Source organism: Aegilops tauschii, chromosome 5 (assembly GCF_002575655.3).
Source record: "Aegilops tauschii subsp. strangulata cultivar AL8/78 chromosome 5, Aet v6.0, whole genome shotgun sequence".
Classification (NCBI taxonomy): domain Eukaryota; kingdom Viridiplantae; phylum Streptophyta; class Magnoliopsida; order Poales; family Poaceae; genus Aegilops; species Aegilops tauschii.
In genome coordinates, this window is record NC_053039.3 from 232,826,885 (window position 1) to 232,898,973 (window position 72,089).

At 48.7% G+C, this 72,089-nt stretch overlaps 1 protein-coding gene and 1 pseudogene across 1 annotated transcript; both read right to left on the reverse strand.

Annotated features, from left to right (window-relative positions):
• Window positions 1-35,304: 35,304 nt before the first annotated feature.
• Window positions 35,305-36,478, reverse strand: LOC109780698 (phytosulfokines 2). Its single transcript, XM_020339278.3, has 2 exons — window positions 36,227-36,478; window positions 35,305-36,117 (listed from the first exon to the last, which is right to left on the reverse strand). Exons 1-2 carry the CDS (start codon window positions 36,339-36,341, stop codon window positions 35,846-35,848), a joined length of 387 nt encoding a protein of 128 aa, XP_020194867.1. The 5' UTR covers window positions 36,342-36,478; the 3' UTR covers window positions 35,305-35,845.
• Window positions 36,479-39,733: 3,255 nt separating this feature from the next.
• LOC109780697 (uncharacterized) lies at window positions 39,734-40,832 on the reverse strand (annotated as a pseudogene).
• Between the last annotated feature and the right edge of the window lie 31,257 nt (window positions 40,833-72,089).

A 72,089-nucleotide genomic window follows, 5' to 3' on the forward strand; every position in this document is an offset into this window, starting at 1 on the left:
GCACACTTGCACACTGCATACGCGCCACTTGTCGCAACCTACGAGTATCTCTTTTTTCGTAGATACGTTTATGCAAAACGTTTTATCTCTTAAACCGTGCGTCCAAATCTCACCATTTTCTCTGTTAGATTCCTCGCGTCCAGATCTTCAAAACTTGATCCCGTGTCTATAGGTTTCAATGAACTTTTTTTCACGAAAAAACCAAACAAGGAAAATGGAATTGAGGGCACATTTTCTTCTTCTTCTTTTCCGAAGAGGCATAGTTGTGCCTCTCGCAAAAGCAAATCCGTGCCTTCACGGGTAGTAAATCTGTGCCACTCGCAGTTCTTTTCAGAGGGGCACGATTGTGCCTCTTGCGGAAGCAAATCCGTTCCTCCATGAGAAGTAAATCTGTGCCTCTCGAGAAAGAACAAAAGAAACGTGTTTTTTTCTTTTCCAAGAGACACGTCTGTGCCTCTCACAGAAGCAAATCTGTGTCTCCACAAGAATAAATTTGTGCATCTCATGAAAGGAATTTTTTTTTACTTTTTTGGGAGGCATGACTGTGACTTTCACGGAAGAAAATTTGTGCCTCCGAGGAAAGCCAAATCTGTATCATGTGGTGCTTCTAGCCCACCAAAAAAGACCCTTGCGGGCTCTTCAAAGAGTACCCCCTTCCTTAGTTGCTCTCGATGGGAGGACCACTTTTCTTTGTCACCGCCAGCTGGACCGTAGCGCCTCTGACTCTGCACCTTTAACACTTTAAGGGGTCTATGTGTCCTCATGGGCCTACCCTGTAGAGTTTGCCTGGTATACTTTTACTGGAGCTTCCTTGGTCAATGTGCAATAGAATGGCAAACTGTTTGGCTTCTACTATACGGGAAGACATGCCAAACTGGCACCTCTACATGTGTTAGACAGGCCAAACGGTTTAGCACGACTTCGAACATGGGAATAAGTTTTCTGATGGACCAGTGGCGTGCTTCAGACATATATATCCACACATGGATGTACACCCGCCTACCACTCAAATTCCCTCACAGTCACGACGTGCGCGCCGTACTTGTCTATCCCAACAGCGTGTGCACACGACACGACACGACACGACCCTACCCGGCTACCCCTACAAAAAGTTGACTCGGTTGACCTCTCACCGGTCGATCTATGCACGCAGGAGGAGATGGTCGAATAGCTTATGTCATGCTGCTGCGCTGGTTCGGTTTCACACTGATACAGTGATATGCCGTGCAGGCAAAAAGTGGGCACTCCAATTGCGAGAGCGAGTGGCCGACCTCTCTGTTTCACACTGATCTGCCGGAAAAGACGGGGCTGAGACGTACGTTGCGTTAGAAAATGCAGCGGCGTGCGAGCAGCTGACACGGTGCGCTTTACCCAATTGATCCCACCCACCCTCCCGCGCGCACCAGTGGAGTGCCGCTATTGCTGCCCTACAGTGACACCTCGATTAATCTAGCAACCTGCAGTAGATAGCGGATGCAGGCATGCAGCTAGATCACAGTACTGGCTTATCACATAATTGAGTGAGTGAGTGAGTGGACACTATTGGCCACTCTGCACGAACCAAACACTTCCGGATCCTATAGACAAACGCATAAAGATTGTGGGAAGATATGTTCTATTCCGGGGATCCGTTTTATATTCCACGCATCTGGCATCTGCGGCGGGATGAGTTCACGTGTTATTGGATTTACCACTAGAAACACATGTTACGTAGGTAATGCTCCGTGACACTTGTAGCAGCCTCGACTTTTTGAGAACGGGGCACTCAATGTTAAAAATACATAACTCCTGCTTCTTCTCACGGGTTTGTAGGAGTTTTAACAGCATATCCTATTCTACTCATATACCCAGGGAAGTAAAATGTTTCCTCTTCCTAAGAGGAAATGGGATATTTTAACAATCGCTATACGCAATTATGTAATTGTTGGCTTCACGCGGGTCATAATATTATCCCTATGGGTACTCGAGTACAATCAAAGATGTTTTATTGTGTCTCGGTTCAACTCGTACCCACTAAACTATAAAGATATCCCTTAAAATAGTTTCCATATGGAAACTTATGATGACGACAAAAGAGAAATATCTTCTCTTTACCATATGCAACGGATATGGCAAAGCACATTCTCTATGTATCATCAGGATTACACTGCACATACTACAAAACCTGTAGTGGCGGGGTCCTAAACCCGGGGTTCCTGACGTAAAGGAGTCCGGCCTCGACCTTGACCAGGGCCCACCAGGCCCAAGGAATATCATCGAACCCTAAGAAGGCGAAAGCAATGAGCGTGTTCTCCAAGATAGAGGGTGGCGGCCGATCTAATCTGACCTATCCCCTTATGTAAACCCTAGGCCTCCCCTTTCTATATAAAGGGAGGCCTAAGTCCTCGTTAGGGATGCAATCTGACATTCAACTCTCATTAGACATCTCAAACACCATTGTAATCCTCTGCATGAGGTATCCCATCACCATGAATAACAAGAAGAAGCAGGATGTAGGTATTACTCTTCAAAGGCCTGAACCTGGGTAAATTGTGTGTGCACACACCGTCCCGGTACTTCCGGTCTCGTCATGAACCCTACCGAGGGATCTGACGGGAATTTTCTCCGCTAGTTGGCGCGCCAGGCATGGGCGACCTTTATCGGAGAACGAACCTGGCACGGAGAATCATTAGAGGCAGCGATCTCTCGCCAGGCCATTACCTCACGTTCAGCTCTTTCGAGCTGGTCGCTGATGGATAAGGGCAGTTCCTTGACATCTCACCTTCACGCTTCGTCAAACACGTGTATAAAAGACAAGGGCAGGCCCAAGGGGTCTATGATCGCTCCGATCACCTCGCATGGCGACGCATCGTACTGCCTCCATGGTGCTACGAGGCCTCCTGCGAGACCTCCGTGAACATGATATTCACGGCAGACACGCGCCGAAACCAAAAGCTCGCAAGACAATTGATCTACACAATGGAGGACGCGAGCAGTGAACGGCTGGCGTTGTCCCAAGAAACGGCGACCTTCGATGCTTGGGATCACCCCAAAGACGTCATACAGCTGGGCAAGCACACCCTAGTGCTAGATCCGATCGTAGGGGCGCTTCTCACGCATCTTGATGGACGGAGGCAGCGGCCTCAACAACAGCTTCACCGACACCCTGGAAAAGATGAAGATCTCCCTGTCAAGACTACGTAGGTCGGACGTGGCTTCCACGGGGTGGTAGCGAGCCGCCCGGTCCGTCCCCTGGGGAGGATCAAACTTGAGGTCGTCTTTGGAGATGAATCTAATTACTGAAGTGAAACCATCCAATTCAAGGTCGGCCTCTTTCAGAGCGGTTACCATGCGATCTTGGGCAGACCTACGTACGTGAAGTTCATGGCAGTACCGTCCTATGCCTATCTACAGCCCAAAATGCCAGACCCGATGATACGTCTCAAACTGTTGGGGAACGTTGCATGGAAAACAAAAAATTTCTACGCACACGCAAGATCTATCCATGGAGATGCATAGCTATGAGAGGGGAGAGCATCTACATACCCTTGTAGATCGCTAAACGGAAGCGTTTATCAACGCGGTTGATGTAGTTGTACACCTTCACGATCCGTCCCGATCAAGTACCGAACGACGGCACCTCCGCTTTCAGCACACGTTCAGCTCGATGACGTCCTCGCCTTCTCGATCCAGCAAGAGAGGCGAAGTAGTAGATGATTTTCGGCAACACTATGATGTGGTGACGATGGTGGTGAAGAACAATCTCCGCAGGGCCTCACCAAGCACAATGGAAACTATGACGGGGGATAAACTATAGGGGGCGGGGTTGTCGGCACATGGCTTGGTGAATCTGATGTGTCCTGGGTGCTAGCCCTGCCCCTCTATTTATATGTTGAGCCATGGGGTCGTTTCTTGGAGAAAGAGCCTCCTCAAAGTTGGTTTAGCCCGCAAGGAAAGAGTCCTTCTCGGACTCCAGGACCAAACGCCAGGGTCCTCGGCCTCTAGCCCCAGATGCCAGGTGTCGGGGTTATGATACTGACAATGTGTACTGGGGGTACGAATAAGGGGCAGAGTCTAGCTACGGCGTAGGTGTAACACACAGTGTTTAACGAGTTCAGGCCCCTCACTCGGTGGAGGTAAAAGCCCTACGTCTCATGCCTTGAGGCTTGCTTTGATTTGATAGATAGAATTACAGAGTTGAACCTGCCCGGCTATGGAGAGGGGTGCAGCTTATATAGAGTGCGCTACAGCCCCATGTCTCCCACGCCGCCGGGGCAATTAATGCCATTGAATGAGGCAGTTACTAGTGTAATGAGTCTATACTACAGCAGTTCCAGGTAACGGTAGTTATAACTCTATTTAGTGGACGACTTAGGATCCCTCGACTGTTGCAGCTCCCACGACGCCTTCCTGCCCTGTACGTCCGAGTGGTCGATCGTCCGCCGAGTGGCTTGTGGTCGTCCAAGTGCTATGGAGTCGTCCGAGTGATCCTCCTGATGTATGCAGCCGAATGTCGGCATGGTCCAGGGACCTACCTATGATGGTGATGGGCCCCATGTGGGTCCCAAATGATGGGTCCTTGACCCCACCTGTAATAGGTGGCCACAGCAACAGGGTCCCTTGGCCTCCACAAAACTTCCTTTTGCACCTTCCTAAAGCCCCGTGGGCTTTACCCCTTGGCCCAAATAAAGTGCTCTTGCACCAGAACATTTCGGGAAACATCTAAAACCCCTTCTAGTGAATTCCAGAACTCTTCCGGACCAAACACTATTATCCCATACAATCTTTACCTTCGGACCATTCCGGAGCTCCTCGCCATGTCCGTGATCCCATCTGGGACTCCGAACAACATTCGGTCACCAACATACATGTTGGAAATATGCCCTAGAGGCAATAATAAAATGGTTATTATTATATTTCCTTGTTCATGGTAATTGTCTATTGTTCATGCTATAATTTTGTTATCCGGAAATCGTAATACATGTGTGAACACATAGACCATAACATGTCCCTAGTGAGCCTCTAGTTGACTAGCTCGTTGATCAATAGATGGTTACGGTTTCCTGACCATGGACATTGGATGTCATTGATAACGGGATCACATCATTAGGAGAATGATGTGATGGACAAGACCCAATCCTAAGCATAGCACTAGATCGTGTAGTTCGTTTGCTGAAGCTTTTCTAATGTCAAGTATCATTTCCTTAGACATGAGATCGTGCAACTCCCGGATACCGTAGGAATGCTTTGGGTGTACCAAACGTCACAACGTAACTGGGTGGCTATAAAGGTGCACTACAGGTATCTCCGAAAGTGTCTGTTGGGTTGGCTCGGATCGAGACTGGGTTTGTAACTCCGTATGACGGAGAGGTATCTCTGGGCCCACTCGGTATTGCATTATCATAATGAGCTCAATGTGACTAAGTAGTTAGTCACGGGATCATGCATTACGGAACGAGTAAAGTGACTTGCCGGTAACGAGATTGAACGAGGTATTGGGATACCGACGATCGAATCTCGGGCAAGTAACGTACCGATTGACAAAGGGAATTGTATACGGGATTGCTTGAATCCTCGACATCGTGGTTCATCCGATGAGATCATCGTGGAACATGTGGGAGCCAACATGGGTATCCAGATCCCGCTGTTGGTTATTGGCTAGAGAGGTGTCTCGGTCATGTCTGCATGATTCCCGAACCCGTAGGGTCTACACACTTAAGGTTCGATGACGCTAGGGTTATAAGGAAGGTTTGTATGTGATTACCGAATGTTGTTCGGAGTCCCGGATGAGATCCCGGACGTCACGAGCAGTTTCGGAATGGTCCGGAGGTAAAGATTTATATATGGGAAGTCACCATACGGTCACCGGAAATATTCGGGGGTATACCGGTATTGTACCGGGACCACCGGAGGGGTTCCGGGGTTCCACCGGGAGGGTCCACCTGCCTCGGAGGGCCTTATGGGCTGTAGGTGGAAGGGAACCAGCCCTTAGTGGGCTGGGCGCCAACCCCCCTAGGGCCCATGCGCCTAGGGTTTGGGGGAAACCCTAAAGGGGGGCGCCCCCCTTTGCTTGGGGGGCAAGCCACCTCCCCCTTAGCCGCCGCCCCCCTCTAGATCCCATCTAGAGGGGATGGCCCCCTTCCCCCTTCTCACTATAAATAGAGGGGTGAGGGGAGGGCTGCAACACCACATCCAAGGCGCAGCCCCTCCCCTCCCCAACACTTCTCCTCCTCCGCGTGTGCTTGGCGAAGCCCTGCCGGAGAACTGTCACTCCACCACCACGCCATCGTGCTGCTGTTGGAGCCTTCTTCCTCAACCTCTCCCTCCTCCTTGCTGGATCAAGGCGTGGGAGACGTCACCGCTCCGTACGTGTGTTGAACGCGGAGGTGCCGTCCGTTCGGCGCTTGGATCATCGGTGATTTGGATCACGACGAGCACTACTCCATCAACCCCGTTCTCTTGAACGCTTCCGCTCACGATCTACAAGGGTATGTAGATGCACTCCTCCCCTCTCGTTGCTAGTAAACTCCATAGATTGATCTTGGTGATGCGTAGAAAATTTTAATTTCTGCAACGATCCCCAACAGTGGCATCATGAGCCAGGTTTATGCGTAGTTTCTATGCACGAGTAGAACACAAGTTGTTGTGGGCGTTGATTTTGTCAATTTACTTGCCGTTACTAGTCTTATCTTGATTCGGCGGCATCGTGGGATGAAGCGGCCCGGATCGACCTTACACGTACGCTTACGTGAGACAGGTTCCACCGACTGACATGCACTAGTTGCATAAGGTGGCTAGCGGGTGTCTCTCTCTCCCACTTTAGTCGGATCGGATTCGATGAAAAGGGTCCTTATGAAGGGTAAATAGAAATTGGCATATCACGTTGTGGTTTTGGCATAGGTAAGAATCGTTCTTGCTAGAAACCTATAGCAGCCACATAAAAGTTTGCAACAACAATTAGAGGACGTCTAACTTGTTTTTGCAGCAAATGTTATGTGATGTGATATGGACAGAAGGATGTGATGAATGATATATGTGATGTATGAGATTGATCATGTTCTTGTAATAGGAATCACGACTTGCATGTCGATGAGAATGACAACCAGCAGGAGCCTAGGAGTTGTCTTAATTTATTTATGACCTGCGTGTCAACTGAAACGTCATGTAATTACTTTACTTTATTGCTAACTGTTAGCCATAGTAGTAGAAGTAATAATTGGCGAGACAACTTCATGAAGACACGATGATGGAGATCATGATGATGGAGATCATGGTGTCATGCCGGTGACGATGATGAATATGGCGCCCCGAAGATGGAGATCAAAAGGAGCAAAATGATATTGGCCATATCATGTCACTATTTGATTGCATGTGATGTTTATCATGTTTTACATCTTATTTGCTTAGAACGACGGTAGCATAAATAAGATGATCCCTCGCTAAAATTTCAAGAAGGTGTTCCCCCTAACTGTGCACCGTTGCGAAGGTTCGTTGTTCCGAAGCACCACGTAATGATCGGGTGTGATAGGTTCTAACGTTCGCATACAACGGGTGTAAGCCAGATTTACACACGTAATACACTTAGGTTGACTTGACGAGCCTAGCATGTACAAACATGGCCTCGGAACACAAGAGACCGAAAGGTCGAACATGAGTCGTATAGCAGATACGATCAACATGAAGATGTTCACCGATGATGACTAGTCCGTCTCACGTGATGATCGGACACGGCCTAGTTGACTCGGATCATGTATCACTTAGATGACTAGAGGGATGTTTGTCTGAGTGGGAGTTCGTTAATAATTTGATTAGATGAACTTTATTATCATGAACTTAGTCTTAAAACCCTTTACAATATGTCTTGTAGATCAAATGGCCCACGCTAATGTTGCCCTCAACTTCAATGCGTTCCTAGAGAAAACCAAGCTGAAAGACGATGGTAGCAACTACACGGACTGGGTCCGTAACCTGAGGATTATCCTCATAGCTGTCAAGAAAGCATATGTCCTTGAAGCACCGCTAGGTGATGCACCTGTTTTCCCAGCAACTCAAGACGTTCTGAACGCCTGGCAGTCACGTGGTGATGATTACTCCCTGGTTCAGTGCGGCATGCTTTACAGCTTAGAACCGGGGCTCCAAAAGCGTTTTGAGCAGCACAGAGCATATGAGATGTTCCAAGAGCTGAAAATGGTTTTCCAAGCTCATGCCCGGGTCGAGAGATATGAAGTCTCCGACAAGTTCTACAGTTGTAAGATGGAGGAGAATAGTTCCGTCAGCGAACACATACTCAAAATGTCTGGGTTGCACAACCGCTTGTCTTAGCTGGGAGTTAATCTCCCGGATGACGCGGTCGTTGACAGAATCCTTCAGTCGCTCCCACCTAGCTACAAGAGCTTTGTGATGAACTTCAATATGCAGGTGCTGAAGTCAGCGGAGGTGGAGATAAAAAAGGAACATCAAGTGTTGATGGTGAATAAAACCACTAAGTTCAAGAAAGGCAAGGGCAAGAAGAACTTCAAGAAAGACGGCAAGGGAGTTGCTGCGCCCGGTAAGCAAGCTGCCGGGAAGAAGACAAAGAATGGACCCAAGCCTGAGACTGAGTGCTTTTATTGCAAGGGAAACGATCACTGGAAGCGGAACTGCCCCAAGTACTTAGCGGATAAGAAGGCCGGCAATACCAAAGGTATATGTGATATACATATTATAGATGTGTACCTAACCAGCGCTCGTAGTAGCTCCTGGGTATTTGATACCGGTGCGGTTGCTCATATTTGTAACTCAAAGCAGGAGCTGCGGAATAAGCAGAGACTGGCGAAGGACGAGGTGACGATGCGCGTCGGGAATGGTTCCAAGGTCGATGTGATCGCCGTCGGCACGCTACCTCTACATTTACCTACGGGACTAGTTTTAAACCTCAATAATTGTTATTTAGTGCCAGCTTTGAGCATGAACATTGTATCTGGATCTCGTTTAATGCGAGATGGCTACTCATTTAAATCCGAGAATAATGGTTGTTCTATTTATATGAGAGATATGTTTTATGGTCATGCCCCGCTGGTCAATGGTTTATTCTTAATGAATCTCGAACGTGATGTTACACATATTCATAGTGTGAATGCCAAGAAATGTAAGGTTGATAATGATAGTCCCACATACTTGTGGCACTGCCGCCTTGGTCACATTGGTGTCAAACGCATGAAGAAACTCCATGCAGATGGACTTTTGGAGTCTCTTGATTATGAATCATTTGACACGTGCGAACCATGCCTCATGGGCAAAATGACTAAGACTCCGTTCTCCGGAACAGTGGAGCGAGCAACCAACTTATTGGAAATCATACATACTGATGTGTGCGGTCCAATGAGCGTTGAGGCTCGCGGTGGCTATCGTTATGTTCTCACCCTCACTGATGACTTGAGTAGATATGGGTATGTCTACTTAATGAAACACAAGTCTGAGACCTTTGAAAAGTTCAAGGAATTTCAGAGTGAGGTTGAGAATCAGCGTGACAGGAAAATAAAGTTCTTACGATCAGATCGTGGAGGGGAATATTTGAGTCACGAATTTGGCACACACTTAAGGAAATGTGGAATTGTTTCACAACTCACGCCGCCTGGAACACCTCAGCGTAATGGTCTGTCCGAACGTCGTAATCGCACTCTATTGGATATGGTGCGATCTATGATGTCTCTTACCGATCTACCGCTATCATTCTGGGGTTATGCTTTAGAGACTACCGCATTCACTTTAAATGGGGCTCCGTCGAAATCCGTGGAGACGACACCGTATGAATTATGGTTTGGAAAGAAACCTAAGCTGTCGTTTCTTAAAGTTTGGGGATGCGATGCTTATGTCAAGAAACTTCAACCTGAAAAGCTCGAACCCAAGTCGGAAAAATGCGTCTTCATAGGATACCCTAAGGAAACCATTGGGTATACCTTCTACCTCAGATCCGAAGGCAAGATCTTCGTTGCCAAGAACGGGTCCTTTCTGGAGAAAGAGTTTCTCTCGAAAGAAGTAAGTGGGAGGAAAGTGGAACTTGATGAGATGACCCCTCTCGAACCAGAAAGTAGCGCAGCACAAGAAAATGTTTCTGTGGTGCCTGCACCGACTAGAGAGGAAGTTAATGATGACGATCATGATCAAGTTACCACTGAACTTCGTAGGTCCACAAGGACACGTTCCGCACCAGAGTGGTACGGCAACCCTGTCCTGGAAATCATGTTGTTGGACAACGGTGAACCTTTGAACTATGAAGAAGCAATGGCGGGTCCAGATTCCAACAAATGGCTTGAAGCCATGCAATCCGAGATAGGATCCATGTATGAAAACAAAGTGTGGACTTTGACAGACTTGCCCGATGATCGGCGAGTGATAGAAAATAAATGGATCTTTAAGAAGAAGACGGACGCGGATGGAAATGTTACCATCTATAAAGCTCGACTTGTCGCTAAGGGTTATCGACAAGTTCAAGGAGTTGACTACGATGAGACCTTCTCACCCGTAGCGAAGCTGAAGTCCGTCCGAATCATGTTAGCAATTGCCGCATTCTACGATTATGAAATATGGCAAATGAACGTCAAAACGGCATTCCTTAACGGCTTCCTTAAGGAAGAATTGTATATGATGCAGCCGGATGGTTTTGTCGATCCTAAGAATGCTGACAAAGTATGCAAGCTCCAGCGCTCAATCTATGGGCTGGTGCAGGCATCTCGGAGTTGGAACATTCGCTTTGATGGGATGATCAAATTGTTTGGGTTTACGCAGACTTATGGAGTGGGAGCTCTGTAGCATTTCTCATATTATATGTGGATGACATACTATTGATGGGAAATGATATAGAATTCTTGGAAAGTATAAAGGCCTACCTGAATAAGTGTTTTTCAATGAAGGACCTTGGAGAAGCTGCTTACATATTAGGCATCAAGATCAATAGAGATAGATCGAGACGCCTCATAGGTCTTTCACAAAGCACATACCTTGACAAGATATTGAAGAAGTTCAATATGGATCAGTCCAAGAAGGGGTTCTTGCCTGTATTGCAAGGTGTGAGATTGAGCACGGCTCAATGCCCGACCATGGCAGAAGATAGAGAAAAGATGAGTGTCGTCCCCTATGCCTCGGCCATAGGGTCTATTATGTATGCCATGCTGTGTACCAGACCTGATGTAAACCTTGCCGTAAGTTTGGTAGGAAGGTACCAAAGTAATCCCGGCATGGAACACTGGACAGCAGTCAAGAACATCCTGAAGTACCTGAAAAGGACTAAGGATATGTTTCTCGTTTATGGAGGTGACGAAGAGCTCGTCGTAAAGGGTTACGTCGATGCTAGCTTCGACACAGATCTGGATGACTCTAAGTCACAAACCGGATACTTGTATATTTTGAATGGTGGGGCAGTCAGCTGGTGCAGTTGCAAGCAAAGCGTCGTGGCGGGATCTACATGTGAAGCGGAGTACATGGCAGCCTCGGAGGCAGCACATGAAGCAATCTGGATGAAGGAGTTCATTGCCGACCTAGGAGTTATTCCCAATGCATCGGGGCCGATGACTCTCTTCTGTGACAACACTGGAGCTATTGCCCTTGCCAAGGAGCCCAGGTTTCACAAGAAGACCAGGCACATCAAGCGTCGCTTCAACTCCATTCGTGAAAATGTTCAAAATGGAGACATAGATATTTGTAAAGTACATACGGATTTGAATGTCGCAGATCCGTTGACTAAACCTCTTCCACGGGCAAAACATGATCAACACCAAAACTCTATGGGTGTACGATTCATCACAATGTAACTAGATTATTGACTCTAGTGCAAGTAGGAGACTGTTGGAAATATGCCCTAGAGGCAATAATAAAATGGTTATTATTATATTTCCTTGTTCATGGTAATTGTCTATTCTTCATGCTATAATTTTGTTATCCGGAAATCGTAATACATGTGTGAACACATAGACCATAACATGTCCCTAGTGAGCCTCTAGTTGACTAGCTCGTTGATCAATAGATGGTTACGGTTTCCTGACCATGGACATTGGATGTCATTGATAACGGGATCACATCATTAGGAGAATGATGTGATGGACAAGACCCAATCCTAAGCATAGCACTAGATCGTGTAGTTCGTTTGCTGAAGCTTTTCTAATGTCAAGTATCATTTCCTTAGACATGAGATCGTGCAACTCCCGGATACCGTAGGAATGCTTTGGGTGTACCAAACATCACAACGTAACTGGGTGGCTATAAAGGTGCACTACAGGTATCTCCGAAAGTGTCTGTTGGGTTGGCTCGGATCGAGACTGGGTTTGTCACTCCGTATGACGGAGAGGTATCTCTGGGCCCACTCGGTATTGCATTATCATAATGAGCTCAATGTGACTAAGTAGTTAGTCACGGGATCATGCATTACGGAATGAGTAAAGTGACTTGCCGGTAACGAGATTGAACGAGGTATTGGGATACCGACGATCGAATCTCGGGCAAGTAACGTACCGATTGACAAAGGGAATTGTATACGGGATTGCTTGAATCCTCGACATCGTGGTTCATCCGATGAGGTCATCGTGGAACATGTGGGAGCCAACATGGGTATCCAGATCCCGCTATTGGTTATTGGCTAGAGAGGTGTCTCGGTCATGTCTGCATGATTCCCGAACCCGTAGGGTCTACACACTTAAGGTTCGATGACGCTAGGGTTATAAGGAAGGTTTGTATGTGATTACCGAATGTTGTTCGGAGTCCCGGATGAGATCCCGGACGTCACGAGCAGTTTCGGAATGGTCCGGAGGTAAAGATTTATATATGGGAAGTCACCATACGGTCACCGGAAATATTCGGGGGTATACCGGTATTGTACCGGGACCACCGGAGGGGTTCCGGGGTTCCACCGGGAGGGTCCACCTGCCCCGGAGGGCCTTATGGGCTGTAGGTGGAAGGGAACCAGCCCTTAGTGGGCTGGGCGCCAACCCCCCTAGGGCCCATGCGCCTAGGGTTTGGGGGAAACCCTAAAGGGGGGCGCCCCCCTTTGCTTGGGGGGCAAGCCACCTCCCCCTTAGCCGCCGCCCCCCCTCTAGATCCCATCTAGAGGGGCCGGCCCCCTTCCCCCTTCTCCCTATAAATAGAGGGGTGAGGGGAGGGCTGCAACACCACATCCAAGGCGCAGCCCCTCCCCTCCCCAACACTTCTCCTCCTCCGCGTGTGCTTGGCGAAGCCCTGCCGGAGAACTGTCACTCCACCACCACCACGCCGTCGTGCTGCTGTTGGAGCCTTCTTCCTCAACCTCTCCCTCCTCCTTGCTGGATCAAGGCGTGGGAGACGTCACCGCTCCGTACGTGTGTTGAACGCGGAGGTGCCGTCCGTTCGGCGCTTGGATCATCGGTGATTTGGATCACGACGAGCACGACTCCATCAACCCCGTTCTCTTGAACGCTTCCGCTCGCGATCTACAAGGGTATGTAGATGCACTCCTCCCCTCTCGTTGCTAGTAAACTCCATAGATTGATCTTGGTGATGCGTAGAAAATTTTAATTTCTGCAACGATCCCCAACAATACATAACTCATATAATATGATATCGTCAATGAATGTTAAGCGTGTGGACCCTACGGGTTCGAGAATGATGTAGACATGACCAAGACACTTCTCCGGTCAATAACCAATAGCGGGACCTAGATGCCCATATGGTTCCTACCTATTCTAACAAGATCTTTATCGTTCGGACCTTTATGACAACATACGTAGTTCCCTTTGTCTATCGGTATGTTACTTACCCGAGATTCGATCGTCGCTTTCTCCATACCTAGTTCAATTTCGTTACCGGCGAGTCTCTTCACTCGTTCCGTAATACATCATCTCTTAACTAACTTCTTAGTCACTTTGCTTGCAAGCTTCTTGTGATGTTGTATTACCGAGAGGGCCCAGAGATACCTCTCCATCATACGGAGTGACAAATCCCAATCTCGATTCACGCCAACTCAACAGTCACCTTCGGAGATACCTGTAGAGCATCTTCGTGATCACCCAGTTACGTTGTGACGTTTGACAGCACACAAGGTATTCCTCAGGTATCCGGGAGTTGCATGATCTCATGGTCAAAGGAATATGTATTTGACACTACGAAAGCAGTGGCAATAAACTAAACAATCATATGCTAAGCTAATGGACGGGTCTTGTCCATCACATCATTCTCCTAATGATGTGATACCGTTATCAAATGACAACTCATGTCTATGGTCAGGAAACCTTAACCATCTTTTGATCAACGAGCTAGTCTAGTAGAGGCATACTAGGGAGTTGGTATTTGCTTATGTATTCACACATGTATTTAAGTTTCCAATCAATACAATTCTAGCATGAATAATAAACCTTTATCATGATTAAGGAAATATAATAATAACCACTTTATTATTGCCTCTAGGGCATATTTCCAACACAAACGTGTCTATAATTTTTGATTGTTTCATGCTATTATATTATCAATCTTGAATGCTTTATATGCATTTTTATGCTATTTTATATTATTTTTTGGGACTAACCTATTAACGCAGTGCTAGTTACTGTTTTTTTGCTTGCTTTTGGCTTTTCAGAAAATCAAAACCAAATGAAGTCCAAACAAGATGAAACTCTACGGTGATTTTTTCTCGACTAGAAGGGACCCTAGAAGGTTCAGGAGGAGGCCAGAAGAGCTACGAGAGAGCCACGAGCTCACAGGGCGCGCCCAGGGCGGTAGCGCGCCCCCTGAGCTCGTGGGCCCCATGCAACACCATTTGACCTAATTCCACCTCTATAAATTCACACACACACATATATATATATATTCCCAAACCAACAAAGAGCCACCTGAAACACTTGTTCCACTGCTGCAAGCTACTGTTCTTCCGCAATCCCATCTGAAGGCCTTTTTCGGTACTCTGCCGAAGGGGAAATCAATCACGGAGGGCTTCTACATCATCCTTGCTACCTTCCGATGATGCGTGAGTATCTCACCACAGACCTACGGGTCCATAGGTACTAGCTACATGGCTTGTTCTCTCTCTTTGATCTTCAATACAATGTTCTCCTCGATCTTCTTGGAGTTCTATTTGATGTATCTTCTTTTGCGGTGTGTTTGTTGGGATCTGATGAATTATTGGTTTATGATCAGATTATTCATTGAAAGTAAATGAGTCTTTTCTGAACTTTATTATGCATGATTGCTATATCTTTGTATTTTTCTCTGGTCTATCCGTTTGGTTTGGCCAGCTAGATTGATTTATCTTCAGTGGGAGAGGTGCTTTGTAATGGGTTCAATCCCGCGGTGTCCTCACCCAGTGACAGAAGGGGTAGCGAGGCACGTATAGTGTTTTTGCCATTAAGGGTAAAACGACGGGTTTATTCATATTGATTGGGTTTACTTTGTCTACATCATATTATCTTGCTTAAGGCGTTACTCTGTTTGTCATGAACTTGATACCATAGGTGCATGCTGGATAGCGATCGATTGGTGCAGTAATAGTAGTAGATGCAGGTAGGAGTCGGTCTACTTGTCACGGAAGTGATGCCTATATACATGATCATTGCCATGAATACGTCATAATTATGCGCTTTTCTATCAATTGCCCAACAGTAATTTGTTTACCCACCGTATGCTATGTGTTCAAGAGAGAAGCCTCTAGTGAAAACTATGGCCCCCGGGTCTACTTTTATGATATTGTTGAAACCAAAAATACTTTGCTATAATTTATTTACTTTTATTTTTATCTATCTATCACTATCAGAATTAATCCTCGCAAGTAATGAGTTCAAGGGGATTGACAACCCTCTTGCCCGTGTTGGGTGCAAGTATTTGCTTTTGTGTGTGTAGGTGTCGTCGAAGGAATTTGCTTGGTTTTCCCGTTGGTTCGATGGTTCTCACTAAGGGAAATACTTATCTCTACTATCTTGCTTCACACCTCCTCTTCGGGGAAATCCCAATGCAGTTTAGAAGTATCACCCGAACGCTACGATCACCGTACAGGGAAGCAGATAGAAGGCCTACAAGGCCGAAGTGGCAAATGTGGAGCTTGTCGAGGCCGCCCTGGCCTCCGCTGAGCTTGCCAAGATAAGAAAGCGGATAGGGCCATTAGAGGCTGAGCTTCCCCAGAAACCGAGGCCTGGGCCAGTTTTCTAGCTGGCCAAGCAGACCAAGAAATTCCAGGTGCACTGAGAGGATCCCAACAACATGGTGACCATTGGCGGGGACCTCTCGGAAAGCCAAGAAGCTCTTCACCTTCCTCCGAGCCAACTGGAACATCTTCGCCTGGAAGCCTGTCGACATGCCAGGCGTGCCAATCGACAAGGCCGAGCATTGCCTGAATGTTCGCAAGGACGTGAGACCGGTGAAAGAAGCCCTACACTATTTCGCCATAGAGAAACGAATGGCCATGGGGAAGAAATAGCCCATCTCCTCGCAGCAAAATTCATAAGGGAGGTCGTGCACCCAGAATGTCTAGCGAACCCAGTGATGGTGCTGAAGAAAAATAACACATGGCACATGTGTGTGGAATGCACCGACATCAATAAAGCATGCCCCAAAGACCATTTCCACTACCCAAGATCGATCAGATCATCGACTCCACAGAAGGATGTGAGCGCTAATTCTTTCTAGAAGCATACACCAGATATCACCAGATACAGATGAATGAGTCTGACCAGGAGATGACCCCCTTCATCACACCATACGGGCCTTTCTGCTACATCACGATGCCCTTCGGCCTCAAGAATGCAGGGGCTACATATTATCGGACCTTTCATCTAATGAGTTCAATGGATCATGAATTTCTGCAACATCGTTTTCATCCTCCCGTAAGCAGAGAGGGTAAGGAATCAATGTATGAGTTAAAGATTTACTATCACCATCAGGACACGAGTAACTAATCTGCTCTTCTTTCTTTTGTTCTTCACTCACCTCCTCATCTTTTTCATCTAATGAGCACTTCTCTTCAGCAGTTACGTATGCCACTTACGCAACTATTCATGCACTTAATCTCTACTATGCCTAGGCTCCCTACAACTAAGATAGGATGCAAGGGTAGAACTAATGTACTTAGTATAAATGGTTTTCAAGAAGGTGAATAAATTATTTATAAAATACAAAAAAAATGTTAGTGGCTGCAAATAAATTTTTTGCAAGAGCAAAAGAGAGCATGAGTGCATCGTGGTTGTGATTTGCAAGAGCAAATTTAAATGTTAGTGGCTGTAATAAAAGATTGCAAGGCCAGACCCCCTAGGTGACCCTCGATGCAAATTTTTGCAATATAATTTTTTTCAATTTTTCTACATGTTAAAATAATTATTTCCCCTCAAATGTAAAACACCAAAAACAGGAACTAACACCATGTGCTTGATTAATATATTAGTCCAATAAAATTATAAAAATGTACCCAAACCATGTATAAATGATAATAAAATGGAATGAAACATATAAAAAATTATAGATACATTGGAGACGTATCCTGCATGCATAATAGTTTGTTACACCATTTCTTGTATTCTTGCAAGAAAAAAATGATTTACCGTCTGCTTATCCTAGTCTACATTCCTTGGCAGATTATTGTGAATCCTTGGTACAACAACTACTTGATTATCAGTATAAACATCTGTATACGTAGTTTATTATATTATATAACCATCCACCATTTGTTGTCCTAATTGCGATTCAGACTTTAACTTACCTGTAGAAAAAATACCAGCCATATAATTTGACTCAATATGTTGATGCACCTTGCTAATAGCATCAAGCAAGAAATTCATTGCATACTCACACCAATTATATTCACCTACATAATAACTCCTGCAAAGGATCCCCAATAATTAACGGTTGTGTAGTCAGGTTTAGAAGAAGGTGTTAAAAAATGACCCAGAATAAATATCACACATGTTGCCTTAAAACATGCTTTCTCTGTTCCACTTGATAATTTCCGTTATATCTCTGGCTAAAAAGTTTTCTGCTGGCATCAAACAATGAGAACCATTCCCAATCATACTGATATTAGTCTTCAAGAAATAAGTAGAAGCAGTAGTGCTCTAACCATCAACACCACCAATGCCTCTTGGTCGAGAAGGAATACCAAAACTATGTGCATATCTCCATCATAGAATTTTAATTTCCTATCTTCAGATATTTCTGACAACACATTTTTTCTATTCGCTAAATCCATTCAAAACAATGAACCACGCTTAGTCTAGACTCTGAATTGCATTTTTATCTTCATTTTCTAGGCTTGACTTACACTACTGCAGGATGCTGCTAACACGACACTACAATCAGAGACCCTTCAACGAAGCTGTGTGCGATGCAATAATCGCAAACACTGGTGTAAAAAACCCGCCAAAAAGGTGCAAAACATTTGCGATGGAGGATGCATCAAACACGGTTCAAATTTTAGTTGCGTGTGCGATGCAGGGCATACGGTTCAGTTCAATTAACCATCTTCGATGAGGAGGAACAAAACAAACGGGCAGCCAGATGAAGGTGTGTGAGATGTACAGCATACGGTTCACTTAGATGAACTGTTTGTGATTAGGCAACACAAAAGAAATGGTCAGCCAGATCAAGGTGTGTGCGATGTAGAGCATACAGTTCACTCGGATGAACTGTTTGTGATTAGGCAACACAAAAGAATGGTCAGCTAGATCAAGGTGTGTGTGATATATGACATGCGGTTCACTCGGATGAACTATTTGCGTTGAGACAAGAGAACAGAAACGGTTCAATATAACAAATGCCATAAGTATTGCAAGGTTCAAATTCAAAGATTACAACGCCCAAATTCAAACATTGCAAGCATCATCATTTCTGCAAAGAGATCATCCGCTGACAAGTCATGTTTGGGTTTGACACAGTGACTTCCAATTGCTCCGGCATATGCTCTTCCAATACGAAGTTTAGCATTTTTGGAGGCTCTTCCATTCCGCAGTACCTGCCGGCTCTGATAATCATACCATTCATCTTTCCTAATTAAATGCGTGTTCAACCTCAGTACACTTAGCACCTTTGCTCTGGCAAGAAAGAACCTAGCATGTGTAATCTCCGGTAAGGTCCCTCGGTAGGAGTTCAAAGTAATATTTGAGAGATGCAGATCTAGGCATTTGATGTGATTGTTGTTATAAGCATTATCCACCTCTGGGCCTATTATTATTTGCAAAAGAAGAGAACGTGTTAGTGCCTACATGCAGTTTTGAACACTACTACACGCCCATTTGGTTTGCAGGATTTATAAAATGCACCAACGTGCCATCTTCGATCTGACATGATTAACATGGGCATTTGATTACAATCTAGAAACATGTAGCCTTCTTCACAAGAGGTTGGATTGGATGAAAAATTCCCTAAGAAAACTAGTACAGGTGAATCCAAAGGAGAAATGCTTATGGACGGTTGTAACCATATGAATGAAGCAACCAATATGGGGTGGGGTGTATGTCCTAAAATCCTCCAAAATTCCTTCAGAAATCGTAGTACATTGTCATTGTAAACTTGGGAAAAGGTGCAAAAAATTGAACTCCCTTATGGTTAACATTTAACAGGAAAGGAACATCACCTCGATATACAGCTTCTTCAGGCACGGAAAGCATCTCAGGCAATTGACAACTTGGTCCAGGTTGGGACCGACAGATTCTAGTGCCAAGACCTTCACTGTGCCCAGAGTCTGGGTGAAGCTTCGCTGGATGACAGACAAACATACATCTTCAAAACTAGAAATAACGTTGATATCAAGAAGGAGAGGTATAAGGCGATTGTTGTACCTGAAAGTTGTAGTATTTGACAGACGAGTAGCCCACCACTTTCAATTTCGGTGCAGAAATGACATTGATTCTTGTTGGACCTTGTTGATCAACTACAAGTAATCTCTCAAGTGAAGATGTGTCCTCAATGACCATATTGTGGTCCACCTTTTGTGATCTCTTGTTGCAGCACCAGCAACACACATAAATAGTCCGGAGAGTCCTGGAGGTGATGTGCAAGGTACTCGACCAATTCATCACGTGAAGACGAAGGAACTCGAGTGCAGTACAGCCGCGGAGCAGGCGCTCCATGTCATCCTTTGGGACGCGGACGGCGACGAGCTCAAGGTGCTTCAGTCATGATAGAAAAAGAGCGGGTGCATCATTAAGGGGGATGGCAGTTCGTGAACTTGGCGAGGCGCAGCATGGGCGCGAACCGGAGCGCGGACGTTGGCAGCAAGCGCATATGCCCATCATTAAAACTGAGCTTCTCGAGCTGATCTATGGCGGGGGATTGGAACCACTCGTCAAGCTTGGCTCGGTCCTTACCATTGGAACGGAACTTGCCCGTGATAAGGCCTTTGATTGGGCCATGGTGACTGCCGAGGATCTGGGAGAACGCATCCAAGCTTTGGTGATAGCCATGGCAGAGCTTGTGGGCGTCGAGGAGGTCGACAGGGGTGAGGAGCCATAGGGGGCGCCACCGTCGGGAAAGGGCGGCTGTCCTCGCCCAATATTTGATTGGGAGGATGGATATGATGACTATCAACATATCATCGGGGAGGTTGTTGATGAAGTCTAGGCCTGCTGGAGTCGCTTGCGGTTCTTTCTCGACCCGCCTCCGCTTGTTGGCAGCCTCGTTCTCCACCTCGTCGGCGGCGACGGAAACCTCTATCTCCATATTCATGCCGTGCTTCGGTGCTTCAGCAACCCCGGCGTCGCCCCTCCCTCCGATGGGGCGCTTCGGTGGCATCCTCGTACACTGACGGCTTTGAGGACTCAGAGCAGCGTCGAGGATGCGGGCGGAGAGAGAGGATTGTGTGTGTGTGGCGAGGATGGGGGGTGCGGCCGCTCGGCGGCGCCATTAATATAGACCAGTGGGAGCGAGGCGGGCGGCGGTCCAAGGCTGTCTCGCTTCCCGGTGAGAACGACTCCTTAATCTCTATGAATGAAATCTATGCTTAATTACTGAATTTTAGTTGCAAAAAATAGATAGTGCTATTGATTTTTAGCTGCATATTTTGACAAATCGCAGTGTCTCTTGGCTTAGCGCCGAAGTCTGGCTTTAATTTGCATACCAAAATCTGAACTGTTTGCGTTGAAGAGATGCACATATCCTGCGTTGAATAGCTTGTACGCTTCCCGGTGAGCCCGCGCACCGGACTGCGTTCGCACGCCTCCCGTTCAGTCAAGCAGCTGTCCACACGACACCTCCTATAGCCATTAAACCAAGACACGTGACGTCATGTGAATGGTTAAAAGAATGCACACGGTTTGAATTATACAAACGTTTGAGATATTAAAGTGGCAGCTATTTTTTCAAAATGCCTTTGTGGGCTATCATTATTTGAGTGCGCCTTCTCTCAAAATGGACACGAAAAATATCATAGCATTTCGGGTGCCATTCCATGATAGCATGCCAAGCTTCATGAATTTTAGACGAGTTTTGGATTTAGTAGAATTTTAAAACCAGGTATATCAACGTTTTGCCGGCAATCAACGGTGCCCTAGTATTTGAAATTCATTCCCATTTCTTGCATGGGACCTAAGCATGCACCCAAGGACACAAATTTGATTTTTCAACCAATTTATATGCACTGGAGCATGTGCATGTAGTTCAAATTTGAATTATGCACATAAATGAATTGAAAACTCAGTTAATGCATAAAAATGTCCGAACGAACCCCGAAAAATCACAAAAATTGACGCAACACTCCTGTTGTTCTATGTTGACACGAGAAATTTTTGAAAGCAATAAGAGGCAATGGATATCGTTTCGTCCCCAAAGGTGGGGCGTTCCCTATCGAAACCACCATGCTTGTTCTGAGAAGCTCTGGTTTGTGAGAAGCATATACCCAAACCTGCCCCAAATGGGACAAAAAATTTACGTCGGCATGTTGATGCCGCTCCATGATAGCATGCCAAGTTTCATGAATTTCAGATGAGTTTTGGATTTACTAGAATTTAAAAACCAGGTATCTCAACATTTTGCCGGCAATCAATGGTGCCCTGGTGTTTGAAATTCATTCTCATTTCTTGCATGGGACCTAAGCATGCACCCAAGGACACATATTTGATTTTTCAACCAATTTATATGCACTGGAGCATGTGCATGTAGTTCAAATTTGAATTACGCCGATAAATGCATTGAAAACCCAGTTAATGCATAAAAATGTCCAAATGAACCCCGAAAAATCACAAAAATTGACACAACACTCCGATTGTTCAATGTTGACACGAGAAAAAATTTGAAAGCAATAAGTGGCAATGGATATCGTTTCGTCCCCAAAGGTGGGACGTTCCCTACTGAAACCATCATGCTTATTGTGAATAACTCTGGTTTGTGAGAATCATATACGCAAATATGCCCCAAAATGGGACAAATTTTTTACCATGGCATGTTGATGCCGCTCCATGATAGCATGCCAAGTTTCATAAATTTCAGACGAGTTTTGGATTTACTAGAATTTAAAAACCAGGTATCTCAACATTTTGCCGACAATCAACGGTGCCCTGGTGTTTGAAATTCATTCCCATTTCTTGCATGGGACCTAAGCATGCACCCAAGGACGCAGATTTGATTTTTCAACCAATTTATATGCACTGGAGCATGTGCATGTAGTTCAAATTTGAATTATGCACATAAATGCATTTAAAACTCAGTTAATGCATAAAAATGTCCAAACGAACCCCGAAAAATCAAAAATTTGACGCAACACTCCTGTTGTTCTATGTTGACACGAGAAATTTTTTGAAAGCAATAAGAGGCAATGGATATCGTTTCGTCCCCAAAGGTGGGGCGTTCCCTATCGAAACCACCATGCTTGTTCTGAGAAGCTCTGGTTTGTGAGAAGCATATACCCAAACCTGCCCCAAATGGGACAAAAAATTTACGTCGGCATGTTGATGCCGCTCCATGATAGCATGCCAAATTACATGAATTTCAGATGAGGTTTGGATTTACTAGAATTTAAAAACCAGGTATCTCAACATTTTGCCGGCAATCAACGGTGCCCTGGTGTTTGAAATTCATTCTCATTTCTTGCATGGGACCTAAGCATGCACCCAAGGACACATATTTGATTTTTCAACCAATTTATATGCACTGGAGCATGTGCATGTAGTTCAAATTTGAATTACGCCGATAAATGCATTGAGAACTCAGTTAATGCATAAAAATGTCCAAATGAACCCCGAAAAATCACAAAAATTGACACAACACTCCGATTGTTCAATGTTGACACGAGAAAACATTTGAAAGCAATAAGTGGCAATGGATATCGTTTCGTCCCCAAAGGTGGGACGTTCCCTACTGAAACCATCATGCTTATTGTGACAAGCTCTGGTTTGTGAGAAGCATATACCCAAATCTGCCCCAAAATGGGACAAATTTTTTACCATGGCATGTTGATGCCGCTCCATGATAGCATGCCAAGTTTCATAAATTTCAGACGAGTTTTGGATTTACTAGAATTTAAAAACCAGGTATCTCAACATTTTGCCGACAATCAACGGTGCCCTGGTGTTTGAAATTCATTCCCATTTCTTGCATGGGACCTAAGCATGCACCCAAGGACGCAGATTTGATTTTTCAACCAATTTATATGCACTGGAGCATGTGCATGTAGTTCAAATTTGAATTATGCACATAAATGCATTGAAAACTCAGTTAATGCATAAAAATGTCCGAACGAACCCCGAAAAATCACAAAAATTGACGCAGCACTCCTGTTGTTCTATGTTGACACGAGAAAAAATTTGAAAGCAATAAGAGGCAATGGATATCGTTTCGTCCCCAAAGGTGGGGCGTTCCCTATCGAAACCACCATGCTTGTTCTGAGAAGCTCTGGTTTGTGAGAAGCATATACCCAAACCTGCCCCAAATGGGACAAAAAATTTACGTCGGCATGTTGATGCCGCTCCATGATAGCATGCCAAGTTTCATGAATTTCAGATGAGTTTTGGATTTACTAGAATTTAAAAACCAGGTATCTCAACATTTTGCCGGCAATCAACGGTGCCCTGGTGTTTGAAATTCATTCTCATTTCTTGCATGGGACCTAAGCATGCACCCAAGGACACATATTTGATTTTTCAACCAATTTATATACACTGGAGCATGTGCATGTAGTTCAAATTTGAATTATGCACATAAATGCATTGAAAACTCAGTTAATGCATAAAAATGTCCGAACGAACCCCGAAAGATCACAAAAATTGACGCAACACTCCTGTTGTTCTGTGTTGACACGAGAAAAAATTTGAAAGCAATAAGTGGCAATGGATATCGTTTCGTCCCCAAAGGTGGGGCGTTCCCTATCGAAACCACCATGCTTGTTGTGACAAGCTCTGGTTTGTGAGAAGGATATACCCAAACCTGCCCCAAATGGGACAAAAAATTTACCACGGCATGTTGATGCCGGTCCATGATAGCACTCCAAGTTTCATGAATTTCAGACGAGTTTTGGATTTACTAGAATTTAAAAACCAGGTATCTTAATGTTTTGCCGGCAATCAATGGTGCCCTGGTGTTTGAAATTCATTCCCATTTGTTGCATGGGACCTAAGCATGCACGCAAGGACAGAGATTTGATTTTTCAACCAATTTATATGCACTAGAGCATGTGCATGTAGTTCAAATTTGAATTATGCACATAATTGCATTGAAAACTCAGTTAATGCATAAAAATGTCCAAATGAACCCCGAAAAATCACAAAATTTGACACAAAACTCCTGTTGTTCTATGTTGACATGAGAATTGTTTTGAAAGCAATAAGAGGCAATGGATATCGTTACGTCCCCAAAGGTGGGACGTTCCCTACCGAAACCATCATGCTTGTTTTGACAAGCTCTGGTTTGTGAGAAGCATATACCCAAACCTGCCCCAAATGGGACAAAAAATTTAGCACGCCATGTTGATGCCGCTCCATTATAGCATGCCAAGTTTCATGAATTTCAGACGAGTTTTGGATTTACTAGAATTTAAAAACCGGGTATCTCAACGTTTTGCCGGCAATCAACGGGGCCCTGGTGTTTGAAATTCATTCCCATTTCTTGCATGGGACCTAAGCATGCACCCAAGGACACAAATTTGATTTTTCAACCAATTTATATGCACCGGAGCTTGTGCATGTAGTTCAAGTTTGAATTATGCTCATAAATGCATTGAAAACTCAGTTAATGCATAAAAATGTCCGAACGAACCCCGAAAAATCACAAAAATTGACACAATACTCCTGTTGTTCTCTGTTGACACGATAAAAAAAATTGAAAGCAATAAGAGGCAATGGATATCGTTTCGTCCCCAAATGTGGGACGTTCCCTATCGAAACCATCATGCTTGTTGTGACAAGCTCTGGTTTGTGAGAAGCATATACCCAAACCTGCCCCAAATGCGACAATTTTTTTACCATGGCATGTTGATGCCGCTCCATGATAGCATGCTAAGTTTCATGAATTTCAGACGAGTTTTGGATTTACTAGAATTTAAAAACCAGGTATCTGAATGTTTGCGGCCGAGTGACGGTGGCAGGGTGTTTGAAATTCATTCCCATTTCTTGCATGGGACCTAAGCATGCAACCAAGGACACAGATTTGAATTTTCAACCAATTTATATGCATTAGAGCATGTGCATGTAGTTCAAATTTGAATTATGCACATGAGTGCATTGAAAACTCAATTAATGTATAAAAATGTCCAAGCGAACCCCGAAAAACCCAAAAATTGACACAACACTCTTGTTGTTCTATGTTGACACTAGGAAAAAATTTGAAATCGAGAAGAGGCAACGGATATTGTTTCGTCCAGAAAGGTGAAACGTTCCCTACCGTAACCATCACACTTGTTATGATAAGCTCTGGTTTATGAGAAGCTTATACCCAAACCTGCCCCAAATGTTTACCACGGTATGTTGATTCCGCTCCATGATAACATGCCAAGTTTCATGAATTTCAAACGAATTTTGGATTTACTGGAATTACAAAATCAAGTACGTTGACGTTTGCCGGAGAGCCACGGTGCCGTGGTGTTCGAATTTCATCCCCATTTCTTGCATGGGACATAAGCATAAACCCATGGACACATATATAATTTTACAACCCATGTTGATGCACCGGAGCATGTGCATGTAGTTTAATTTTGAATTCTGCACCTAAAATGGCTAGAAAACCAATTTAATGTATAAAATGTTTAAACGAACCTTGAATAATTCCAATTCTTTTACGACACACATATAGTTGCATGTTCACTGCAGATAAATGGTCTAGCAATTCAAACACCGTCCATTGTCGCTGTGACCCCATTATGTAATTCAAATCAAGATGAAAAATCAAGTAGATCACACACAGTTTATTATCACCAACCGTGTGAGATGCAGCACAAAATATCCTGGAGCACCGTCGGTGTATAGTACGCCTATGGCTTACGCGAGAAGGTGCGTCGGCTACAGTCCACAGCCGGCGTGTCAAGCACACTAGCTCGCTCCCCAAATACTCCCGCCTCTGCATCCCTCGCAATCTCAAAAATACTACTGCCTCGTAATCTCGAAAATATCTACCGCCTGGAAGGTTTTAATGTTTGATAGCACACGATTAGTATGTGCGGACCGTGTGCGATGTCTGTTACTCTCGCTCTGCTTTAGTACCTTGATTCAAATTTTTAGTAGCCCCGGCATTTTACTCCCGCCTCTGCATCCCTCGCAATCTCAAAAATATCTGCTCACCCTTGATCCAAATTTTCAGTAGCCCCGCCTTGTTACTCCCGCCTAGTGAAATTTTTAGTTGCCACAGTATTTCCTCAAACACCACCTTGCCCCCCGCCCCCTCCACACACACCCCAAAACCTCCGCTCACACAGACACACACAACCCTCGAAACCATTGGTAGGTCGCCGCCATTGCTGGCACCTCCATCCTTAACCTCTGCCTGTGTGTCGGGGAGCTCGAGGGGCCAACGGCCAAAAAGAGGTTTATCACGGCCTTTTCGTCCGATGCCGGCGAGGTGGCCGCCGAGGTTTCCCCGTCGTCCTTCGCGGGCTCGATCCGCCCGCCGCCGCGCCCCTACGCTGGTTCGAGGACTTCCCCATCCTCCCTAGGACCTGGCAGCCGATGAGGTCCTACCTCGGGGTCCGGCAGCGGCGGTGGGGCACGTGGGTCGCCGAGATTACAGATCGGGAGACCTAGACCTGCCGGTGGCTGGGTAGCTTCCACATGGCCGAGCTCGCGGCCATGGAGTACGACCGTTGGCAAGTCCTCTACCACGGCGCGATGGCTAGGCTCAATTAACCAGGGGTGGTGAGCTCGGCTATGGCGCGGGAGGACCACGAGGCGTGGGAGCGCTTCGAGGCCGAGGCCGCAGACGAGGCCTACATGCAAGAGCTCCGCCGGCAGCACCCGGAGCTCGTGGAGGTGGAGCGGGCGATCTTTGCCAGCGCGGAGGGCGGCGAGGTTATCGCGCTCTCCTCCGATGACGAGGTCGAAGGTAGCGAGGACGGAGGCACGGAGGGCGGCGAGGTTATCGCGCTCTCCTCCGATGACGAGGTCAAAGGCGGCGGCGACGGCGGCGCGAAGGGCGTCGAGGAGGGCCCCGAGGATGAGGAGATCAACATCAACGAGTGGAGGAGTGCCTTCCCCAACGACCCCGACGACGGTACCGGCCCGTACCCGGCTCACGGCACACCGTACATGACGAGGAAGGATTGACTCGACCTCTACTTCGACCGAAAGTAGTTTAGCTTAGTTTAGATTTATGTTTTATGTTTGGTTATGCAAAACTATCTATGTTTATGTTTGAATGCATGCTACTTTCGGTTGAACCTGCTTTGAACTTGATCAAATTGAAGTTTACAACCTTAAGTTTAGGGGATCGACTAGAAAAGGCCAAAAATTGTTGGAGTATATCGACTAAGGGTTTTAGTCCTTTAACTTTTTAAGGATCGGCTAGAGATGTCCTTATGACTTGTTTATTTCAGTTCTTCACAGTGTGATGCTCTATATGTGCAACTATTTGCCGTGCAGTTCAATTTCATCAGTAACAGTTTCAACAATACCACTATGAATTACGATATTTGGTTGCTGTTAAGGATATTGCAGTTAACATGCCTCTTCGTTTTTTAACAATAGCTAGTGTACTGTAGACCTGCACAATACCAGTTTGAATGACTCTTTGCTTGTTTTTAAATGTTATGCCTGATGCAGTTAACACACCTTTCTACTTCTTGTTTTGCTTAACTAGCGTGCTTAAGCCTGCACACTGAAGCTATCATTTGTAGATTATGTTGTCTAACATGGATATATTTGCTTGATGTTTAACCTATAGTGCTTAACATGCCTTTATATGTACTCATGTAGGACAATATTGAGAACAGTGTTGTTTTCCATCGAGATTAGTTTCATCGCATTGCTTATATGTACTCTCTGTTCAGGATATCGGTAGCTGGTACCATATAGCCTAGGGCTGATAAGGGATTAATCGTCGAATCGGATATTTCACTGAATATATCTATAACCCATTTATCAGTAGGTTAACTAGGGCCATATTTAATATATCTGAGGCTACATAGCAACATGCATTGTACTGAATGACTAAATATGCAATCCCAGGCTACATATCAACAAGGAAGAGTGTTACCTTAATGTTCTGATGATGTCTAGATATACATGTAATAAAATCTTATATAATGGGATGGAGGGAGTGTTGTACTACATCATTTTTCAATTGTTGTTTAGCTTCTAATATTAACTCGGTGCTTTTAGGTACATATATTATTGCCAAAGATCCACACTTCGACCCTTTCTGCGTATGGGACAATGAGATATTCATGAACCAACATCATGTGAGGAAACTGATAAAGATAGTTATTAAAATGGGTCAAAAGATGTCAATCGAACTATTTGTTTACACTTTATGCAAGACAACAGTGAACTACAGGATGGTAAGTAAGAAACCTGTAGCCTTCTTTTTATTGCCCATAATGAGTTGTGTTAGATGACAATGTCTGAATCTTTTTTCTTTTGCAGTGGATCCTGAAGCAGTTTACTCAAGATTACCTCTCAAACTACATGATTGGCGGCCGGCCATCACAAGGGGTTGGACTAGAGTCCTGCATGCCTTCTGCATCCAGGAGAGTACAATAGGGCCATTCCGCTTCACCTTGTTCAGCAACCGGAATGTCTGCCGCCTCTTTCTTTACCATCTGTAATAGTACATGTATAGAACCCTGGTTCATCATTCTTTATTTGGTGCTTATGTAATTCTTAAACATATGTACCTATGAATCAAATAATGCATTGGTTGTTTGAACCTGATGGATATGAATAAAGCTATAGCCTACTTTCAAGTTTAAATTAGGTACAATTTTAAGTAGCATCATTAAATTAGGGCAAAATTACGGTGTGCAGGTCATTACGGCACACACGGTTGGTAAAACACAAACGTTTGCGATATACACCATAATCCGAGACGGTTAAAAGAGAGGAAACGTATGCAAGCATGCACACAGTTGCCGTTTGCAAAGCGTGTGTGATGTCAGACACTATCACATACGGTGCGGGAAAACTAAATGTGTGTGATTGTCTACCTATCATACACGATTTATAATCATAAACTGTTTGTGATGTGCCAGGCATCGTAAAACTCCCGTGCCTGGAATCTTCCTGGAATCTGCCTGGAAAGCTCACGTGCCTGGAATCTGCCTGGTTTCAGGTAAAACCACAAAACTCCGACTGCGATGGCAATGCGAGCACAAACGAGTAGCAAGGATGAAGCGTTTGGGATATTCGAGATATCGGAAACGGCTATATAGGGACAATTGTATGCATCAAGGCTCCCTATCCCCGACGGTTTCTGGATCGTGTGGGAAGGACCCCCCTATCGTCCACATTCACTTGGCGACGGTTCCAAATGCCATCGCGGAAAGGGTTAAAAACCATTTGTATAGCACCGACGCGTACTAGTGTTACCTTCTTCAGTGTAATAATATGTTAAATCTCTGCTATATTTCAATCTGACACTTCCTGAATAACTTGACCTAGATGACATATTTCTATAGCAAACCAATGTATTAGAAACATTATGTACTTATCAACCAATTTCAATGAATAAAAAAACTCTATCCATTAACTCAAACAAGTTAACTCCGAATAGAATCACGTAATGTTAAGTTTCAGTCGAGTAACTTAACTCAACAGTGATGTATAACTTAAATTTTAGTTACTACAACAAATTTGTACATTCTGTCCTATGTAAGTTTTTTGTGCATGGAACACATCAAAACACATTTTTCATATGTAAACTTAGTACCTCTATTTTTATTTCCATTCTAAGATTGCAAATCAAAATATTTGATACAAAAAATATTCAACAAGTCCAATATGAGAGTTCTTGGAAAGGACCAAAGGGACTACAAGAAGAGATGGCTAACGTACACATTGACAATAAGATTTAACCCGTCCTAAAAAGATGCAACACTATACCAACATATCAAAACATACAAGAACACCCGACCCCTTGGCGAAATATTTTGAATAGACATTTGCTCCTCTTGTTAATATGCTTCACGTCTCCCACTAGCGGACAACACAATCAGTACAACCCCTTTTCTTCTACATCATTGCTCCTCAAGGACAACAATTCTTGCGAAGGAAGAAGCGAGTACAAGAACAAACGGTTAGGAAGAAGAAGAACAAAACAACTGGTTTTTCGACAAATGAGTGGTTCCACTTCTTCCATCCATTGTTTATAAAAATATCTATACCCATGAGTGGCTGACCATGTGGTTTACCCTTCCAGACTGCTTTCATGGAAGATAGAAACATCCTAGATGGGATGGTAATCCTTCATAAAACGGTTCACGAACTATATCAGAAGAAGTTGAATGGGGTAGTCGTCAAAATTGTTTTTTAGAAAGCTTATGATAAAGTCAAGTGGGTTTTTCTCCAGCATACTCTTGGAATGAAAGGTTTCTCTATGGAGCGGCGCACTCTGATCCATAGTTTTGTTTCCAAAGGTACTGTGGCCATTAAAGTCAATGATGACGTTGGCCGCTACTTCCAAACGAAGAAAGGATTGAGACAAGGTGACTCATTATCGCCCATGTTATTTAATATAGTGGCTGATATGTTAGCTGTCATGAGCTCATGATTGAACGTGCAAAGGTTGATGGTAAATTGACAGGGTAGTTAATCATCTTGTTGATGGTGGACTTTCTATCCTTGAATATGCCGACAATACGATTTCCTTTATGGATCATAACCTAGAGAAAGCATGGAATCTAAAATTAATTTTATCAGCATTCGAACATCTCTCGGTCTTAAGATAAACTTCCATAAAAGTGAATTATTTTGCTATGGAGAGGCCCAAGATGAGGCCCACCTGTACGCTGGAATGTTTGGCTGCGGGTTTGGCCAGCTTCTGATCAGTTATTTGGGGATACTAATACATTATCGGAGACTCACAAATGCGGAATGGAAACATGTCGAGGAGCGACTACAAAAAAGGATAATTAGTTGGAAAGGTAAACTGCCATCTCTGGGTGGTAGATTGGTCCTCATAAATTCAGTGCTAAGTAATATGGTACTATATGAGATTTCTTTCTTCCAACTGCCTAAAGGAGTCTGGCATATATTGGATTATTTTCGATCAAGATTCTTTTGGCAAGGATATAGTGAGAAAAAGAAATATCGACTAGCTAAATGGAGTGTGGTTTACCGTCCCAAAGACCAAGCGGGGCTTGGTATTCATGACCTTGAGGTTTAAAATACTGCCCTCCTCGGCAAATGGCTATTTAAGCTGTTGACGAAAAATGGTGTATGGCAAACCCTCCTAAGGAGAAACTATATGGGCTCAAAGGTAGTGTCGCAAGTATATTGGAAGACTGGGGACTCAAACTTTTGGGCTAGTCTAATGGCTATGTAGAAATACCTCTTCCTCTATGGGTCCTCACTATTAAAGACAGATCGGAAATAAGATTCTGGGAGGATAAGCGGCTAGGTAATGCTACACTCCGAGAAGAATATTTGGCTCTATACAATATTGTGCGTCAAAAGGGTGATACTATCGCCATAGTTCTGGAATCCTTTCCCTCAATTTGACGTTCAGAAGAAATTTAATTGGTCCCAGACTTGAATCGTGGAACACTCTATTACTGAGACTATCAATGGTACAATTATCACAAGGAACCAATGAATTTTGTAGGAGCCTACAAGTGAATGGTAAACTCACGGTGGACTCTATGTATAATGCTCTGATCCAGTTAGAGGTGTCAGTTGATAATAATAAGAAGATTTGAAAGATGAAGATACCGCTTAAGAATAAAATCTTTGCATGGTATCTTCATCGAGGAGTCATTCTTACCAAATACAACCTTATTAAGAGGAATTCGCATGGAGTTATGCAATATGTGTTTTGTCATCACAACGAGACAATAAAACACTTGTTTTTCCATTGCAAGTTGGCTCATTTTATATGGACAGTCATCCAAGTAGCCTGCCTTGTATTCTCCACGTAGTGTTTGCTAATATATTCGGCAAATGGTTACATGGGATAGAATACAGGTTTTGAATTCTTCTCACGGTAGGAGCGTTTGCGTTATTTGGTCTCTTTGGCTATATAGAAATGATAATGTTTTTAACGATAAAAATACTTCTCTTATGCAGGTTATCTACAGATGTACCAGCACGCTCCTTTTATGGTTGTCTCTACAACGTCTGGAGAATCGAGAGCTGTTTATGAAGGCATGTACACGCCTGGGGGCCACGGAGAGGGTTACTTTTACCCAACAAGGATGGCAGCATGATCTTCAGATTGACCCTCCTACGTTTTAGGCGTTATACAGTCTCCACATGATTACATGTATTTCGCCTTTTTCAGTTTTTTAAAACTTAGACTTGGTTTTGGTTATGGCTGTGTGCATCTCAATTATGCAGAGGTCGGGTGTAATGCTTAAACTTTTTAAGTAATAAAGCATCCTTTATTGGAAAAAATAAACTGCCCCCCCCCCCCACACACCCCCACGACTAGGTATATTGCTTTCGCATTTACAGACTAATTTCATATATTTGCCAGCGCTTATACGAGGGGAAGTAGATGATATACACAAACATATTTTCTAATTGTGGTATAGATCGGCGGCCCACAAATCGCGTGCTCCTGCCACCACGTGCGACAAATCGCCTCCCTAAGATGCATGTAGCAATTTCGTCTATTTTTAAGATTATAAGACTCAAACCTTGAGTGTGTCATGTGCCTACGGTACTATGATATGTGTGTAAGTCTATGCCGGAAATCTTGAAATAAGTTGGCGCCCTCGCCCCGCCACCCCGCGTCGTCTTTCCAAGTGAGGCGACCGGGGGCTTCCCTCACTCCCTCGAGCGTCTCCTCCCTTCCCCTAGCCTCCTCTCGCCGCCGCCAGCGTGCGCCATCGGGCCTTACTCGCGTGGTGTCGGTGGTGGCGGCCATGACTTTCCCCGCGCGCGGCGCCCCTGCTCGGAAGGTGGTGGCTGGCGACGGTGTTCCTAGGTTGATGATGGTTTTGGCGGCGGTGCACCGTCCCAGGTGGCGCAACTCCGGGTGGTAAGGTGGCGATGGCGCGGCCGCTTAGCTGCGGGGCGCGCTGGCTGGCGGTGGAGCCCATTTGGCCCAGGTCTGGGCCCTTTTGGGCCCCATCTGGGTCAGGGCGGGCCAGGCCCAGGCTTGGCTGCGCCGTCTCGGACGGACGGAGGAGCGAATCATACTGGGGGTGGTGGGGACGGCTGCGCTCCTACTGCAACGCGACGATGGGGGCTTCACGAGCCCGATTTGGGCTCAACCGGGCCTAGGGGGCCTGGTTTGCTCCTGGTGCTGCGTCCGGTCGGTTACCGCCAACAGCGGTGGAAGTTGTTCCCTCCTGCGAGCTGTTGTTCTGCCGCTCCTCGTTTCCGGCTGTTTCTTCTCGGTTCCGCAAGTCTCGCAATGTTTGCCACGGTGAGACAACGATGGTGATTGCAAAACCATGGTGGCGCGTGTTGGTGGGCAGCGAGTTTGGTGGAGCGCGATGGATCGTCCGGAGCCGTGGTTGTTTGGCGGTCAGGAGAAATCCCTGCCGGTTTGGCCGGCACCGACATGGTGACGCCTGTGGGCGCCGTCGTTCCTTCCTAAAGGGCGTCGGTTGTACCCCTTCCCCACACCCCTCCGCAACCCTAGGACCAGTCCGGGCAGCAGCGTCATCATCATCGCATTCCTTTTTGAAGGTGTTGCTTGGTATGCGGTGTTTGAGAGTGCTAGGAGCTTGGTGAGAATTCTCGGGAGGACGCAATGGTTGCGGGTCATCATCGCTTTAAAAAAATCACAAATTTGCATGAAAGTTGCACAATAAGAATATGCGTATGTGTTTTTAAAATGGGAGTGCCTAGAACTCATTTAGATGAGATATAATTTGGTCTCATTCACCTTGAAAACAAAAACAGGTACAACCCACGTCAGCACACACGCATTTTATAGCATCACATCCAATGGCTATAAAAGATGAATGAGACCAAACTATATCTCATCTAGATGAGTCCTAGCAAAACTGTTTTAAAATGAAGCACCACGTTGAGGAAAAAAAAGAGCTGAGGCGAGTGTTCACCCTCGTCGACTGAACTCAAGTACTACTACATCTAATCTGTTCATTATCCGCAGCGACCAGCGAGTAGACAGGATCAGATGAAACATCAGATCACCAGAGCACCAGCTGTCTTTACCTGGAGCACATAGCTTAGGCTAGGCAACCACCAGCATGGCCGTGACTGGTACGTACTCCCAGCATCCCATGTTTCATCTCCATCACTTTTGACCATGGAGCCACGTCCCAAAGCCTTTCGCAGCTCCCACAGCATCTTTGCGACGGGAAAGAGACCTACTAATCAGCCAGCCAGCCAGCCAGCCAGCAAACCTCTAGTGTACTAGTACTATGTGTGAATGAATCATTGCCGTCGCATGCATGTGGGTAGCATCTTTGCGTGTCGCCCTTTTCCTGATCAGCCCAGATTTATCAAAGCCAACTGTAGCTGCGCGGTGTTGACTTTTGCTCGTACAAAGGTGTGGCCACCTCCATGAGCCATGGCCATCATTTGGAATCTTGCAGAGCGGATACGATGGATCGATGCCATGAGCTTGCTGTTTCAGAGGCCCTCTTGGACTCGGTGAGAAAACAAAAACAATTGGTTGCTCTCTTGGACTTGTAATCTGAAGGCTAGGACGGCATGGATTCAGTGGGAGGCTTGAGACAGGGGTCGTCACGGTCTCACAGGAAGGGCAGACAGAGCAAGACGACAGACATACGGACAGGCAGACATGCAGCAGAAAACAAATCAAAGTGCGTATGCATCTCAGACACAAGTACTACTACTACTCTTTTAAACAACAGAAGTACGGATACGCGCTTGTTCACTCGTTCACAGCTTCACATCATGCCATGCCATGCCAATCAATCATCAAGGCTAATAAAGTAGTCTACTAACCAATCCTAAACTAGTGAGGAACTAAACCAGACTTGCGTTGCATGCTGCTGCTAGCAAGCTAGAGCTAGATCACCGTCAGCTTACCACCACATGAAGTCCCAACAGTACTAGGAGCTACTGTATGTGGCAAGCCAGCAACAAAGAAAACAAACATACTTGAAGAAGAAGACGGAGTACAGCACTACAGTAGTATACTAGTATTAGACTATTAGCGAACGATCGATGGATCGATGTACAAACGACGATGTGGCAGACCCACCCACATACGCATAGATGGACGGGCCACGGCACGGTGGGTGTAGCCAAAACAGCAGCAGGTAGATCGATAAGATATGATTAAAATCACCATGATCGTGGTCAGATGATTCCTTCTGTCAACTTAATGCCCAGCATCGTCTACTCGTCCTCGACGGAAGAGCTAGCCCATGCCACGCTCATGGCCTGCCCTTGTGCTGCGTGTAGATGTAGTCCAGGTGCGCGTCGTGGAGCAGCCTCCTCTGCATGCACTCCTCCCCCTCCTTCCCCTCCTCGCACGCCTCCTCCTCCACCTCCACCTCCATCTCCCCTGCCGTCACGCCTTCCGCCGTCGCCTCAGGCGGTGACACCGCCTCGCCGCCATTGCGGGCCTTGCCACCTTCCTCCTTGAGCGCCACTAGGCCGTCCGTTGCTGCAGCATCTGCCGCCTTTGCTCCGGCCACACCGATGCCTGCAAATACACATCCACGTAAAGTTAACGATCTAAGCAATCAGAGCAGACCGAGGAGTATGCAAGCATGTAATAACACGAGAAAAGGTATCGGTGGTGGTTGTGCTACCTTGGTGAGGAGCAGTGTTGGCGGGGAGGGGGCGAGCGGCCGCCACGCCGTAGGAGAAGCAGAGGAGGAGAAGCAGGGCAAGAGCAGCCAGCGGCGGCGAGCAGCGTCTCGTCATTTTGATCTCGACTTCCTGCTTAAGCTACGCACACTGGGCTGGGCTGGGCTGTCTGAGGAAGAGAAGAGAAGGGCAGCTAAGCTAGTGTGCTACTAGTAGTGGCTTCGGGAGCTGATGGCGAATGGCTGTGGCTGCTGGTGTTCGTGGTGGCGAGGGGAGGTATTTATAATGCGGCAAGTGGTGTGATGGAGCTCGCAACTTGCAAGCAAACACAACAGTGACGAGCACAAGAGATACTAGAACACACACACACACGCACAGGTTGGCATTGACACGGCCAATATTTTAGGTTTTTTTTCAAGATGGAACGGACAGGCACGCGCACACGCGTATAACACACGAGTTGATTAAGACCGGTTAATGAACCATGGGTGGCGGGCGCTAGCTTTGGATGGCAAAACAAACACCTAGCATGCCATCCCAGTTGTAGCTAGCGCTAGCTAGCTAGGGTAACTGCCAATACCCATACCCTCTTTGTTGTTTCGGTGCCAAACAAACAAATGTATGCCTACACGTTTGTTCAATGAGGAAGTGCGGAAGTGAGCTTCTTTCCCTCCCTTTGGTTGCTTACTCTGAAATGGAAAACTTAATTGGACCTTCCGTGATTTCTGGATCCATCTACGTGACGAGATGCACACTAGCACCCACTGGCGACTAGATATGGTGGTTTTCTGTTGGTTACCAACATTTTCGGCATTTTCAACACTTATTTGCCACGTTACGCTCCCATTAGGCAATTCGACTCAATTACAAGCGGAGTACAGAGGAATTGGAGGTTTTCGATCTAGAGTTCATGGGATACAAGGAAGGAAAGGGGATCGGGAGAGAAAGCCGCCGCCGCCAGTGTCTCGTTCCTGCCTGCCTCTGCTCGGTTCCCCTGCTGGCCTAAGTAGCTAGGTCGTCCATTCTGGGCCTCCGTACCGCTTGCTGGGCTTGCGGGCTCGTCCGTTCTTCTCTTGGGCCTGACCGCTGGTGTGGGCTGGTGCGGTAGGGGTTGTAGGCTGGGCCGTAACAGTCTCCCCTTCTTCAGAACCAGCTTGTCCCCAAGCTGGAGCTTCTGGGTAATGGTGTTGCAACTCGTCACGGTCCTCCCAGGTCGCCACGGACGCTGGTTGATCAGTCCAGCGGATGAGAACTTGCGGGACTTGGTTCTTGCCACGACGGTGGAGACGAGTGCCCAGAACTTCCACGGGCTCGGGACTGGGTGCTGCTTCAGCTGGTAGCTCCTCTAGCGCCTGCTCTGACGGAGGAAGTGCTCGCTGCAGTTGAGATACATGGAAAACTGGATGAATGCTGCAGGAGGCGGGAAGTTGAAGCTTGTAGGCGACTTGGCCGACCCGTTGCACCACCTGAAACGGACCAAAATATTTGAAGGAAAGTTTTTGGTTAGCTCTCGTGGCCAGCGACCGTTGAATGTAGGGTTGGATCTTCAGAAACACCCAATCATCCACCGCGAACACGCGCACTGATCTTTTCTTGTCTGCAGAGTCTTTCATCTGTTGCCGCGCTCGAAGCAGGTGCTGACGAAGCAAGGCCTCCATCTGCGCTCGGTCTTGCAGCCAATCCTCTAGATCCGGTGCAGCGCAGGACAGTGGGTCATCGATGCCAAAGAACCTTGGCGCGTGCCCGTACAGAGCCTCGAAAGGGGACGTCCCCAAGGCAGAGTGTGGTGAGGTATTGTACCAGAACTCAGCTAGAGGCAGCCATTGGGACCACTTGGTTGGGCATGCATGGACAAAACACCTCAAGTACGTCTCCAGACACTGGTTTACTCGTTCTGACTGCCCATCCGTCTGCGGGTGGCGAGCTGTGCTCATGCGTAGTTCAGTGTGCGTCAGGCGAAACAGCTCCTTCCACAGGATGCTTGTGAAGATAAGGTCACGGTCGGAGACAATCGCTGCTGGCAATCCGTGAAGCTTGTAGATGTTGTTGACAAAAGCCTGAGCCACTTGGAATGCAGTGAACGGGTGCGACAATGGAATGAAATGGGCTAGTCGCGAGAACTTGTCCACCACCACTAATATGCTGTTGTATCTGGCTGATTGCGGCAAACCTTCAACAAAATCCATAGTGATGACCTCCCAGGCTTGTGTAGGTACGGGTAAGGGTTCTAGGAGTCCCGGGTACCTGACTCGTTCCGGCTTGGCTTGCTTGCAAATCTGGCAATCTTCGACGAACAGTCTGACGTGTTGTTTCATCCCTGGCCAAGTGAACAGCCGCCGCACCCGCTTGTATGTGACGTTGAAACCAGAGTGCCCTCCAATCGCACTCGCATGCAAGGCTGACAACACTTGTTTCTGAACAGGCACATTGTTACCTAACCATACCCGTCCATGCTGCTTGATGATACCTGGGCAAGCATGTCTGCAACCTGTTTCTCAATCTCATCCTTCTGGGCCGGGCTGTATCGATATGGGCGCACGTTGACAGGTTTCGCCCCGGGCAGGAGAGGAATTGTGTGATCGAAAGAGCGCTGTGGTGGTAGTCCTTTAGGTTCCTCAAACAGGTGTCCAAACTCGCTGATCAGGGCCTCAACTTCAGCAGGCACTGGCACTTCGGTGATGATTGGCTCCCCTTGCTCTGCAGCGTACAATTGAACCATGCGCGCGACACCCGACGCTGCAACAACTCAGTGAGCTCGTCGCTTGATAGCTGATGGCACTGGCTGTGCTCGAGCACCTTGGAGATGGACCGTGTCGCCCTTGTAGTCAAAGTCCATCGTCTTCTCGAGCCAATGCACCTTCATTGGGCTATGCTGTGCAAGCCAGTCGATGCCGAGGATGACGTCGTAGCAACCCAATGGAAGCACCTTAAGGTTGGTGTCGAAGGTGACCCCGTGGGTTTGCCATGGGCACGCCGGCAGCTCCTGGTCGCATCGCATGACGCCTCCGTTGGCCACGCGCACCGTCAGAGGATGCTTGGCCTTGACCACGCCTTGCAGTTGTGTGGCGAGCGACTCACAGATGAAACTGTGGGACGAGCCAGAGTCGACGAGCATCAACACCTCGCGCCCTTGCACCCAGCCGTGGAGACACATGGTGGTGGGGGATTCCCCTCCGTCGAGTGCCTCCTTGGAGATGACGCAGCAGTCCGCGCTCCGATCGCTGACTGCGTCGTCACGCGCGCTTGGTTCACTGATGTCCACCGATTCGCTGTGCATCATGGCGAGAAGCTCCTCAACCACGTGTAGTTGGACGGTTGGCCCACAGCGATGATCGCGCCCCCAGCGCTCGCCACAGGTGAAACAGAGCCCGCGGGCGCGTCGATACGCACGGAGGGCTGCAATCTTGTCTTCTGTTGGTTGAGGGTGCGCCGCTTCCAGTGCGCGATGATCCGCGCTGCGCCCCTTCATTGGTAGCGCTGGCTTGGTCGGCGCAGCTGCTGGTGGCAGTGGCAGAGGAAGGGCTGTGCGTGGCACGCCTCGGAACGTAGCCGGTGCCGAGTGCCGACGATCCTCCCTCCTATCTTCTTTGCGCATAGCTTCCAGCACTTCTTCCTGTAAACAGCAAGATCTACGGCAGTATCGAGAGTCTTGGGTCAATGTAAAACTACAGCAGCACGTATATCTTTCTGTAACCCATCAATAAAATGCGTAATGAAATAAGATGGCTCCCACGATTCATGATGGGCCACTAAATTGTGCATGAGCTGGGTGAACTTCTCTGCATATTCAGTCACGGAACCACTCTGCTGCAGACGATTGAATTGTCGCAGCAGAGACTGGAATTCCTCTCTCCCAAACTGGCACACACTGCCTCTGCAAATGCACCCCAATCTGTATAGATCAGGTGCGCCTTGGTGGACTGCAACCAAGACAGTGCCCCCTCAATGAAATACATCGCGGCACAACTCACCCAAGTGTCAGGACTAAGTGTACAGACTCTGAAATACGCCTCACACTTCAGACGCCATGCTCGTGGGCCATCGCCATCGAACAGAGGAAATTCAAAACGTGGGGGAGGTGGAAATCGACTGAATCCGAACTGACGCTCTCCCATAAACGAACTCTCTGCAGCAAAGGGGTGGAAATCGGCCATACCCGTGACCGGAGGTGCCCGCGGGGTCCGTTCCCCCGGCGACAACCCCCGGTGATCTTGAGTCCTGCTGTGGCCAACGGGCCCGTGGACGTCGCCACTGCGAGGCAAGAGGCGCTCGCTGGGTTGAGGAACACGCGCGTCCGCGATCGGGGAAGGCTTGAGCGGCGGTGCGGTTGACGACGGAAGGAGTGGAGGCAGATCCGTGAGACGAATCGGATCAAGCACCGGCGCGGTTTTCGGCCGCACCTCCTTGAGCAGCTGTCGCAGTTCGCCCACCTCCGAACGCAGGTCCTCGACCGAGCGCTCGACGGCTGGTCGCCACCCTTGGAGCTCGAGGACGATAGGGTGGATCTCGCCGATCTGGGACGATATGCCGCTGATCGCCGCCGTCAGATCGGCCAGGGCCTTGTTGGTCTCCTCCATGGCTATGGTCTTGCCGCGACGGGTTTGGATGATCGAAGGAAATCGACCGGCCGAGGTTGAGGTGGTGGGTGGAAAGGCTGCTGGTATCAAATGTTACGCTCCCACTAGGCAATTCGACTCAATTACAAGCGGAGTACAGAGGAATTGGAGGTTTTCGATCTAGGGTTCATGGGATACAAGGAAGGAAAGGGGATCGGGAGAGGAAGCCGCCGCCGCCAGTGTCTCGTTCCTGCCTGCCTCTGCTCGGTTCCCCTGCTGGCCTAAGTAGCTAGGCCGTCCATTCTGGGCCTCCGTACCGCTTGCTGGGCTTGCGGGCTCGCCCGTTCTTCTCTTGGGCCTGACCGCTGGTGTGGGCTGGTGCGGTAGGGGTTGTAGGCTGGGCCGTAACAGTAGTACTATATGCGAATATCGTTGCATGGCATGGTATGGGTCGGTGTGAACAGTAGTAGGACTACTTGGACTGTCAGTGCTCGGCGCTCCCGCTTTTCTGTGCACCCGGAAAACACTGGAGCAGTGGACAAAGTAAACCCAGAGCTAAACTAAAGCGTTGCTTTTTTGCAAAGCAGAAAATGAAAACAAATGTCCCGGCGAAGCAAGAACATCTCCCTTTTCCTCAACTTTTTTATGTTGTTGTTACGAGAGTTGGGCAAAAAAGAAGCAGCGTCAACACCATCATTTCTTCATAAAAGTTTTGGTGATAAAAAAACAAGCCGACTCTATATGGAGACAGAGTTGGCTCTCTCCAAGTACAATCCTCCTGCGAACCAAAATGTGGTTGGATGATTAAAGAGATTGTGGTATCCCCATCCTATCAGGGTTTAACTCCTATTGCTCGCATTTATTACTGGATTTATTTTATGATTTCTGACGATGCGCATTTAGTGGGAGGAGACGTTCCGTCGACGACGAGGTGCCTATGATGACTTCGTAAATTTTAAGATGATATACTGGCTCAGTCTTTCGGAGGTGCTCATAAAGATAGGGTGTGCATGTGCGTTCATAGAGGTGAGTGTATACGCGTGTATATGAGCGCTTACGTCTGTACCGTGTTAAAAAAAGTACAATCCTCCTACGTATCACGTCAGCGCGTTGTCACCAATGCCCGTCGGACCACCGCTACCATCGCCGCTGCCCACACTTCCCCGCCAACCCGCCACGGCCCGCCGGACTGCCGACGGACCACCGAGCCTCCCGCCAGACCACCAGCGCCATCCGCCATTCAAACGTCTAAAAGCGACTACGCAGCTGACTTTTTATGGATGCAGAGTTCGAGCGAGAGAAGGATGCACTGGATTTTTCAGCATTTTCAAATAAGGAGCAGCACGAAATAGTAGAAAAACTTGGGAAGTTTTCTAACCTTCCAAAACTGAATTTTGCCTAGTTACGTCGTGATCAGTACACTCTGCTTCCATTTTCTACCTCCTCCATCGCTTGACTACTCAGCATGCGGCATCGAGCATATCGCTATACGCAGACGACGTCGTTATCTTCTGCCACTCGGACAACCACGACATTACTGCATTGCGTACGCTCCTCCGCATCTTCGGCAGGGCATCCGGGCTCCACACCAACTTCATCAAATGTTCGGCCACCCCGATCAAGTGCACCGACGACCACATCGCCACGATCGCCCCCGAGATGCAGTGCCCTATTGCCCACTTCCCCATCACTTATCCTGGACTGCCCCTCGCCGTCCGCAAGGCCAACTCGACGTGCTTGCAGCCGATCATTGACAAGCTCGGGCGCAAGCTATCCACATGGCGGGCTTCAATGCTCTCTAGGGAGGATCACCTTTCCCTTGTGCGCCACGTCCTCTGTGCCATCCCCACGCATTTCCTTATTGCCATCGCCTTCAACGAAACGGCAATCAAGAAGGTGAACCGGATCATCCGCGGGTTCCTCTGGGCAGGCCACAAAGAGGCCAATGGTGGCCAATGTCGCGTCAACGGGCAACGTGTTTGCCGCCCCATCTCTCTCGGCGGGCTTGGCATCCGGGATATCTACCGTGCGGGCATCTCTCTACATATCCGGTGGCTCTGGCTCCAGCCCACGGACCCCTCACGACCTTGGAGTCACCTTCACATACCTCACGACACATATGTGAGTGCCATCTTCGGAGCCTCCACGACCTGGCAGCTTGGCACGGGTGACAGTTGTAGATTCTGGACCGACCATTGGATTGGTGGTAGATCCGTAGCCGAGGTTGCCTCTCTCGTCTACGCACTCGTCCCGCGCCGCCAGCGCAAGGAACGCAACGTGCGCGACGGTCTTCACCTACGCTCTTGGGTTCAGGACATTCGGGGAGCACTTGGTCCGGCGGCCATGGTGCAATACGTCGACCTTTGGTGCCAAGTGCGCCACACAACCCTCTCCATCACGCCATACGTGCTCACATGGCGATGGAGTGCACCCACCACATAGTCGGCGAGCTCTTGTTACAAGGCACTATTCATTGGTGTGTGCGAAGACCCCCATTGGCGTCTCACTTGGCGGCCTTGGGCGCCCCTCCGCATCAAGTTCTTCCTCTGGCTGGCCATGCAAGACCGTTGTTGGACTGAGGAGCGGCTCGCCCGCCACGGCTTGCCGCATGAGAACGCATGTGCGCTATGCGATCAAGAAACGGAGACCATACACCACCTCTTTGCAGCTTGCTCGTTCTCCCGTCAGGTTTGGCATGAGATCCTTAGTTGGGCTCGAGTGGCCATCAACCTACCCGACGCGGACACCCCCTTCCAAGGCTGGTGGAGCTCCTGCCTTGACCAAGCGCCACCCCCATGCGCAAAGGTCTATCCTCCCTCACATTCTCACGGCGTGGTGGCTCTGGAAACACCACAATGCATGCATCTTCGATGGAGCTACTCCATCGCTCACCCTCATCACCAACACCATCAAGGATGAGGCACATCTATGGGCCAAGGCCGGCGCCAAAGGGCTACACAACATCATCCCCGGCGTGTAGTTGCTAGTTTAGGTGTTTGGGGTTGAGCAAACCCCATTGTTCTAGTTTGCTCCTACGCTTGTACACCATGCCTTGTGCGTACATGGCCTTGTAAGCATTGTAACCTCATGCTTTTATTCTCCTTCTATCAATGAAAAGATACGCAGCTCGCGTATTCGCGAAAAAAGAAATTCAGTTACGGGACTTGGAGCATCTACAACCCGAACTTTCTAATTTAGACCCTAAACGCCCACACATGCCCGTCCGCGGGCACTCGACGGACACACCTTAAGTTTTTTCCCACAGCCGGACACCTCAGTAGCACATCTCAAATCCATACAAAGGCATATGCAATGTTTACGTAAATGATGAAACACACATAGTCCGGCTAGTAAATCAGGACATTGCCATCGGCCTATCAATATTTGGCATCTTCTACCTACACACTACTTATGAAGAAAAGCATCCCATGGTTGTCCATGCCCTTCCCGGCGTCCTTGTCGTCTGTCACACCCTGATTTTCATGCCACAACACTTAAGTCAATAAATCATGCTAAAATGTGGTTTGACAAAAACTTTTGAGTGTTTTTGTCTTTGCTTTGATTGAATGTTTGACTGCTGTTTGCTATTGCTCTAAAAATCAAATAAATCCTACAACTCTTATACTCCTTCTCCTTGCTCCAAACTCTTGAACCAATGATCATGCCATGTGTATAGTACCTTATAGGATTTTCTTACAAAAATAATTTGGCCAAAAAGTATTTTCAAAAATTAGTTTTCCAAAAACCCCTGAATTGAGATTTGCACTGCAAGTACTTAATTAAGGGCAGTAAATCTTTCCAAAAATATATTTGACTCCTATTAGATATAGGACACCCAGAACCACAAAAATATAATTTTAAAATTTATTTTTCTATTTTATTTAAAGGCTTTTTCTTAAGTCCAGAAATGGTCTTTAATAGGTTAAAATTATTTTAATGCTTTAAAAATATTTGGGAAAAACCTAGGGAAACTCAGTGGACATATATTGTCCATATATATGAGTTTCAACACCTGGTCATGTTCAAAATATTGGTCAAATCCCTCATTAACCCTTTCTGGATATTTCAAGCTTTTGAAATATTTACAAAGGAAATATTCCCCAAACATTCCAAGAAAATTCTAGCATGTCACATATGACATGTTTGATGATCTTGACAATTCTCATGTCATGGAGAATAGTATAACCCCATGAAATCCTCTCAGAACCACTTCTGTCCTTTTTCAAGTTTGAACAACTTTGCACTGTCAAACATGTCCAAATGCTCTCAAACTTGGTGCACATGCTCAAATGGTGTAATAATGCATCTAGACCAAATGTCACAAGTTGGAGAGAATGTTATCTTGACCAAAGTGCCCCAAAACCCTCTCTGTCCAGAACCAAATTTGAACAACTTTACATTGGCAACTTTCTCCTTTTGATCTCAACTTTTGTGGACATGTTCAGAACCTCTAACGATGACACTACACCAAGTGGTGCATCAAGGAGAACAGATTTGCATGACTAAATCTTGGGAAGTCCATTTCTGTTGATTTCTAGAGTTTACAAAAGTTGCATTGGCAACTTTGCCCAAATGGACTCAATCTTGGTGGAACCACTTGTTTTCTGATGCCATTTGGCCCTGTCAAGACTTATGACAAGAGGAGTTCATCTTCTTGCCCAAATCAACAACAAACACCTTCTGCCATTTTTCTAAAAACACCAATTTGACCACTTCCACTAATCTCCATAAGTTCTCCTCTTTACCACAACCCCCCTAGTCCCCCTCTACCTCTGGTGTGCTTCCCTGCCCGAGAGGCAATGATGAACGGGGGCAGGGATCCACTTTTCTTCTCTGGACAGTATCAATTTTCACTCTCTCTCCACCTCTCCTCTACTCTATTGGCTCCCGAGGGCATCCTATGTCATTGCCACATTGTTTACTCCCCCCTGCAGCTTCCAGACACAAGTGGCCGCGCCCATTCCGCAAAAGGCATGCCATGCCGGCCAAAGACGCGCTCTGGAGCACGTCAGCATGTTCTCGACCATTGACGCCACGCTCCCCCACCACCTCGAGCCTCACCCTCGCGCCAGTCGAGGTGCCTCGACGTCCGCATCACGCCACCGTGCTGGCCCCCTCCTCTCTCCCTCTCTCTCACCTCCAGCAGCATGTGCGCCAGAGACGCCCGAGAGCCCCAATGGGCAAGCCCACACGCGCGGCGCTCTGCCACTCTCCCGCTCTCTCTCCTTCTCCCTCGACTTGGGCCACGCCCACGAGCGCCGCGGACAGCCCCGAGCCTCCTCCTGTGGCCACTGCGGCCATTTCCGCGGGTGCCCGTAGGCCACGTCCACGGTGAGCCATGGCCTCGCTATATAAGGCCGCCCGAGACCTCTCTCTTGAGCCCTTTCACCCTCTCTCCCTCCCGTACGTCACCCAGACCCGGCCATCCCTCTCCCCGTGCCCTCCATCCACCACAATGGCCGGAGCATCGCCGTCGGGCTCCGCCTAAATTCGAGCTAACCCAAGCTCTCATTCACCCCCTAGCCACTCCAACGCCCTCATACCTCCACCGCGAGGCCCTCCATCGCCTCCGTTCGCCCCCGGGAAGGCCAGGCGCTCACGGCCAAAGATGGCCGACAGCCTCCTCCGCCACCATCTAAGCCGTCGCCACTACGGCCATCCTCGGCGTGCGTGAAGCACCTAGACGGATGCGTCGCAGCTCCCTGAGCACGCCGGTGGGCGGAGCATCGCCGGAGACGCCCTGTAGCGCCGGCGGCCGGCGTCGAACGCCTCCTCTGTCTCCCTTCGCGCCCGCGCGGGAGGTGGAGGACGAACCTGCAGGCGGGCCCCGCTCGTCAGTGGCCCAGCCACCGGGCCACGCTGGCAAGTGGAGGCGGGTTCGCCCTCTCCCGCGTCCCCGCAGCGAAGGCGCACTCGGCCTGTCGCCTTCGACGTCGCCCTGTCGCCCGCGTGGCCGAGCCGCTGGGCCGGCCCAGTGCGCTGCCTCGCTATGTCGCGCCCAGGGCACGCTGTTGCCGCCCAGATCCAACCCGTTTGGGTAAAAACCTTTTCCCTTTTTCTTTTCTGTACAATTTGTAAAATCTACAAATAATTCAAACTAACTCCAAATTTGATGATTGAAATTTCTAGTGACTCCATAAATCATGATCTACCTGTTGGTGCAACATGCACATTCTTCCAGAGACTTTTTCTTACAAACATTTATCAAATCTTGTTTTTCCATTTCTATAATGAACTTTAGAAAATCACAGCGAGCCCATTTTTGATCGAAATTGCATGATTCAAAATCCTAGATGTCTATAAGTTCAAAACTTAGTTTTTGAACATTTTTACTAATACTTTCTGTATCACCTCAAATAATGGTCTATTTCTTCATGTATAGCCAACTTTGCAAAATCATAGGATATTCATTTGAACTCCAAATCCAGTGAAACCAACTCCTAGATGTTTCTAAAGTCATGATTTGTTAAATGGGTGCCTTTGCTCATTTTTCAAAAATATATTTCTGTACACTTCTTGCAAATCTATAAACCCCTTGATTCCACCATATTGAAATGTTCAGAAATACCCATTGATCCAATCCCAATGAAACCACTCTGGTTATTTTTCATATAACTAGAGATATCCTAGAAAAGTCAAATTAATATTTTTAGAGCACTTTTATTTTCTGCCTTGTTGTGTTGCTTATTATGGTTGCTTTCGACGATAGTTGACGAAGTAGACGAAATGCTTGGAGTTGGACCAGAGATATTTGAAGACTTGAAGACTCTGATGAACCAGGCAAGCAGCCCTTTGACCATGTCTATGAAACCCTTTTTATGCATGTCATATAGCACCATATTGTTGTTGCAACGGAATCACGATGAGGTGGTAACCACCTTGATGGGTTGCCTCTGTTACTTCCTCGTTGATACTTGCATTGTGCATGACCCTACCTCCTTATGAGGGTTATGCCGGTGGGAGTAGATAGGATGCTAAAGTAGATGCTACGCAAGTGGGTCAGGGTTATGCATGGAAAGAAACAAGTGTGGTTTGACATACTTGCAAACAGCCCAGTGGGAGCCACTGATGCCCCTGGGAGATGATGATGAACTAGGTCACTACTTGGTGGAGAAGTAGTATACCGAGGCTTGATAAAAGTGTTGTTTACAGAGACGGATTAGATTTAAGATTTTTCGACTGTCCCAACCTTACATGCGCAACCACTCTACCCTTATATGGGAAAGGGCATTATTGATTACCTAGGCCGATACTAGCTTGGAGCCCGCATTACTAGTGACGGGGGAGAGTTGGTGCTCTCTCTCGGGACGGGGTCGTGCCAGGTAGGGCGGCCATGACTGTCTTCACAGGGCACCGGACACACTGTTGGTACCCCGTGTTTGTGGTATGTGATGAGTATGGGAGCGAGGCTCCACAATTTTAAGATGTGAAATGTTGGGCACGGGGGTTACTACCAATCGAGTGGACTCTATGTTAGTGTCGTCTAGGGAAAGATAGTGATCGGGTGCTTACCCCGGGTACTTGAGGTACCGCGGGTCGTGGATGACACGGAAGTTCCCCGGATCTTGTGGGTAAAGTGTGAAACCTCTGTAGAGTGTAAAACTATTCGAATAGCCGTGTCCACGGTCAAGGACAGTTGGGTGGTGCTGCTTAGACTACGTCCATATGTTTCTGGAAAACAACACAGTTTGGTAAATCTGTTGACGTGATTCGTGAGGAAGTCACGATGAGCTTGAGCAGGAGTTGTTCACAACTCTCTCTCGATGTTGATGTCTGTAACCTCCTGATACTTGTTGCAGACGCATTCATATCTTTGATAAATGTTGATCATACTTGGATGAGAAAAACTAGCTTTCCGCAAAAATGCCAATTTAGCAGTAGTGCCTTGCATAATTATTCTGTTATCACCCTTGGGTTGCTTGCGAGTACATTCAAAGTACTCATTGGCTTGCCACTGGTTATTTTATTGGCCAGGCATGAAAGAACAGGATTTGATGAAGAATACTTCGTGACGAACATGCAAGCTAGGACGCTTCCCAGTTAGAATGCCTGTATGGTTAAGGCAGATGGCTTGGGTCCAAATTATCGATGAAGATTTCCGCTGCGAAGTTATTCTCAAGACTTGACCATAATGGTCCTACTTGTGTAATACGGTATGTATGGATGTAAGACTCTTGTTATTCAACTTCTGTGTGTTCAGTGAGCATTAATCTGTGGGATCACTGTACACGTGCATTCGGTGATCACGACTTATGAGTCGGGGTCCCCACATCGTCCTTCTCGCGAAAGTAGCAGTCAAAGATGCAATATGGATCAAGCCGGATCTGCTCCTCGCCAGAGCTGTCCGACCCGTCGTTGTCCTCATTCTCCTCTTTGGGGGGGAGTCCGGCCATGGCACAGCCCATCCGATTCTACTCTCGGGCGAGGGCGCGTGTGTTCCTCCGCTGCCGCTTCTTGATGATGCGGGTGCAGACGGCTTCCTCCTCCGCGACAGCGCGTGCTGCTGCCTCCGCCACTGCCACGTCGGCAGTGGGGCGGGCCTCGGCCACCCTCATCCTCTCATTCCCACGGTAAGCACTAAGGGAGTCTTGGATTAGGGGGTCCTCAGGAGTCCGGTCTATTCGATATGGGCCGGACTGATGGGCCGTGAAGATAAAGCAGAAGGCTATCCCTCGTGTCCGGGTAGGACTCCTATGTGCGTAGAACGACAAGTTTGGTGTCCGGGTATAATGTTTCCTTCCTCTGCAAGCCGACTCTGTACAACCCTAAGCCCCTCCGGTGTGTATATAAACCGAAGGGTTTAGTCCGAAGAGACGATGAGAATAATCATAGGCTAGACAGCTAGGGTTTAGCCATTGCGATCTCAAGGTAGATCAACTCTTGTAATCCTTATACACATCGAATATTATCAAGCATGACGTAGGGTTTTAACTCCTTTAAGAGGGCCCGAACCTGGGTAAAACATCGTGTCCCCATTGTCCCCTGTTACCATCGATCCTCGAACACACAACTTGGGACCCCCTACCCGAGATCTGCCGGTTTTGACACCAACATTGGTGCTTTCATTGAGACTTCCGTTGTATTGTCGACAAAAGAATCGATGGCTCGCCTCGTCATCGACGACAACGTTGTTTCCGGGGAGACCTTTCTCCCTGGCCAACTCTTTGTGTTTGGCGGCTTTGTTCTATGTGCCAACTCGACCGGTCACCTTGAGCAGGTCGACAGCTACGCCCCTGGTCACCAGATCAGGTTTGGAAGTTTGAACTACATCGCCGATATCCAAGGAGACCTGATCTTCGAGGGGTTCACGGCCTCAGCCACCGCTCCCCACCCACACTAAGGAGGCCCTTCGGATCTACTACCAGATCCCGTCTAGGGGTCGATGCTCATGTCTGCCTCGGCCTTAGATCCGGGGCGGACCCCTTCGTCCGAAGACGGGAGGTTGAACCCCGCCGGACTCTCTCCCATCATGAGCTTCTAGTCGGAGACCCAGATGCGACCACGCCATCGGCGGACCCGGAGTCAAACGGGACTCTCCTCGTCATCGGGAAGTCGGACTCGCCTCTGGACACCAACTCTGAACTCTCGAATTCTGCATCCATCGGGCTCGGTCAAGTGGTTATCATCGAGCCTAACTCCGCAGATCCTCAGACGCATGTCCAGCTTTCGCTCTTAAACGAAACGCTGGACTTAATGCAATCTCTCGATATCACGGAAGTGTCACCTCCGAACTACACCTAGCTTGAACTAGGGGCTGAGAGTAGGGAATTTTACGTCCCACCCACCACCCACTTAATAGCCACTGTCGAGGATTTAACCGACATGCTAGACTACGCTTCCGAAGACATCGATGGCATGGACGACGATGTCGAAACCGAACCAGGTCAAAACCCGCCCACCACTGGGCTTTGGATGGCCACTTCTACTTACGACGTATACATGGTGGATACACCTGAGAAGAAGGACCGCGATGGCACTCAATATCCAGATGAGGATAAGCCCGTCGATGAACCAACCAAACGCCGGCGTCAGCGATGCCGCTCACGATCGCGTCGGGAAAGGGAAAGCAATACCGGCACCAGAGATAATGACACTCTGGACAACGCTGAAGACCAACCCGTTGAGCCTGTGTTCAAGCAGGATGAAAGGGAAGATGGTCAATACAGCCCCGAAGAACTCGCCGATCACGACGATTCGAAAGATAGTAACTACTTACTTGTCTCCGAAGAGGATGTTAGCCTCGGTAACGAAGATTTCATCATCCCAGAGGAACCCCTCAAACAAGAACGCTTCAAGCGACAGCTCATTGCCACCGCATGGAGCCTGAAAAAGAAATAGCATCAGATTCAAGCCGAACATGATACGCTCAGCGACAGATGGACCAAGGTCCTAGCCCCCAAAGAAGGATATGGCTTTGAGCGCCAAACAAAAAGTTATCCCAAACACAGGCTACTGCCACAATTCGACGATGAGGCCTTTGAGCCAATACCGTCAAAATACAATCATGCAGATCAACCGGACCGACCACCACGTGGACGGGACAAAACGACTAATTATGCCGAACACCAGCCCGCGCCCCCTCGTCATAGAGGCAAGGAAGCAGCTGCTCCGGGCTACACATACGACCTACGTCAGGACCTAACAAATAGAGTCGGCCAGACCAGATCAATCTATGGATCAAGAGGACGTGCCCCCACACGAGATGACGGCCATCAGAGCTGGCACGACAAACCTAACCAAGTCCGGGGTTAGCACCGAACACTGATGTCATCTGAACTCCGTCGCAATGTCGCCAGGTACAGAGGTGCCGCACATCCCATGCGCTTTACCGATGAGGTAATGCAGCACCAATTTCCAGAGGGGTTCAAAGCCGTGAACATCGAGCAATATGATGGAACGACGGATCCCATATGGATTAAAGATTTCCTTCTCCACATTCACATGACTCGCGAAGATGATCTCCACGCCATTAAATACCTCCCTCTAAAGCTGAAAGGACCAGCACGACACTGGTTGAACAGCCTCCGAGAGAACTCCACTAGAAGCTGGGAAGACTTAGAGGATGCTTTTCGGGACAACTTTCGGGCCACTTATGTCCGGCCACCGGATGCTGATGACCTGAGTCACATAATCCAGCAACTCGGAGAGTCAGCTCACAAACTATGGAATCAGTTCTTAATTAAAAAGAACCAAATCGTGGACTGTCCGAACGCCGAAGCCTTAGCGGCATTTAAGCACAATGTCCGTGACGAATGGCTCGCCCGACACCTCGGTCAGGAAAAGCCGAAGACTATGGCAGCTCTTACTGCACTCATGACCCGCTTCTGTGCGGGCGAAGATAGCGGCTTGGCTCGTAGAAGCAACAGTACCAGCGACCCCGGCACTTCTGAGGCCCGGGATGGCAATGGAAGGCCACGAGGCAGCAAAAACAAGCGTCGGAACAACAACGAAGAAATAGAGGATACGACAGTAAACGCCGGATTCAGTGGCTCAAAACCCGGTCAGCGGAAGAAGTCGTTCAAAGGTAATAGGGATGGTCCATCCAACTTGGACAAAATACTGGATTGACCATGCCAGATTCATGGCACCCGTGACAAGCCTGCCAACCACACCAACAGAAACTGTTGGGTTTTCAAACAGGCCAGTAAATTATATGCCGAACATAAGGGGAAAGGACCTGAAAGCGAGGACGATGATGAGCCTCGCCCACCGCGCACTGGGGGACAGAAACAGTTTCCCTCTGAGGTGAAAATGGTGAACATGATCTATGTCACCCACACCCCCAAGAGGGAGCGCAAACGCGCATTAGGGGACGTCTACGCCGTAGAGCCTGTCGCCCCCAAATCCTGGTCGGCTTGTCCGATCACCTTCGATCGCAGGGACTACCCAACCAGTATCTGTCACGGAGGTTTGGCGGCCCTGGTACTCGTTCCTATCATTGACGGCTACCATCTCACTAGAGTCCTTATGGACGGCGGCACTCAACTTGATCTACAAGGATACTATCCGTAAGATGGGTATTGATCCCTCAAGAATCAAGCCCAGCAACAGTACCTTTAAAGGAGTGATACCCGACGTGGAGGCCCGCTGCACGGCTCCTTAACACTAGAAGTCATATTCGGCTCTCAAACAACTTCCGAAGTGAAGAATTGATCTTCGACATCCTCCCTTTTCGCAGTGGTTATCACACACTGCTTGGAGGAACTACTTTCGCCCGCTTTAATGCAGTCCCGCACTATGCATATCTAAAGCTAAAAAATGCCTGGACCGTGTGGCGTCATTACAGTAAATGGGAATATGGAGCGCTCCCTCTATACTAAGGAGCATACCGCGGCCCTAGCAGCCGAAGTACAGGGCGAACAACTCATCAGTCATCAAGACCCATGACAGTGCTAAACGTGCCCGATCGCGTTACAATGCGGTAGCTTGGTGGAACCGGAGCTTGAATAGCAGTTTAGCCTCCGCCGATCGCCCCACAAGGTTGCAGCATATGTACCGCGCGTACATAACTACGCACTTAAAATACCTTGGGCAGCGCCGGAGGCACACTGCGAAAAAGGTCCATAGTACGGCTTGACCCTATTCGGACCTCAAATATTTTTTCCACTGTAGATTCATTAAGAAACCCACCTAATCTACGGTCGTACAGGGGCTCCTTTCCAGGTCCTTGATTCTAGCGGACGACCATCGTACTCCTCCTCTCAAAGGATTTCCTACCAAGGAGAAATGGCGCAGACGTGCGGTAGGGCAGCATTGGGATCTTCAAACCACTACTTTTAGGCCCTTTGTAAACCTTTCCCTTGTATAAACTTTTGTCATGTAAAATGGCCTCGATATTCATGGCGTTATCTATAACAACACGGCTCGACATATTAATCAGGGTATAAAGGAAGCAGTCGATCACCACTTTTGTTTGACAATCACTTTATTTTAGATTATCATCTGTATTCCCTCCCTACTTCAGATTGCCACATGTGCCTTTGTCCGGCCTTAAAACCGGGGCCTGTATTCGGCCCTGCACATTTCAAGTCTGAACGCCTATAGGGAATTCTTCGGCGTCCCGAATATTGTATTATATGCATCGGCTCCGAATCATGTCTTTGGTCTATAGTTGGGTTGCCCGGCTCCTGTGCTTACCACCTTACGTTTCGCTCATTCGGCTAAGGTAGTAAAGGGAGAACTACTGCGATTGTATTTCTGCTTCGTCCAGTCAAGTACCTCAGTAGAGAAAGCCGAAAACTGACTGTCATGATAGGCGAGAGCTGGTCGGCGATTCGGTGACTTAGTATTATACTACAAATCGTTAGCGATTCACCCCGTGTTATACGAGGGGCTGATCTTCATCCAGCCACGTGGAAAAGGCACCGTAGTCCGGATAGCCGCACATGCACAAGGGGCTAGTACTTAGCCCCACAGCCAAACTCCTATGGCTAAGCGAAAGTAATAAAGCCGCATAGTCCGATTGCCTGGTTCACCTTGCGGACACCTACTTTATGGACCAAGACGTTGGATAAACTGTGGTCACGCGTTATGTCGAACACCCCTGTAGCATCTACATGGGGGTTGAAACGGATGAGGGAGTCCTGGATTAGGGGGTCCTCGGACAGCCGGACTATATACTTTGGCCGGACTGTTAGACTATGAAGATACAAGATTGAAGACTTCGTCCCGTGTTCGGGTGGGACTTTCCTTTGCGTGGAAGGCAAGCTTGGCAATTCAGATGTGTAGATCTCCTCCCTTGTAGCCGACTCTATGTAACCCTAGCCCCCTCCGGTGTCTATATAAACCAGAGGGTTTAGTCCGTAGGACAACAACAATCATAATCATACGCTAGCTCCTAGGGTTTAGCCTCTACGATCTCGTGGTAGATCAACTCTTGTAATACTCATATCATCAAGATCAATCAAGCAGGAAGTAGGGTATTACCTCCATTGAGAGGGCTCGAACCTGGGTAAACATTGTGTCCCCCGCCTCCTGTTACCATCCGCCTTAGACGCACAGTTCGGGACCCCCTACCGGAGATCCGCCGGTTTTGACACCGACATTGGTGCTTTCATTGAGAGTTCCACTGTGCTATCATGATAAAGGCTTGATGGCTCCTTCGATCATCGGCAACGATGCGATCCAGGGTGAGGTTTTTCTCCCCGGACAGATCTTCGTATTCGGCGGCTTCGTACTGCGGGCCAACTCGCTTGGCCATCTGGAGCAGATCGAGAGCTACGCCCCTCGCCGCCAGGTCAGGTTTGGAAACTTAAACTACACTGCCGACATCCACGGAGACTTGATCTTTGACAGATTCGAGCCCATGTCAGGTGCGCCGCACAGTCACGACGAGCATGACTTAGCTCGGCCGTCGGACGATGTTCGGGAGATCACACCTGTGGCAACTCCGGCCCTCGATCCGGAGCAGATCACGCCGTCCGAGGACGGGTGGATGGACCCCGCCACGGATGCCGCACACTCAGCAGCGATAGAGCCGAATACTGACTTCACCTCCTATGAGACCTGTGTTGCCAGACCCTCGGATTCGTCCCCGGCCATGGGCTCCGAACCGCCTGTGTCCGTGCCTATCAAATCTGATTGGGCACCGATCATGGAGTTTACCTCCGCGGATATCTTTAAGCACTTGCCCTTGGGCGACGTGCTAAATTCATTAAGGTCTCTCTCCTTATCAGGAGGCCCTTGGCCGAACTATGTCCGGCTTGAGTGGGAAGCGGACGACGAAGAAATTCGCTCCCCACCCACCACCCACTTAATAGCCACTGTCGATGACTTAACCGACATGCTTGATTTCGGCTCCGAAGACATCGACGGTATGGACGACGATGCAGGAGAAGAACAGGAACCACCGCCCACAGGGCGCTGGACTGCCACCTCATCATATGATATATACATGGTGGACACCCCCAAAGAAAGCGATGGCAATAAGGCAACGGAGGATAATCCCCTCGAGAAGCAAAGCCACTCTAGGCCCCGCCATAGCAAAAGCAGCGATACCGGCACAAGAGACAATAACGCTGAGGATAGTGCCGAAGACAAAGACAATCCCCTCCAGCCAGGTTCGAGCGGGAGGATGGGCAAGCTAGCCCTAAGGAACAGGCAGCAGACGGAGAATCAGAGGATGACAATTACATGCCCCTCTCCGAAGACGAGGAGAGCCTCGGCGACGAAGAATTTATCGTGCCTGAGGATCCCGTCGAGCAGGAGCGCTTCAAGTGCCGGCTTATGGCCACAGAAAAAATCCTGAAGAAAAGGCAACAACAGCTTCAAGCTGACCAAGATCTGCTAGCGGATAGATGGACTGAGGTCCTGGCGGCCGAGGAATATGAACTCGGGCGCCCAACCAAAGGTTACCCAAAGCGCAGGTTGCTACCCCAACTCGAGGAGGAAGCATTAGAGCCTACACTTCCAGCGTATGATGCGGCTGACCGGCCACCTCGTGGTCGGGACAAAGCGGCATATCAGCCCGAATTCCAGCCCGCACCCCATCGCCAGTCAAACAAAAACACCAAGGCCTGGGGCAACACGCAGGACCTGCGAGACGTATTGGAAAACAAAGCAGGACATATAAGATCGATCTACGGATCACGGGGGCGCGCCCCAACGCGTGACGATGACCGTCACGCCGGATATACTAAAAGCAAATCCGGCCAGGCCGAATACAACAGATAAGACTCGTATGAACTGCGTCGTGACATAGCCCGGCACAGAGGCGCCGCACACCCCCTATGCTTCACTAACGAAGTAAGGGATCACGAATTCCCATAAGGTTTTAAACCCGTGAACATTGAATCATATGATGGTACAACAGACCCCACGGTATGGATTGAAGATTTCCTCCTCCACATCCACATGGCCCGCGGTGATGATCTACATGCCATCAAGTACCTCCCACTAAAACTCAAAGGGCCGGCTCGGCATTGGCTGAATAGCCTGCCGGCAAACTCCATTGGCAGTTGGGAGAATTTGGAAGACGCATTTCTTGACAACTTCCAAGGCACTTATGTGCAACCACCGGATGCCGATGACTTGAGTCACATAACCCAACAGCCAGGAGAATCAGCCAGGAAATTCTGGACTCGGTTCCTAACTAAAAAGAACCAAATTGTCGACTGTCCGAATGCCGAGGCCCTAGCGGCATTTAAGCATAACATCCGCGACGAGTGGCTCGCCCGACACCTCGGCCAAGAGAAGCCGAAGTCCATGGTAGCCCTCATGACACTCATGACCCGCTTTTGTGCGGGCGAGGCAGCTGGGTGGCTCACAGCAACAACACATCAAGAAATCCTGGCAATTCAGATGCCAAAGATAGCAACGGTAGGCCACGTCGCAACAGACACAAGCGCCGCAACAATGGCGACAACGCCGAAGACACGGCAGTTAACGCCGGATTCAGTGGCTCTAAGTCCGGTCAGCGGAAAAAGCCGTTCAAAAGAAGTAATCCGGGCCCGTCCAGTTTGGACCGCATACTCGATCGCTCGTGTCAAATTCACGGCACCCCCGATAAACCACACTAACAGAGAGTGCTGGGTGTTCAAATAGGCCGGCAAGTTAAATGCCGAAAACAAGGAAAAGGGGCTGCATAGTGACGACGAGGAGGAGCCCCGGCCGCCGAACACAGGAGGACAGAAGAAATTTCCTCCCGAAGTGAAAACCGTGAACATGATATACGCAACCCATATTCCCAAGCGGGAATGGAAGCGTGCACTAAGGGACGTCTATGCGATGGAGCCAGTTGCCCCAAAGTTCAACCCATGGTCTTCTTGCCCGATCACTTTCGATCGCAGGGACCACCCCACCAGTATCCGTCATGGCGGTTCTGCCGCATTGGCACTTGACCCCATCATTGACGGATTTCACCTCACTCGAGTTCCCATGGACGGTGGCAGCAGCCTGAACCTGCTCTATCAGGATACAGTGCGCAAAATGGGTATAGACCCCTCGAGGATCAAACCCACAAAAACCACCTTTAAAGGTGTCATACCAGGTGTAGAGGCCTGCTGCACGGGCTCAATCACACTGGAAGTGGTCTTCGGATCTCCGGATAACTTTCGAAGCGAGGAGTTAATCTTCGATCGTCCCCTTCCGCAGTGTCTATCACGCACTGCTCGGACGAACCGCATTCGCCAGATTCAATGCGGTACCGCATTATGCGTACCTCAAGCTCAAAGTGCCAGGACCTCGCGGGGTTATAACAGTTAATGGAAACACAGAACGCTCGCTCCGTACGGAGGAGCACACTGCGGCCCTCGCAGTAGAAGTGCAAAGCATCCTTCTGAGGCAAACCGCCAATTCGGCGAAAAAACCCCCGGACACCTTCAAGCAAGTCCGAAGTACCCCGCAACAGGATCATCAGGCACATTCAGAGCTCGCCTAGCAATTCGGCCTCTGTCCTAGTCCCAGTCAAGCGGCAAAATATATGCCGTGCGTACATAATTACACACTCAAGATACCATGGGCATAGGGGGAGGCACGGCTATGGCATGGCCCACAATACGGCTCAACCGCCTCAGGACCCATATATCTTTAACATTTTCTTCCTTTCAGGCCCTTATTCTCTGAAGGCCCTCTCCGATCGCCTGATTATCAGAACCGTCACGGGAATGAAACACCAAGGAAGCAAGAAGCTTTGACGTACAAGGGAATCCTCAGGTGGTCTCTGATAACGATATATATACCTGTTTTACATACCCACACGCAGCTTGCCCTTGGATAGGACATGTCAAATAGTCCTATTTTTACTTATTGCACTACTTGTATACATATGGTTTGACGTATCATTTAAATAACAATGTACAATATTAGCTTATTATTCCATTCCTTCATATTTTCCCTTGTCTGCTTATTTACGACAAATTGCACCCATACATTCTGATACGTCCAGTGCGCGAGGGGCTTCAGTGTACCCCATAACACGGCATGAAAAGTCCGAACACTTTTGACAGTGCGGCACCCCGAACTTATAGCATTATATGCATCAGCTCCGAATCATGTCTTGGGTCAATAGTTGGGTTTGCCCGGCTCCCATGTTTTGGTACCTTACGTTCCGCTATATCGGCTAAGGTAGCACTGGGAGAACTACTGCGATTGTGTCCCGGTTCTTCCGGACGAGCACCTTAGTAGAGAAAGCCGAAAACTGACTGTCATGATGCGGCGAGAGCTGGTCGCTGTTCGAGAGGTCCCAAATCCTTAAAGATTTTTTGCGCTTCGGGCGAGGAGTCGGCCTTGTCCGATTTAGGCGTACATAGCGCCCCAAGTTCGGCCTTCCGAATACTAGGGGATTCGCCAAAATTTAAAATTGTAGACTTCTATGGCTAAGTGAGAGTGATAAAGCTTTATAGTCCGATTGCCTGGTTCATTGTGCTGAACACCTCCGTCGAAGGACCCAAAACTGGGATAAAGAGTGATCAGGTTTATCCCGAACACCTCAGTACTAGTTACATGGGGGCAGAAGCCGACGACTAGCCAATTCTCAGATTTTATAAACGGACGCACAGAAGGTAATATTTTAAATCAACAAGCGTTATATCGCGCACATGAACTCGTTTTCATATTACAGGATCACATGAGTACATTCATTCAAATATTACATGCTTAGCACATTCTTCCGCCACAAGGCGAGCACCCTTCAGGACACTGTCATAATACTTTTTGGGGTGGCGATGCTCCTTGCCCTCCGGTGGCCCCTCCTTCACCAGCTTTTCGGCGTCCATCTTTGCCCAGTGCACTTTCGCCCGGGCAAAGGCCCTGCGCGCACCTTCAATGTATACGGACCACTTTATGACTTCAAACCGTGGGCAGGCATTCACAAGCCGCCTTACCAGGCCGAAGTAGCTGCCAGGCAGGGGCTCGCCAGGCCACATCCGGACTATGAGACCCTTCATGGCCAGTTCGGCTGCCTTGTGAAGCTCGACCAGTTGCTTCAACTGGTTGCTCAAGGGCATCAGATGTTCGGTCCCAGTATACTGAGACCAGAACAACTTCTCCGTCGAGCTCCCTTCCTCGGCCCAGTAGAACTCCGCGGCATCCGATACGCTGCTGGGTAGATCTGCAAACGCTCCTGGAGAGCTCCGAATTCGGGTAAGTAAAAGGAAAGTTTCCTTCACATGCTTGCTTTGCATAATTAATGCCTTACCCGCCGCTATCTTCTTGACCGTCTGAATTTCCTAGAGGGCCTTTTGGGCTTCGGCCTTGGCATTTTGTGCGTTCTCGAGGGCCTTCGCAAGCTCGGACCCTTGCGTCTTCGAGTCATGCTCCAAGGACTCGTATTTCTTGACAAAATTCTGGAGCTCTTGCTGAACCTCGCCAACTCGGGCCTCTTGCTTCTCGCGCTCGGTGCGCTCCTTGGCCGCTTTGTTTCCGGCCTCGGACATCGCCTTCTTCAGGGCCGCCACTTCGGTCGTGGCCCCTAGCAAAATTCATGACGATCCTATGATCTAACAACCACCTTCCTTTTTCTTTATCAATATTCATACGGGGTATCACTTACCTTTGTTCTCTTCGAGCTGCCTCTTGGTAAGGCCGAGCTCTTCCTCGGTCCGCTCAAGGTCCCGCTTTACTGCAGACACCTCCGCAGTACGAGCAGGAGCGGCCAGCAGCGAAGCCTGCTTATTCACATAGACATATTATGATTAGACTCCTGTGATTGTCATTTGATCCTCTGTTCGGCCTTTCTTCGCGAACACCAAACAAAGCATCAGGGGCTACTGTTATGCTGTAACATTTTCTCATAACTTGATTACTTACCTCAAAGCTTGTTTGGGGGCTGGCACAAGGTTCAATCAGTCCGCTTTTGGCGGACTGAACCTTCTCGACCACCGCACTCATGATAGTGCGGTGCTCTTCATCAATGGAAGCGCCGTGAAGCGCTTCCAGCAAGTTGTCCGATGCCTCTGGATGGACAAAGGCCATCGGCACAGATGGCTCGCCCCCCTTAGTGAGGGGTCGCCTGACAGTCTCTGGAACCACTGGAGGTTCCGGCGCAGTATTCGACTGGGGGCCAAACTTGCTGCCCCCGTCATTAGAGCCCATGGGAGTCTTGCCCCCCATGCGCCCAGCGTCTGGGATGTCGCCTCGGGGCTCCTCCAGAACTATCTACCCTTGGTTCAGTGCCCTTTGAGACAACACCTCAACATCGTCCGTAGGGCAGGGGGAGGTGGCGGTCGGGAGTGAATCGCTGTTCATCGCCGACTGGCCCAAAGACTCATCCGAGGAGGATACGTCAATATGGGCTTTGGAGGGACTGCATGGTCATGTTTGGCATGATAAGAAGCAATAAAACAAAACATACCAGAACTATTATGGTATCCGGATACTTACGACTTCACCAGGGTCTTGTCCCTAGGCAACCACTCCTCGTCGCTGTAAGCGGCTGTTGTGGAGTAGTCCGGAAGGAGGGTCCTTCCCTTCTTGGACCCTTCGGCCTCCCCAGATGGGGCGACCTTCCTTTTCTTGTCTCCCCCGGCTGGGGGGGGGGCGAACTTTCCTCTTCCTCCTCCTTGTTTTCGTGGGAAGAGGGCGCCTCGGTGTTATCGGACGATGAGTCTGATACAACCTTGCGCCGGAGACCTTTCCTGGTCCCCGCGACCTTCTTCTTGGCCTTCTTCTCCGGCGCCTCATAGGGCGCCGGAACCAGCATCTCCGTTAAGAGAGCCCTTGCTGGATCTTCAGGCAGTGGGGCCGGACAATCGATCCGCTCCGCTGTCGCAACCCAGTCCTATTAAATGGCGTGGAGGCTCAGATCCCTCGCATGATTATACTGGGGAAAGGAACATCTTATGAGATATAAAGAGCTTACCGGGTTGGCAGGGCGCTTTGCGCTGAGTTCGCGATCCTCGGTAAGGGGAGGAGGTACCTCGGCGGCCTTGAACAGCACCTTCCAGACATCTTGGTGCGTCGTGTCGTAAAGCTCTCGCAGCGTCTGGTGCTTGGCCGGGTCGAACTCCCACATATTGAATGACCGTCTTTGACACGGAAGGATCCGACGGAAGAGCATGACCTGGACCATGTTGACAAGCTTGATTTTCTTGCTTATCATGTTTTTAACACAGTTCTGGAGTCCGGTCAGTTCCATCGATGAGCCCCAGGATAGGCCCTTCTCTTTCCAGGAGGTGAGCCGCATGGGGATGCCGGATCGAAATTCGGGGGCCGCCACCCAGTTGGTGTCGCGCGGCTCGGTGATGTAGAACCACCCCGATTGCCACCCCTTCACGGTCTCCACATAGGAGCCTTCGAGCCAGGTGACGTTGGGCATTTTGCCCACCATGGCGCCTCCGCACTCCGCTTGCTGGCCGACCACCACCTTCGGTTTCACGTTGAAGGTCTTCAGCCACAGGCCGAAGTGGGGCTTGAGGCGGAGGAACGCCTCGCGCACGACGATAAACGCCGAGATGTTGAGGTTGAAATTGGGGGCCAGATCATGGAAGTCCAGCCCGTAGTAGAACATGAGCCTGTGGACAAATGGGTGGAGGGGAAATCCTAGCCCGCGGACGAAGTGGGTAAGGAATACAACCCTCTCGTGGGGTTCTGGAGTAGGGACGATCTGCCCCGTGTCTGGGAGCCGGTGCGCGATGTCTGCGGCCAGGTATCTGGCTTCCCGGAGCTTCGTAATGTTCTCCTCCGTAACGGAGGAGGCTGTCCACTTGCCTCCCGCTCCGGACATGTTTGGAATGGCTTTGCGGAGAAAATGGGAACTTGGGCGCTGGAGCTCGAGTGTGCAAGAATGGATGGGCAGGGAAGAAGAAGGCGTGGGTTAAAAAAGAGGAGTCCTTGTCCCTTTATAAGGGCAGTGGAAACTGTGTGCCTCCCCACTTGCCTGGTAAAACTCGCTTATTCCCCAAGCGCCGTGATTGATGGCGGGGTTGGGTTACCCACACCCGTATTGGTGAGAATCCCGTGATAAGGGGACACGATCTCTGCTTCGATAAGACGTGCCAAGAAAACCGCCTCGCAATATGTGCAGTAGCTGGTTGAGAAAATAGTTCGAATAATGACCGGGCCGTGGTGTGATGTCACGCTGCGAAATTTGTCAGCAGATTAGATTTGTGGGATATTATACTCTCTACGGTGGAATGTGGAATTTGTATTGCAGAGCCGGACACGATCCTTGTGTTCAAAATCTTCTATGGAGTATTCGGAGGAGGAACCCGCCTTGCAATGCCGAAGACGATGTGCGCGCCGGACTCGTCGTCATTGAAGCCTGGTTCAGGGGCTACTGAGGGAGTCCTGGATTAGGGGGGTCCTCGGACAGCCGGACAATATACTTTGGCCGGACTGTTGGACTATGAAGATACAAGATTGAAGACTTCGTCCCGTGTCCGGGTGGGACTCTCCTTTGCGTGGAAGGCAAGCTTGGCAATTCGGATGTGTAGATCTCCTCCCTTGTAACCGACTCTGTGTAACCCTAGCCCCCTCCGGTGTCTATATAAACCGGAGGGTTTAGTCCGTAGGACAACAACAATCATAATCATAGGCTAGCTCCTAGGGTTTAGCCTCTACGATCTCGTGGTAGATCAACTCTTATAATACTCATATCATTAAGATCAACCAAGCAGGAAGTAGGGTATTACCTCCATCGAGAGGGCCCGAACCTGGGTAAACATTGTGTCCCCCGCCTCCTGTTACCATCCGCCTTAGACGCACAGTTCGGGACCCCCTACCCCGAGATCCGCCAGTTTTGACACTGACAACGGACGACTGGAAAATTTCAGAAATAGAACAATAAACGGCCACACAGGAGGAAAAATCGCTTGAAACAAAAGGCGCAAACATAGATATATAACAACATGGGTTCATCACATAGTTTGTACAACCCGAACACATTCAATCAAATATTACGTCCTTAGAACATTGACCCTCTATCACTCGGGCTCCTTCTAGGACGTCATCGAAGTACCTCTCCAGCTTCCGATGATCTTTGCCTTCGGGTGGACCTGTGGTTGCCACTTCGGTGGCCTTCATCTTCGCCCATTGCATTTTGACACGGGCGAAGGCCATCCGAGCACCCTCTATGTAGGCCGAGCGCTTTACAGCATCAATCCGCGACCGCGCATCGAGAAGTTGCTTCACCACATCGAAGTAGCTGCTAGGAATTGGCTCGGCCGGCCAGAGTTGGATTATTAGGTTCTTCATGTCCAAGCCGGCCACCCTATGCAGCTCCGTCAGCTGCTTCAGCTAGTCGTTCAGAGGCGTCGGGTGTTCCGGCGCGAGAAATTGCGACCAGAACAACTTCTCGGTCGAGTTCCCCTCCTGGGCTCGGCAGAACTGTGCGGCATCGGCGGCACTCTTCGGAAGATCCGTAAACGCGCCCGGAGAACTCCACACTCGGGTGAGCAAGGCATACCTCTGACCTCCAAAGATACTCTGCAAAAGAAAGGCCTTACCAGCCGCTATCTGCCTCGCCTGATGGATCTCTTCGTGAGCACTCCGGGACTCGACTTGCACCTCTTTGGCATCATGGAGAGCCTTGGAAAGCTCGGACGACTTGTCCGAAGTCTCCTACTCCAAGGTTTCGCATTTGCTGATGGCATCCTTCAGCTCCTGCTCGACTTCGGCCACCCGAGCTTCGTGTTGGCGGCGGGCAGCTTGCTCGGTCGTTAGTTCTGCAGCCGCTTTATTAGCAGCTGCCTTACTCGCCTCCGCCTCTTTCTTGGCCTGGGCGAGGGCGCCTTTGAGGGTCTCGACCTCGGCTGCGCCAGCTGTGATCATAATCAAAGCATTCCATGAGATAACCTCTAAATATACATATCACTTCTGATATAAAAATACATTCCTTCTTAACATATTACGCATACCTTGCGTCTCGTCGAACCACTTATTAATGCGGTCGAGTTCCTCATCTGCCACCTGAAGCTTCTGACTGAGTTCGGAAACTTCTGCGTCATGGGCGGTTGCCGCCAACATGGAAGCCTGTTACAATAACAACACATTATGTTACTCTCCAAAATACTATGTGGATCCTCTGTCCGGTTTCTTTTAAACCAGACAGAGCCTCATGGGCTAGTGCCTATATACAGGTTTATTCTCTTATATGAAACACTTTTAAAACATTACGTCGCATACCTCAAAGCCTATCAGTAGGCTGCAGAAGGCTTCGTTCAGTCAGTTTTTAGCAGACTGAACCTTCTCCATAACCACACCCATCAGGGTGCGGTGCTCTTCCACGACGGAAGCACTTTGCAGTGCTTCCTCCAGAGCGTTGGGCGCCTCCGAATTAATGGAGGCTGCCGATGGAGCTGGTGCTCCTCCCCCCTCTTTCGAAGGGGGCTGCTTATCCGATCCCTGAGCCATGTTGGTCTCCGGAATTGTGTTCGGCTGGGCCCGAGAATATTGGGGGTCCCCACCGTCGGTTGTCATAGGGGCCGCCTCCCCTAGGTCTTCGGTGACCGAGGTATTAACATCGGGCGCTCTCTCAACGGCTTCGTTCGCCCCCTCTCGTCCAGGAGAGGTCCTTCGGGACGACACTTCGGTGTCCTCCATGGCGATAGGCGAGGGGGCTCGCGGCGGCATGTCACTCTCTGCCATTTCGGGCGGCAGAGAATTCCCCTCCGATAATGGAGTTTGCCGGAGCACGCGGGGAGGGCTGAAAGGCAAATAACAAAATAACTTATATAATGGAAGCAGGAAGACCTAAGACGAACATTAAGTTTCTGAATACTTACTATTCGGACCGGGGCTTCACCCTGGTAAGTCTCTTGGGGACTAGTTCAGACTCTGAGTCCAAACTGTCCAGGAGGGTTAGCTTCCCTCTTTTGGGCGCCTCCCCCTCCGAGTCTTCGGAGGCCGCCCTCTTCTTCTTCCTCCCCTTATGGGGGGAGTCAATTTCCAACTCCTCCTCCTCTTCTTCCTCATCTCCCTCGTGGGAAGAGAGGGCTTCGGTCTCTCTGGACACTGTGTCCGAAGGGCCTTTGTGGCGGGGCCTCCCTTGGCCTCCTTGCCTTTCTTCTTCTTGGCCTCCTTCTCCGACGCCTGATAGGGCGCCAGGACCAGCATCTCCGTTAGCTGGGGTGTGGTCAGGTCCTCAGGCAGCGGCGCAGGACAGTTGATCCGCTCCGCCTTTGCCCTCCAGCCCTGTATGGAAAACAGGCGATGTAATCTTTATTATATTTGAAGTATTGACCGGATAGGTCTTCGGAAAGATTATGCTTACCACCGTGGCCGGGTTCCTGATGTCGAGTCCGATGTCCTCGTTCTTCTTCGGCCACTTTTTCTGAGCCTTGAAGAGTTGCTTCCATATATCTTCATGCGTGGTGCCGAAGAAGCGCTTCAGGGTCCGTTGCTCCTTCATGTTGACTCCCACAAGGGGAGGCCCGGAGCTGGCAGGGAAGGGTGTGGCGGAAGAGCATAACTTGAATCACGTTTGCGAGACCGGTGTTTGCACCCAACATGTTGGAGATGTGTTTTTGTATCATCTGCACCTCCGGTTTGGACCCCCAATCAAGGCCCTTGGCGGTCCATGAGGTGAGTCTCGTGGGGGGTCCGGATCTGAAGTCATGCGTGGCCGCCAAGTTGGCGTCGCGGGGTTTGGTGATGTAGAACCACTCATGCTGCCATACCTTGACTGTCTCTACGAATGCCCCTTTGGGCTAGACGGTGTTGGGGAGCTTGCTTACCATATCCCTGCCACAGTCTGCATGTTGTCCGTCGGCCACCTTCGGCTTCAGATTGAAGACCTTGAGCCACAGGCCGAAGTGTGGGGAGATGCCGAGAAGAGCCTCACACATGACTATGAAAGCCGATATGTGGAGGAAGGAATTTGGGGCTAGATCGTGGAAATCTAGCCCGTAGTAAAACATAAGACCCCGAACGAAGGGGTGGAGAGGAAATCCTAGCCCCCGAAGGAAATGGGGGATGAACACAACCCTCTCACCAGGCTCCGGAGTAGGAATAACCTGATCTTTGTCAGGGATCCGATGCACGATATCCGCAGACAAATAGCCCGCGCCCGGGAGATCCTTGACGTCCTTTTTAGTGATGGTGGAGGCCTCCCACTTGCCCATGGAGCCAGACCCGGCCATTGCTGAGAAGGGTGGCGGCGGTGGAGGAGGTCGGAGTTGTGGGCGCTGGAGTTTGGAGATTGGGAAACAGAAGCTAGAGGAAGGCGTGAAGAAAAAGGAGAGGTCTTTACCCTTTTATAGACGGTGAAAATACCAAACGTCCCCCTCTCAAGCCATAAACCTCGCCTTTTCCCAATGAGATCGTGTGTAAGGTGCAGTTGGATTACCCAAACCATATTGATGAGAATCTTGTAATGGGCGGGCATGATCTCTGTTTTGATGAGACGTGCCAATGGAGGCTAGACCTCGAAACGCGAAACAGGAGGCGTGGAAACGGTTCGAAATGTTAAAGAGTCAAGTGTTATGCTTCATCTAAAAAGTTGTGAGTAAAAGAAACTGTTCCTATTTTGACGTCCCTTCGTGGCTAAGGGTTGTATTGATTATGCAGAGCCGGATACAGTTCTTTTATGCACGAAGCTAACTTAAAGTATTCAGGAGAAGGAACCCGCCTTGCAATGCCGAAGATAATCCACGCGCCGAACACATCGTCATCGAAGACTGGTTCAGGGGCTGCTGAGGGAGCCCTGGATTAGGGGGTCCTCGGGTGTCCGGTCTATTCGATATGGGCTGGACTGATGGGCCGTGAAGATAAAGCAGAAGGCTATCCCTCGTGCCCCGGCAGGACTCCTATGTGCGTAGAATGACAAGTTTGGAGTCCGGGTATAACGTTTCCTTCCTCTACAAGCCGACTCTGTACAACCCTAAGCCCCTCCGGTGTGTATATAAACCGGAGGGTTTAGTCCGAAGAGACGATGAGAATATCATAGGCTAGACAGCTAGGGTTTAGCCATTAGGATCTCGAGGTAGATCAACTCTTGTAATCCTTATACACATTGAATATAATCAAGCAGGACGTAGGGTTTTACCTCCTATAAGAGGGACCGAACCTGGGTAAAACATCATGTCCCTACTGTCCCTTGTTACCATCGATTCTCAGACACACAACTTGGGACCCCTGATACGTCTCCAAAGTATCTATAAATTTTGATTGTTCCATGCTGTTATATTATCATTCTTGGATGTTTTATAATCATTTTATAGTCATTTTATATCATTTTTGGTACTAACCTATTGACATAGTGCCAAGCGCCAGTTGTTGTTTTCTGCATTTTTTTTACATCGCAGGAAATCAATACCAAACGGAGTCGAAACGCAGCCAAACATTTTGTGGATTTTTTTGGACCAGAAGACATCCAATGGGCTAGAGAAGCACCTGGGGGTGCTCCGAGGGGAGCACAACCCACCAGGGCGCGCCTAGGGGCCCAGGCGCGCCCAGGTGGGTTGTGCCCACCTCGGGTGCCCCCTGAACCGCCTCTTTTCTCTATAAATACCCCAATATTCCAGAAACCCTAGGAGAGTCGACGAAAATCAATTCCATCCACCGCAAAGTCCAGAACCACCAGATCCAATCTAGACACCATCACGAAGGGTTTCACCACTTCCATTGTGCCTCTCTGATGATGCGTGAGTAGTTCTTTGTAGACCTTCGGGTCCGTAGTTAGTAGCTAGATGGCTTCCATACAATGGTCTCTTGGAGATCCATATGATGTAACTCTTTTTGCGGTGTGTTTGTTGGGATCGGATGAACTTTGAGTTTATGATCAGATCTATCTTTTTATCCATGAAAGTTATTTGAGTTTCTTTGGTCTCTTATAAGCATGATTGCTTATAGCCTCGTATTTCTTCTCCGATATTTGGGTTTTGTTTGGCCAACTTGATCTATTTATCTTGCAATAGGAAGAGGCTCTTTGTAGTGGGTGTCGGTGTCAAAACCGGCGGATCTCGGGTAGGGGGTCCCGAACTATGCGTCTAAGGTCGATGGTAACAGGAGACAGGGGACACAATGTTTACCCAGGTTCGGGCCCTCTCTATGGAGGTAATACCCTACTTCCTGCTTGATTGATCTTGATGAATATGAGTGTTACAAGAGTTGATCTACCACGAGATCGTTATGGCTAAACCCTAAAAGCCTAGCATGTATGACTATAGTAATGAGTATCTCCCCCCTCCGGACCAAGTCCTCCGGCTTATATAGACACCGGGAGGATCTAGGGTTACACAAGGTCGGTTACAAAGAAAGGAATCTACATGTTTGGTCGCCAAGCTTGCCTTCCATGCCAAGGAGAGTCCCATCCGGACACGGGTGCAGTCTTCGGTCTTTGTATCTTCACAGCCCATCAGTTCGGCCCATGGCAAACAGGCCGGACGCCCGAGGACCCCTTAGTCCAGGACTCCCTTAGTAGCCCCCGAACCGGGCTTCAATGACGAGGTGTTCGGCGCGCAGATTGTCTTCGGCATTGCAAGGCGGGTTCCTCCTCCGATGACTTCCAAGTAATGTATTCGGCCTTTAATTCAATGTCGCACCCCTCGGCTTCTGTGCATCGATGACTTCAGTTTCCACGTGTCGAAGGAATGCGGAAGGTCAGGGTATTTTTGCAAATAACACCCCCGCCATGCAAGAAAGAGCGTCTATTTAAAGAGATTGGATCTCAGATCCATTCGGCACCACGCAGAGAAAATCCTCAGAGATTGCTAGGAAAGACCATTCCAACATGGCTAGCATTCCCAGCTCCTCCTCCCGTTCTGACCCAGAGAAAGGTGAGTGGGAGAGGTGCTCTGTGTCCCACAGTCAATTGGCGAAGTTGCAAACGCAGGGATTTCTTCCCCCTGCAGATCTAGTCCCTGTTCGAGCAGGGATGGCCTCCTTTAATGGCGAGACCCAGGTGGAGGACTTCCCCAATCCATCCGGGGGGAGCGAGTGTGTTTCGTCCCTTATCTGCTAAGAGGCGTCGGATTTCCAATTCATCCGTTCCTCCGAGGGCTTCTGGAATATAATGGCCTCCAACTGCACAACTTTACTCTCGCCTCTATCCTGCACATTGCGGGTTATGTTGCTTTATGCGAACTATTTCTGGGTATTGAGGCCTATTTTGAACTGTGGAGAAAGTTGTTCTGTCTTGTCCCGCGCAACCACGAGGGGTCAATATTTGAAGTGGCGGAGCCGAAATATGGCGCATCGCCGATACCGGATACCTGTCCGGCACACCAAGGAAGGCATCTGAAGAATGGCCTTCTGAATGGTTCTACATTGAGGACGTCACACTTCCTGACCCAGTTCAGAAGGGTCTTCCCAATTTTGCAAGTGTTCCGTTAAAGAAACGCCACAGTTGGTGTCCCCGGAGTCTTGAAGAGGATGATAGTGTGGAAGTTGGTCAGCTCATGAGCAAGATAAAGAGGCTCGCCCAGTCCGGACTAACAATGGTTGAGGTAATGGCGACCTCAATAGTGCGAGGGGTTCAGCCACTTCAATACAGAGGGCTTCCAATGTGGCACTATAATGGGGAGGACGACGCCTCCCGCTGTGGTCGGAAAGGTCTGGAAACCCCCACCGTCTGGCCAAGATACTGGCCGGGCTGTTTATAGGGGAGGAGGAGGAATTCCTTCGCATCAAGTGCAGAGATGGATACTCTATTTATGACCCTCCCAGCTGGGTAAGTCTTAACCCCTCTGCTTTTACTCATTCCGCTTTCCAAGTCATCTTTAATGAATTCTTAATCCGTCTATTTATAACAGCACTGGCGAAAAATCACCAAGGGGCTTCACAGCCCCGCCCCACAGCCAGATAATCACAACCGAGAGCTTGATCCTGGGTTTGAAGAGGACCCGGATATATTCGTGGTACTTGCGAAAAGGGTGTTTTACCAGGCGAGTTACGATGGCATGGAAGTGGCCATTATCGCCGATTATCCTGGTCTTCTTCCTGCTTCCCACGTAAGTCATCAGGAGAAATCCCCCCTGAAAGAGTTTCCTCGCACTGCCTCACCCACCGCACTGTCTCATGCTCCAAAGGGGAGGCGTTCGGCACGTCATGCTACCCCGGGGGCGACTCCAAAGAGAGCGGCTCCTGCGCCGAGCAAGGCCTCTAAAAGGAAGACCGGTGAAGGCACGGTCAGGCCTTCGTCGAAGAGGTATGGATTTGAAAGTATGCTTCAGTAGTCACATCCATCTGTGACTGTTATGTTTGTCGTGTATCAGGAAAAAGGTTCGCCGAACTATGTCCAGGAATTCGGCCAGTCGTACTCCCAACAGCCGGGGTGCACACCCTGCCGGAGAGACGGGGGCCGATACGGGAATGACACCGGACTGTCCTTCGGCCGAGGGCTCGGAAGATATGTCCGTCACCAACTCGGAAGTGGAGAGCGCCATGAATCATCGGCGCCGGAGGGCCATTTTACGGGACCTTGGCTTCTCAAAAGATGCGTTTGATGCCTTTAGCTCGGTTGACGCATACATCCGAGCTGCTCGAGATGGGCTGGGCAGAGCCACAAAGCAACACTTAACGGATGTGCAGGTAAGGTTTCTTTTGTCCGAATAGGATAACCACATGCTAGTAGCCCCCGAGACTGAAAGCAGTTGTCACAAGTGATTTAAGGATCGTTGTATGACCAGGTTCTTACGGAGAAGAACAACCTGCTAGCTCAAGAGCTGGAGCAGTGTCGGACACAGCTAAATGCTGCTACCGCCGAACTGAAAAAGTCCAAGAAGGCATCCTCTGGTAATGTTCCCCTCCATCGAGGAATAACAATTATACACCAGCTGTGCTAATACTGTTGCTTATCTCATAATAGGATCATCAGATCAACTGGAAGATAAGTTGAAAACCGCTCAAGCAGGAGAGAAAGAGGCAAAAAGACTAAATGCCGCAGGCGAGCGTGTTCTGACCCGAGTCAGAGAGGAGAAAAACAAACTCCAGGATTCAAACACCAAACTAGGCGAAGAACTGAAAGATGTGCGAGCCCAGCTAGCCGACTCCGTGAAGGAGAATAAAAAGCTGCGAGGCGACATATTCAGTACGTGGCCGAATTTACCTTATAACAGTTTGGAGGTTAAAGTAGCTGATATAGCTATGATTGCAGGTATGTTGACGGGCCGTCCCGAAGAGGAGGTGTCCTGATCATCAAGTGATCTTCTGCAAGGGCTGTCGCAATTGAAGGAGCAAGCTCGGCAGGCAATGCAGAGTGTAGCCAAGGCCTTATGGCCATCCGACTCCCCTCCAGGGAGTATGGAGGAGCTTGTAGAGCTATTCAAGGGAGCACGACGGCGTATCCGACTATGGAATATATTGGCCTACCGAGAGGGTGCGCGAGAGGCCTAGGCCATGGTGAAAATGCAGTATACCAAGCTGGATCCAAATCACATGGCCCGGGTCAGACTGCTAGGGTTAAATGGGGAAGAAATTCCCGTTAGTTTAGTAT

Coding starts and splice junctions, on each gene's coding strand:
- LOC109780698 (XM_020339278.3), bottom strand. CDS start 36,341: ATGACGAGACGCTGCTCGCCGCCGCTGGCTGCTCTTGCCCTGCTTCTC. Junction 36,118..36,226: donor CAACACTGCTCCTCACCAAG/GTAGCACAACCA, acceptor GTGTATTTGCAG/GCATCGGTGTGGCCGGAGCA.